Genomic DNA, 72,089 nt, shown 5'->3' with positions numbered 1-72,089 from the left:
ATCCGGAGTAAAAGAACACACCATGCACATGCAAGTGTAACCTGGGGAAGAAGAAGAAACCGTATGCAAATCTGCTTCACAGTGAATAAAAGGCACAGGCGCCAGCCCTGTGAAGTTATTCTAGCGAGAAACCGCGCGCGCGTTCTAACGGTTGTAATCAGTAATATTGAGTCCGCGCCTTTTATTCACCGTGACGTAGATTTGCATACGGTTTCTTCTTCAGGTTACATTTGCATGCATGGTGTTCTTTTTCTGATGATAAATTTCAACAGGAATGCCGTTTTAACATTTGCGGAGCGGCCGTTTCGAAATGCGCTAGCGCGTTTGCGTTTCATAGACCATGCATTCTCTGATGACAGTTGTTTGTATTGGTGTGTACTATCACCTCTCTTAAAGTTTTTCCCATCTTTTCTGAATCACCCTGTATAACACGTATGATCATAGGTGTACACAGAATTTTCTCGGGAGGGGGGTTCCAGATTTTTTTCCTTCTGGGAGGGGGTTTACGTTTTTTCCTACAAAATAACACTATAATCTTGGCTCAAGGGGGGTTAGAACCCTCCTTTGCGTACGCCAATGAACATGATCTTGTATACCTTGTGACAAGGCAAAAAAAAGGATTAAAATCAGTGCCTTAGTCTTTTTCCCCCATAAAAGGGCTAAGGGAACAATAGCATTATTATTCTTTGAAAAATGGAATAGAACTACCCAACACTGTGTAGGTCTAGGTTTAATCAGCGTTATCAGTGGATGAGCTATAAAGCAAGGGTGTTCAACCTTTAGGAGAGTACAGACCACTTAAGTGATCTGGAGAAGCGCTGCAGGTCACTTAAAAGATCTGTAAGTGTGCCGCGGATCAGTTTGGTGATCTGGAAATAGGCTGCGGGCCACTTAAGAGATTTGGAACTGTGCCGCGGATCACTCAAGTGATCTACGAATATTCTGCGGCTCTCTCAAGTGATCTGATAATGTGTTATGCGGGTCATTAAAAAGATATGACATTGCACCGCGGGTCACTCAAATGATTCTCGAATATGCGGTGGGTCCCTTCAATGATCGATCTGGAAATGTGTCACTTGGTTCATTTTTACAAAATTAGGTTTGAGGTCAGGGGGCCACATCAGAAGACTCCGGGGGTCACATTTGTGCCTCGGGCCATATGTCGATGAGCTAAAGAAAAAAATTGGATGAGCTTATCCATGTTTTTGAATGTAGAAAATATAATGATAAATTAAAAAGAAATTTCAAGCATTTTCTTCGTTATAGTATTCATAAAAAGAAAATTATGTGACGGCAATTTATATATATTATTTAACCGGATTTGTGAAAAAATATTTTGCTCGATACATTTTAGGGAGGGCGGGAGGGAAGAACCAGTCAATTAACGAATAACATTACATTGAAAGGACGTGTCTAATTCCCCGTGCACAAGTTTCTCCCCAAGTGGCTTCGATTTAATTCAGCATGGACGAATTTCGTTGCCAGTAACGAACTTCGGTCGAATCGACAAGTGGACAAGTTCCGCTGCAAATGTCTCGTATCCGATTCCACGGAGGCAAGTTTCGGTGCAAATGATTTCAATCCAGTTGTATGCAGACAAGTTTCGCTGCCCATTATATCGGTCCAATTCCACGTGGAAAAGGTTTCACTGTAAAGAATTTCATGACTAACAAGAGTTTTGCTGAAAACAACGTCGATTCAATTCCACGTGTACAAGTTTTACTGTGAATGATTTCGGTGCAATTCCACGAGGGTTAGTGTCGTTGCAGATGAATTTGATCTAATTGTATGTGGACAAGTTTCGCTGCCCATTAACAGCCCAATTACACGTTTAAAATATTCGTTATGTGCATTATTTCAATCAAATTTCACGAGAACAAGAGTTTCTCTACAAATGTCTTCGATCCGATTTCTCGTGCACAATGCTTCGCAGTAAATAACTTACATTATGTCCCAGTGGACAAGTTCAGTCGGCCCCCTTTAATCGGGTAGCGGATAATCTGATACCCCGCTCATATCGATAAAAACTTTTCCCCGCTTAATCGAATATTGGAATTTACACAATTGTAAATACATATCAACCAGTATGTACATGATATTTTTATTGAATGAAGCGTTCAGAAATTAAATAAAATGTGTGAACGGTTAAAATTTATGAGAAAATCCGGAATTGGTACTCTCTGTAATATCAAAGTTATCTTCGGTACATTTAATTATTTTATTTTTGTTCTTTGTTTAGCCCATAGAGGGCGTAAACTTTTTTCAAATGTCTTAAAATAGCAAAACATTAAGCGAAAAGAATTTCTGTTTGTGGAACAGATTGAATGCAATAATAATAATAAACTCAAACTGAAATTGCCAAAAGAGCACGGAATTTCTCTAGCTCGGGTATCAAGCATTAAAAAAAATGTGGCTGAAACTGAGAAAGACTTATGAAAGAACGGAAGCTCTCTTGATCACAAAACGGAAGAGAAAATCTAATTTCGACGGCATCGACCAATTTTTGTTTCAATGGTTTTATGCTGAAAAAAGTCAAAAATGCATCAATCAACCTCTCCTCGATTAGGCAAAAAACAGAGGAAATGGAAAATAATTTTGAAAACTCCGAAAATATAAGGAGACGTATATGATAATTATAATTTTAATTTCTGTTGATTTTCTCTCTCAGTATTGGGCTGATTTGCTTTTTGAATTAATTCTCTCCTATATACAGATGTCCTGTAGTTGCTAATGCGGTCTTCATCTCATCAACCGTCCGTCGCAGAGGTACAGTTTCAATTTAAAAAATGCTCAAAAAGCGTTCAAAAATTACCCTGTACCAGTTTTGAGAGTGAAAATGCAGTGTGTCAAAATAAAAAAAAATCTAAATTTTTATACGGTCTCCTTGTCGTCTAACATTCAGTTAGAAAGTTGTAGCATTCGCTGAAGTATTCGAATACAAAAATCGGAGAAAAGTTGGGAAAGGACAGCATAAATTAGGAAAAAGGAGCGTTGCCCGTTAGTTTTTGCTGTTTTTTCATAACTTTTCTCCGCTTTTTGAATTAAAAAATATCACAGCGGATATTGCACTTATAATCATGGATTTTTTTCTGTTGGATAAGTTTTACCTGCTAATTACTTCGATCCAATTGAACGAGGACAAGAGTCCCTCTGCAAATGCCTTCAATCTGAATCTCAGTGGACAAGTTTTCCGCACTTGTCTTCGGTCGGATTCCACGGGAACAAGTTTCTCTGCAAATAATTTCTGTACAATTCTCAGCGGGGAAAAAAAGAGACTTCAATCCAATTTCATGTGAATAAGTTTCGCTGCAAATGACTTCGGTTCAGTTTCAAACGGACGCATTTCGCATCCTAAAACATCAAGGATTACGTGTAATTGGGCCGACACTACCGCATTTTTTTTATTGTAACAATTCAACGATTTAAAGTAATTGCAAATAAAAAATAAGCAAAGCAATTAGACTATCAAATTGTCTAATTGCTTTGCTACAAGTATAATTGTCAACAACACTTCTCTAACAATGTTCCAAAGAAATATCTGACGAATTGTTTCAAGCATTCTCGTAATAGATGTTAATCCGATTCCGACAATCATAACGTGGTACGTACCGTAGTGATATAATGTTACAAACGTACTCCAGAAAACCACTGTTTGTGTTTTCTCGCTGGAAAAAAAAAGGTCCTTTAGAAATCATTAAAGCATCTCATCCTTCCTTCCTTCCAAGTCAATGAGGTCACTGCTTTTTATTTTCTTCTCCGACTCCCGGGGTCCAAGGCCGCCCTAAACGATACGAAAAGGCTAAAAAGCGGGAAGAGAGAAGGACAACAAGAAGCTAAACTCATTACTAGGCAATTAATTAAAGATTTTAATCTCGCAGAAAAGGGGGAAAATTAACGTCTTTTGCGACGACCGTGTAAAGTCTTTAAAAGAAAGCGAGGGGAAAAAAAAGGAGCACGAAAAACTATCAATTCACGGTAGAGGTAGAACCGCTAAAAGACGGCTTCAGATGTTTATGATGAAAAATTGACTTTCGATTATTAGAGAGAGAGAGAGAGACGCGGGGCTGTATTGTGCAAAGTGTTTATATTTTTACTTGCTTTGGTTGGGTTTCCTCAATTGAATGAGCACTGCCACTGGATTCTTTCAGAATCCAATTTTTCGATGAAAATATGTACTGTACAGTAGACAGTCGCATTGTTACAAGGCTCTAAGATGAAATAAAATGTCTAATGCTGCTCACTTCAAATAACAACTTCGTTTCTTCGGATTAGCTCGAGAGGTCAATCTTATTCCGAAAACGCTCGAGACATTCATGGTAATTCCAATAATACTCAGACGTGAAGAAATTCCATCACTTCTGGAAGCATAAGCGGATACAGGTTTCTTGAGGGACCAGGCTGGGAGGGACGTTGGATGCCCCCCTCCCCTCCTATGCCAACAATACAATTTTTCATTGAACTGGGAGGTGATGGCCCCCTTCACCCCCCCCCCTCCCTTCCTGTATCTAACTGAGACTGGAAGACATTAATGAAATTCCAACATTGCTCAAAAAAAGTTATCACATTTGAACAACGCTCGAAACATTGATGACACACCCCCAGTGCTCACAGACATTGACGGCACACCAACAGTGCCCACAGACATTGACCGCACACCAAGAGTGTTCACGAACATTGATGGCACACCAAGAGTGCTCACAGACATTGATGGCACTCTAACAATGCTGAAGACATTAATGACATTCAATGAATGATCAATATAAGATCTAACAATGCTCAAAGACTTGAATAACATTCTAACAATGATCACAGACCTGAATGATAGTCTAACAATGCTTGAAGACATTAATGACATTTTTTCAGTTTCAGCAATGCTCGAAGACATTAATGACATTTTTTCAGTTTCAGCAATGCTCGAAGACATTAATGACATTTTTTCAGTTTCAGCAATGCTCGAAGAAATTAATTAAATTCCAACAATGCTCCAGAAACTGAAGCATTGAAGCACCTCAAGAAACTGAGGACATTTAGACAACGTTCGGGACATTGATGACACATCAACAATACTCACAGACATCAATGTTCCACCGACATCAATGATATTTCAACAATGTTCACAGACTTGATCAGCATTTCAACTATGTTCAAGAAACTGATGACATTTAATCCTTAGGCTGCGGCAATAGTCGGAGAAATGTTTCTCTCACTGCGGCAACGTAAAATTTTTTCCTTTTTTTTCAGTTTTCTCTGTTCAAAGATAGATAACACTCTAACTCAGACTTTGCAAATTGAATACAATCGAGAAAAAAAAAAGTGATTAAGAACACAGAATTTGGGTCCGAACCCAATCAGCAACAAAATAGTGATTGGGAGGCAGAATTTCACCGATACTCAACAGTTTATATCCCTGCCATGCACTAATACAAATACAAGGCACAACATGCAAAATGCCCAACGAGGTGGCTGAGAAAAAAATGCCAATAACAAATATGGATGTCATATGTTTCTAAAATACAGCAAACCAATTAAAAATGCAATCACAAAAATTCTAAACAATATATATATACATGATAGAATATTATACAATGCCCATAAAATATATTTATGTTGCCTTATTCTAAGCATGGATAGCTTCTCGATTTACCCCAACATGTTACCGTAATTCCTTTTAAACGTCTCAATTATGTTAACATTTACTATACCCCCGGGATAAGTTATTCCATTTATTAACAACCCTATTAGAAAACAATACTACAAGCAAACCTGTCAGAAAATAGAGAAATAATAATAAAACTAATCCATATAGCCTTCGCAATCTATGCATCATTTAAAGAATTTCATCTTAAAGTAAACATTTGTGATTCATCACAGAATGATGACAGCAGGATACTACGCTCGTCATCTGTGGATGATGGGAGTACTCTGAGGGATAAACAACATTTGAGACATTGAAGGCTTTTAACAATGCCCGAGACATTGATCACACTATAGCAATGCTCACGGATATCAATGATATTCTACGAGGAACTGACATTTAAACCATTGTCAAGACATTGGAGACTTTTAACAATGCTCGAATAAATATAGCTTCTTCCAAATTTTGCTTCCAGACTAGTCTTAACTGAAGTTATCAACGAATATCTTTGATAAATTTTTATTTATGAGTTTGACAAGAGGCAGCCGCCAACCTTTGCTTCTGAAATGGTTTTAACACATGTTTATGAAGCTTTGTTCTTCCTCTATTTCTCGACACTCATCTTTAGGATTGCAGCTAGTACTGACTCCCATATCCTACTTTTCTCTAAGAAATATCATAATTACGATGTACTAACTAAAGGCCATATTCGCGGATGGCATCCACTTTTTGTTTTAGAAGTTGGATAGATAATTGAATGCCTATGATGACTCTTTCTAAGTACATTACAAGTGCATTCTGCCATCCTTATGGACTGCTTTGTCTGATTGCGCCACATCACATGCGATACGTTTTTGTTCGTCTTGATGGATTCACCAGAACGGATTGATCGACTCTAACGAATTAGCAAAACTGACTACACTTGAATCAGATTCGATGCGTATATTTATTTATATGAGGACTGTCTTGGCATTAGATCTCGCTGATGTGTTGTGCTAAAGCGGAAAAGAGTGTAAAACGATAATTAGCATTAGACGAAACGAAAATTAAGATTTTATTAGAATTTATTTTTGGCTTTGAAATAGCACTGTTGCCTAAACTTTGTTGGAATATCATTGTTGCCTTAACATTGTTGGAATAGCTTTGTTGCCTAAACATTGTTGGAATAGCATTAATGTCTGGAGCACCGTCGGAATAGCATTGATATCTGGAACACTGTTGGAGTAAGCATTGATGTCTGTCGTATTGTTAGAACATCTCAATCTCTCGAGCATCATTGCAATACCATTAATGTGTTTGAACATCGTTAGAATATATAATTTTGAGCATTGTTGGAGTATCCTCATTGTCGTGAACATTATTGGAGTATCATCGTTGTCTCGGATGTTATTGGAGTATCATCATTGTCTTGGATGTTATTGGAGTATCATCATTGTCTCGGATGTTATTGGAGTATCACCATTGTCTCGAAAAAAATATCAAAATTATGACGTACTAACCGAAGTCCATGTTCACGGACGGCATCCACTTTCTTCTCAAGAAGTTGGATAGGTAGCTGAATGCCCATGGCAACTCTTTCTAAGTGAATACAAGGGCATTTTGCCTTCCTTATGGACGGCTTTGTCCAAATGTGCTACACCATATGAGATATACGTTTTTGCCTGTCGTGATGGGTTCACCCGAAAGGATTTTCATTTGAGATCGACCCTAATAAACTAGCAAAACCGACTACAATTGGATCAGATTTAATATGTATACGTTCATTTATATGAGGCGTGTCTTGGCGTTAGATCTCGCTGATATGTAATAAAGGGAAAAAAGTGCAAAATCTGTCAAAATAGAAAGTGAAGATCGAAGGACGTCGTTTTTTCAACGTAAATGAATACTATCGTCTTGTGCTCGAGGTCAAAGTCGTCTGCGTCTCGACGAACAGTCCTCATCAAGGAAATGATGCCAACAGATTATATATGCTTACTGCTGATGGTGGTTCGAGTTAAGATTGATTACGGTGATGATGAGTTCACCGTAAATATTGGAAGGTGACAAAAATAGCTGCACAGAGAAAGTGGAGGGGGGGGGAACGATAATTAGCATTAGACGGAAAGAAAACGAAGGAAATTGGGATTTTTTTTTTCTTTTCATATCCACAGAATCAGGTGCTATGTGACTAATGACATCGAAATGATGTTCTCCCGTCCTCACACCCTCCAAACTCTTCGATACCCTCTGTTAATTGCTAACGAGAATGAAAACCTTGACTGTGTGTGTGTCTTTGTTTTTTTGCAACATTATTTGAATATCATTATCTGTTTGAAGCATTGTTGGAAATCTTCAATGTGTTTGAGCATTGCTAGAGCTCGATAACTATTAGAACATCATTATGTCTGATCAGTGATCACTGTCAGAATATCATCACTGCCTCGATGTGCCGGGGGCCACTTTAGTTATCTTGAAATGTACTGCGAGTCACTCAGGTGATCTGAGAATGTGTCGCGGACCACTTGAGTGGTTCGGAAATGTGCCGGTCGGCTACTGATGTAATAATCTGCAAATTTAATACGTGCCGCATTTTGCTCAAGTGATTTGGTAATGTGCTTGGGGTCGCTTAAATGATCTGGATATGTGCCGTTAGCTGCTAAAATGATCTGAAAATGTGCCGCGAGTCAAATCAAATTTATTGTTATCATATAACAGTACAAAAAAGGAGAAAAATTTACCCCAAGGAGTCAATCAAAAAATGACTCATTCTGGTAAATGCTAGTAAAAATTAGTATGGAAAACAGAATAGTCAACAAAAAATAAATCAAAATTATTCAAATTAAAATAAAAATTCATGGCAACAGAGGAGTACAATTTAAAAACAGTAAAAATATAAATTTTTTGGATGTTGAAATAAAAGCAAAAATGACTAGATGCAGCATGTAATTAAATTAAACTGTTACGTTATTTAAGAATTACATGAGCAACAGAAAAACATTAAAACAAATTTCTATAATATCAAGTGAGGACATGTATTGCTTGACACATTTTTTAAAGGATGATAAATTAGTATTGTGAGTGATTTCTGGTGGTAAGAAGTAGGTATTGTAGAATTTTGTGATAAGATAAGTAAAATGTTTCTTCAACAGTGTTTTATGAGGTAACGGAAGTGAATACATATTATTTAGTCTATTTGAAGATCGAGATGTATTTAAAGGCAAGGAGAATTGACGTTTGAAAAGGAACAGGATGGATTTATAGAAATATAATTGACGTAATGTAAGTATTCCAAGATGTTGATGAAGTTGTATTGATGGTGTAGTAAAATTATTTGTGATGATTCTAACTATTCTCTTATGGAGGCTGGTTATAGGGTAAAGGGTTGAAAGGTAGTCAGAACCCCAGACAGTTACACCATATTGTAGGAGTGAGTGAAACAAGGAGTAATAAAGAGTTAGTAAAAACGACTGATTCAAGTAAGGTTTGAGATAGTAACATTTATAAATTTCTAGCCGTAGTCTTTTTTGCAAGTACTTGACATGACTCTTCCATTTAAGATTGTGATCAATGTATATGCCAAGGTAGTAAAATGTTGTAGTAAAATATTCGAGACATGAACAATTACAATCAGAATTAATAGTACAATTGCTATTATGGAAAATTAAATTAGGGTGAAAGTGAATGTTAGATTTTTTTTTTTTTTTTTTTTTTTTATTTGGGTCCTTCAGAAACAACTCCCCGTGTTCCACAGAGTATGCCACGAGGCTTACAAACGTAAGTAACAACAACAAACATATACGGTTCAAGAAACTCAAAATTTGCAATACAGCGTAATACAAAAGAAAGGAAAAATCAGATCAGTATGTACAATAACAATATACGAATGCACTTCAAAGCGCAATATTGCACCAGTGAATGCCATATGGTATCAATGCAATGAAAAAAAAAAAAAAAAAAAAAAAAAAAAAAAAAAAAATTCAATACACACACATGAATAGAAAAATATACGACCACACATAAGTATATATATATATCCACACATACACATATATATACACACACCAATACATACATACAAAGATAGTGAGAAAAAAAAAAAATAAATAAATAATAATAATAATAACAATAATAATAATAATAATTAGTACTTAAATGGGAATTTTGATTAATTATTCAAGAATCGAAAACAGCACTTGCAAGGAAAATGAGAATGTACACATTGTATATACAAAAAATAAAATAGAAACCAATTATTTTTTCGCAAAGATATTTTGTACATATATTTTTAGAATGCGAAGGACTTCCTTTGATTTGACCAAATCGGACAATGCAGGCGGCCAAGAAATAGACAGTTTCTTAAGTTCTTTTCTGAAATGAACCCTCTCCTTCGTTAGATTTTTGCACGACAGAAGAAGATGCATAGGATCTTCTTCATTGGTTCCACATATACACAGCGAACTACTGGCAAGTTTCATTCTCGCGAGATAACTTTGAAAATTCCCATGCCCAGTAATAAATTGGGTCAGATGGAAATTTGTGGAGAAATGGTAACACTTCCTTCTCGCCGGAATCGAAGGGAAGAATTTCTTTACCGGCCTGGCATTTTTGGAACTGACATACTCTGTGTTCCACTGATGGATTGATTTGTGTCGATACACATATTTATAGTGAGATTTTGGGACTTTCACATTTTCTATGACATTAAGAAGTGTAGCAGACCGTGCGAGATCATCTGCCCTCTCATTCCCAGTGATGCCACAGTGACTTCGAACATGTGTGAAATCGATTATATATTTTTTCTTTTTAAGATCATTTATAAGACATTGTGTCTCCACCACAAGTTTTTCTGTAGAATTTATATCTTGTAGACTTTGCAAAGAAGAGAGAGAATCTGAACATATCAGCGCGCTATTATTATCGTTTCCAACACAAAATGAAATCCACTTGGTGGCAAGATTCAAGCAGAGGAGCTCGGCTTGAAAAACAGAACAGTTATTTTCTAATCTGAATTGGCGAAACAGGAGCTCATTCTCTTGCTTATAAGCAACGTAAGCGAGACCCACTTTGCCATCAATTTTACTGCCATCAGTGTAACAGATGAGATCGTACTTAGGAAAAGACTCTTCATTGTAATTTACAAGTGCGATAGCAGCTCGTGTCGCTGGGTGCGGAAGAGATGAAAAAGGTACTATACCCGAAAGGGAATTGTCATCACAATTTCTTGAAAATATGTTCTTGGCCTCGTTATTGTAGAGGATAAGGATGTCAATGGGTGTTTGCCCAGAAATAGCAAATAGTGCCTCGTAGCTAACTGAACGATATCCTCTAACAATTCTCAAAAGAAATCTCCGCTGAACTTTCAGAATATTCTTACGATTTATTTTCTTTTTCAGGGAATCACCCCAAACTCTGGAAGCATATGTAAAAATAGGAACGATGGCCTGATTGTATATTAAACACAAGACATCAGATTTCAATCCAAATGTATTCTGAGATACTCTCAAAAGGCCATTCAAAACCCTTTCACATTTCCTAGAGAGGTATGTGATGTGTTTTTTCCACTGGAATTTTTTGTCGACAATGATTCCTAGATATTTCATTTCTTCAACTTCTTCAACTGCCACGCCATCCAGAGTTACATTGACTCCACCTCCATCCGGACATTTTTTATGCACCATCATAACTTTACTTTTTTCAGGATTGAATTCCATCTTGTAAGATTTGGCCCAAGAAGTAACCAGATCGAGAATTACCTGAGACGTTCCGCAAGCATCAGTAAACTTCTTCCGTTGAACAATCAAAAGCAGATCATCAGCAAAAGCAATCTTTGAGCAGTATTCGTGACTTGAAAGAACACGCAGGAGGTCATTTATTATTAGGTTCCACAGAAGGGGTCCAGATACCGATCCCTGCGGACATCCTTTTTCCGGGTAAAAGACTCGAGAAGCATTGCCTAGAGAAATTTCTGCTGAACGATTTTTCAAGAAACTTTTGACCAGCAAGTAAATGTTCTTTGGAGTTCCACCTTTCCTAAGCAGGTGCAAGATCCCAGGCCACCAAGCGTTATCAAAAGCTCCCTTGAAGTCTAAGAAACATAAAATTGTATACATCTTTTTCATCTTTCCCTTCTTTACGACATCACACAAACGCGCAGCGGCGTCCTCCGTTGAGCGCTGAGGAGTGAATCCAAACTGGTCATCACTCAGTTGACCCGTCTTCGAGAAATGCCATCTCAGACGCACAGTGAATAATTTCTCCAGGCATTTGCCCAGGCAAGACAAAAGACTGATGCATCTGATATTATTGATTTCAGTTTTAGATGTTCTGTTTTTCGGTATAGGTACTACCCTTGCTCTTTTCCACGACAGAGGAAATACGCCGAGTTGTAAGCATTTGTTGAATAAGAGATGCAATAGCGTCGGGAAAGATTGGTGGAAATGCTTAATAATGTCATTGTCAATTCCATCAGGACCCGGAGACTTCCCCAGTTTCAATTTCTTAACAACACCGTTCACCTCATCAAGCGTAAAAGGCACATCATCAGCTGTTTCGAATGGAAGTGCAGCATCGGACCGGATGGCTCTGTGAGTATCATCATCGTCATTTCTCTCGTCTGGAGGAAAAGACTTATCAATGATTGCGCTGATGGACTGTCCATACGTTGCCGTGAAGACTCCCGGAGAAATTTCAATACCAGATATTTCAACGGTCCTCGAAAAGTTGTTTTTGACTGATTTGTAAATTTTACTCCAAACATTATGAGTGTCAATATCAGAAAGAAATCTCTTCCAGGAGGTTAGTTTTGCTTCCTTTAATTTGAGGTTATAAATATATCTGGTTTCAAGGTATTTTCTCTTGTAGATATCTTTAATAAGCAGAGATTTCTCTCTTTGGAATCTTCGTCTAATGGCATTAAGCTGCTTTCTCAGGCAAGAAATTTCAGCTGTCCACCAAGGAACAATGTGTTCTCTTATTCTCTTAAACGGGATAGAATCATTTGCTGCACTGATGATTAAGTCTTGTAGTCTCTCGACTAGAACCTCCAACAGTTCAGGATCAGAACATTCTTGTAGACTTCGAACGAAATCCTTTTCAAAATGTGAACAAAAGGTTTTGAAACGGCTCCACTTTGCTCTCCTGGTGTCAAAGAGTTTCGTCATCAAAGGAGGTAGCGGATTTCTTCTATTTGAGAGAAGTATTTTAAAAGCAATCATTCTGTGATCAGACATTGAATCAATATCTGGAATGTTCCAATTTATGATTTGTCTAAGAATTTCTTGACCGACAACAGTGACATCGATGTAACTGCTTCCTTGATTACCAACAAAAGTTGGGCCAAAGTCCTCATTTACAACAACAAGATGCCATGTGCAAAAGAAGTTTGTGAGTTTGAGTCCTCGAGAATCAGTATTAGAGCTATGCCACAGATCTGATTTACTGTTGGCATCCATCCCCCAAATAAGTCGAGAAACATTTATGTTCGAGAGAGTTGAAGAGAGTTTACCGAGATCCGAATCAATGTTTTTAGCTGGTTCAAAATAATAAGAAAGAAGAGAGAAATCTATGCCTTCAACTGAAATATGTACAGTAACCATGTTGAAGTCAGTGTTACGAACATCCAGAAAAGAAAATATTTTCTTAGATCGGATGACGATGGCTGCCTTCACCACATCCGCTGACCGATGAAAATGAACTGTGTAAGAGGGAAGAAACCCCGGAAGACTGCCTGCGAAAAAATGCGGCTCTTGAATAAGAGCTATATCAATGTCATCAGATTCCATGTTTAAAATAAGTTGCTGCGTAGCTCTCTTACATTTATGCAAATTAATTTGTACAACTCGCAGACAAGATCCTGAATTCAAATTATTATTCATAATGGATTCGAGAAAGGGTAAGATTTCTCATAAAATTGTCAGTCGGACAGCAGCTGTCATATGGTTTATGATTTACATCCACACACTTGGATGGATTTTTGGTTTTTGCGTTAAAACGAATGCAGTTGGCACAAACATTTTTATTTTTCTTATCACAATCAACACTTTTGTGTTGACCAGCACAGCTAAAACATGTAAGAACACCTCTACATTCACTAGATTTATGATTGTAACCCAAACACTTGAAGCATCTATTCATCACAACAAAGTCCTCAACAGTGCACATCGACCAATCAAATCTAAGACATTTTTGTAGTATGCATCGCTTTCGGACTGCCGCAGGAACATTGACAACAACATGTCTCGAGTCATTGAACTTTTTCCCCAACACAAATCTGAACCTCGATTCTTTGCTGTCACTGTCAGAGGAACATATTTCCGGATTTTGGTCAAACATTACTTGGACTAGCTCTTCATCACTGACAGAATTCGGCACATACTTGACCAAGATCGATGGTTGTCTGCCCCTCGGTATTTCTGAGACCAAGTTGGAACATCTTTTCGTCAAGGCCTCGCGGAGCTTATTTCTGTCATTTTCGGAAACACATTTAATCACAACTTTATCATTTTGAATTTTTCTCAGTCCTTGGATTCCAATCCCCATCTCTCTCGGATTTATTTGGTCTTTGATAAGTTTTTTGACCTCGTCCGAAGAGCATTTCTGGCCCTCAATTGAACTGACAAATAAATCGCATGTTTGTGACGATCGTTGGTCTTGTTTTTCTAAAGGCGCGATAGATGGCGGCACAGTGCACACCTGAGCGTAGGTACGACTCTCAACGGCCTTGAGAAGGGACTCTTCACAAGCCTTGCGAAAATTAGCAGACTTTAATCGCTCAAAATTAATGGTAATCAAGCTTTTCAACTCACTTAAAGCATTCCTTCCATCTTCCCTTGTTTGATTATTCATATTACACTTCGATAACAATGCGTTTTCAATCGTCTGAAACAACTGTTTACAAGAGGCATGAAAACTGGCGTCTTCATCGTTAGCCGCCATGTTGCCACCCGAATGTTAGATTGGGAAGAGAAATTTATAAACTTAGTTTTTGATGTATTTATCTGAAGTTCGTTAGCAACAAACCACTTTCGGATTGTAATTAAATCAGTATTGATTAGGTTAGTTAGAGTTTGGAATTCGTCAGATGAGCAAAGTAATACAGTGTCATCGGCGAAAGTTATGATATTACCATTTATGTTTAAGTTGCATAAATCATTTATGAATATTAAAAATAATAATGGTCCCAAGACAGATCCCTGAGAAACGCCTTTCACTATTTCCAATAAGGTGCTAAGGCTACAAAGACAAAAATTCAGTCAAAATTACTACTCAGAATTATCTACTCAGTCAAAATTCATAATATGAATTTTGACTGATTGTGTTCTATGGGTTAAATAAGAAGCAATTAGATTGAAAGCATTACCTCTGATTGTGATATATGACAACTTATTTAGTAATATATGATGATTCACGCTATCAAATGCTTTTCTTATATCAAGAAATATTGCAATGGTTTTTTTTAGATTTATCAATATTTTCAGCAATAAATTAAGCAAATGTTAGTAGAGCAGTTTCTGTGTTTTTATTAGGAAGGAATCCAAACTGATTGTTGGAGAAGAAACTAAAATGTGACAAGAAAGAAAAAATTATATTTTTGATAATTGTTTCAAATATTTTTGAGATAGAGGGTAAAACTGAGATTGGTCTGAAGTTGTTAAAATCATTGGGATCTCCAAATTTATAAATGAGCGGTTACAATAGCTGATTTTAAAGACCTCGGAAATTTACCCCTAGTCATACATATATTTATTAAATCTGAGAGAGTATTCAAAATATTATATGGAAGAATTTTCAAGACCTTTGTATTGATTGTTTTCGCAAAGGATCCAGAAGTGGGTAATTTTTTAATAATTGTCAAGATTTCATCAGCAGTTGTTGGAAAAAGGTATATTGAGTGACAATTCGATTTCATGTGTTGCTTAAAATCATCATTCTCCAGCGTTTTGTGGGAGTGTTACATTTTGAAAATTGGTAGGAAAAATATTCAAGTTTAGCAGATTTTATTTTGGATTTGACCAGTTTTACAACATTTTTATAGGCTATATTAAATAGGATATCGAATGGAAATTTTCGTGTTTTACAATACAGTTTTTGCTTAATTTAAATGGTTGTCACTTAATGGTCACTTAAATGATTTGATAATCTTTCGTGGGCCACTTGATTGGTTTGGTAACTTGTCACGTGCCACATCGGATGATTTAGAAGGCCACATTTGGCCCACGGTGATCGATTATTAATCAATTTTCATTAACGATGGTATTTTGTGAATGCTCAAAAACAGTTATTATGTTCCAACAATATGATTAGACACATATTAATTGTAATCCATCAAATGCCGAGACTTTTATACTCTCTAATGATACTCCAGATTTTAATCTTTATCCAAAAATGCTCGATAAATACATGATATTGATATAATACAATGGTGATAATAATCCGCAATGCTGAAAATAATGGCGATACTCCGCAATGCTGAAAATAATGGCGATACTCCGCAATGCTGAAAATAATGGCGATACTCCGCAATGCTGAAAATAATGGCGATACTCCGCAATGCTGAAAATAATGGCGATACTCCGCAATGCTGAAAATAATGGCGATACTCCGCAATGCTGAAAATAATGGCGATACTCCGCAATGCTGAAGACAATGGTGATACTTCAATAATGTCCGAGACATTATTGGAAGATGATGATACTCCAACAATGTTCCAGACAGTGGTGATACTCCAACGATGCTCGAAATGATGAAGATATTTTAATGATGCTCAAACACTTTGATGGTGATCAAATGATACTTGAGAGATTGTTATATTCTAACAATGCTCCAGTGCTATTTCAACAACGTTCAGACATTAATGCTAGTCCAACAATACTCTAGACATCAATGCTTTTCTAACAGTGCCCGAGACATCAATTCTATTCCAATAGTGTTCCAGATATCAATGCTATTTTGACGATGCCATCGCTCGAGACATCAATGCTATTCCAGCAGTGTTCCAGACATGGGTAAGCATGTATTAATACGCCCTACAATGAAGGGCCTACATCCTCCTAATAGGGCAGATCCAGAAAGACACAAGATGAAACTGTCCCATTCCCCGGAAATTCCATCGTAATTTGGCAACGATCCCTTCCTTCCACGCACGTAAAAGATCGCGGTTTTTGAGAAATAAGATATAATAAAAATGGCGTAATGGCGAGATTAATTCATTCTAATTACGCTTTTGAATACGCACTTTCGTGTCAACATGTCGCCAGACCGATTTCAGTTCGGCGGAAGGCCATCCCCTCGTCTTATTCGTTTTACCATTTTCTTTGCTTTGCATTTTTTGTCGTGCTATAGGTCTCTCCATGGTAGCTGACCCTCAAACTTCCCCTTGACCTTTTCGGTCGAAACAGCTGGTAGGATATCACGAACAACGAGGTCCATCTCTTCTTCTTCTTCTTTCTTATGGTGGACCTCCTACCACGACGGAAGCAACCAAAAAAAAACAAGCGAATGAAATAACACCGTCCGTCGAAGGAAACTGAACGATGCATATTGATTATTATTATTATCAAAGGCTGCCATCTTTGTTTTGACAAGATGGGAAGCATCGATGGTACATTATAAACGCTATGGGTGGTTCGAAAATCTCAGATGTTCATGCTTATACAAAGGTGGGAAAAAACAAGTTGTAAAGACATAATTGGGGGCAAGTAAAAAGACCTTCTGGTCAAGCTCAATTTGTCTTTTTTTTGTTTCACGAACCATCGACCGATCACTGGTGGTCTTTTACTTTAATCATCATCGTGTATAGCCGGCTCCGCTTAAACGGATATCAACGATTCCGGCACATAATATCTGATTAAGCGGGGAATCCGATTATGTGAATAACAATTAGATCGTGGTTTCATACCGTAGCGTAGACTTTATATTGAAAAAAATATAGTGTATATAAAATTATCATATTATCCGAGCAGAAGAAACTGAATATCAGATTTTAAGTTTAATATTCATAATAACATACCAATATCAGCGTTAAAAAAAGCAGCTAGAATCAGGGCCGTCTTAATAGCATCATGGGCCAAGTGGTTTTTCTGAGGCCCTACCTGGTAAATTCTAAAAAATTTCAACCAAATCTCATTTTTGTGAGGCCCCCGGATCGTGCCCGGGTGGGCCCATGCGTTAAGACGTCACTGGCTAGAATATATAGTGCGATATATATAGAACGAAATGAGAATTCAAAAACCAAATTAACCCGATGCCGAGAGAGAAAATGAAATTTCAAATTGAAATTATGATATTATATGTTTTTATACACTCATGTCCATAAATTAAGGATAATGCAAACCCCGGCAAATAAAGGTTCAGAAACAAAACAAACGTTACTTATTCATAAAGCCCATTTATTAAGCAAAAGATAAAGAACAAAAACGATGGTGTCTGTATGATAACATTCATAAAAACTACGATCTTTGCTCCCTGGAGCAATTGTAAAAAATATCTCCTTTACGAAAACTTACTATTACATGGTTGGTATGATGGTTAATACATTGTATGTCTCCCATGCGATGAAATTCAGTCCGTACAACGCCTAGGCATGCTGAGTATCAAATTATCGATCTGATCTTGGGGAAGATCACTCCACTCAGCAAGCAATGCTCTCCGAAGTTCCGGTACACATGTAGGAGGTGGTTGACGGGCTGCAACTCGTCGGCCAAGCATGTCCCACACATGCTCTATCGGATTCAAGTCAGGTGAGAATGCTGGCCATTCCATTCAAGGCATTTGTTTACGATGTTTGCTCGGTGAGGACGGGCGTTGTCATCCATAAACACAAATTCTGCGCCCATGGCACCCCTAAACAAACATACATGTTGTTCCATAATGATGTCCCGATAAATTTGGGCTTTCATGGTTCCGATTTGAACATGCAGATCTGTTCTGGAACCCAGTATAATTCCACCCCAAACGAGCAATGCTGCACCACCGTAACGGTGTCGTTCAGTGATGTTGTCTTGGTAGTAACGGGTACCTGGCGTTCTCCATATGAAAGTCCGACGTGAATCAGACTGCAAGCTAAACCTGGACTCCTCGGAAAACATCACACAAGCCCACTGTGACGATGTCCACATTGCATGTTCTCTACTCCAGGCTAATCGCTGCCGACAGTGAGTTGCCGTGAGCGGAACACATCTGACAGGCCTGCGAGCACATAGACCAATATCTCCCAAACTGTGGTACCCGTGGCTGCAGATAGCTGACGAGACAGGTCGGATGCTGTGCTCCGTCTGCTTCTTTTGGCAGTTACTGCCAAATACCGGTCTTCATTCGGCGTTGTTACTCGGGGGCGACCTGTACTGTAACGTCTACTGACATTTCCGTTATCTTGGAATCGTTGCCAAAGCCTAGAGATGACACTTTGGGCAATTCCAAGTTCCTCGGATACTTCCATCTGAGTACGCCCACATTCCAGGCGGCCGATAATTCTACCACGTAAAAAATCATCCACATGCGTCCTCTGTGTCATAACTATTCGCTTATGGCACTGAGCGCCTTACAGAACTCTTGTGAACAATTTTACTTCTTTGCCACCATTCATTATACAGTATACCCCCCTCTTACACTCTCGTCATTGTGACGTACTGTCAGCATCATCTGGTGGCTTCCTGAAATTTGCATATCATTCTTGCAGATGTGTGTGGTAACTCTACAGGTGAAATTTTTACTTTAGATTTCTATTTCCGTGTGATTCTGAATTATCCTTAATTTATGGACATGAGTGTATTTTTGGAGTTTTAAAAATCTTTGGCGATTTCCTCCATTTTTCTTCTTTTTTAGCCTAATCACGGCGAGGTTGATTGATGCATTTTTGGCTTTTCAGTAAAACCATTGCGATAGAAATTAGTTGACACCGTCGAAATTATATGTTCTCTTCCATTTTTTGATCAATATTCTGTTCTTCCGTACAAGTCTTCAAGTTCATTCACAATCTCTGTAATGCTTCATACCCGAGCTTGAGAAATTCCATGCTCTTTGGCAAATACTGGTTGATATGTATTTACAGTTGCCGTGAAAATTGCAACATCCGATTAAGCTGGGAAAAATTTTAGAAATTCCATCAAACGAGGACATTAGCATTGTCTCTGCGGGAGAAACTTTGGTTTCAGAGGATTTCTCCATCGAAATGATGTTCGGTAATCAATGAAAAAAACAGGGTTCGATTGAAAATATGGCGCAAATACCCAAAGGAATTGATGCCCCCCCCCCCCAATTTTCGAGTGATATTTCGCCTCAGTGGTTGTGTGGTTTTACTAGTAACTGGAAATAATCCAGCAGGCAGCATTACAGTTAGTTTTTTTTGCGGTTTTTCATTTTCGAGGCCTCGAATGCCAGCTGGTCCCCCGTTTGAAAAAAGTCTTGAAAAAAGTCGCGGAGAAGAGGCAGACGTTCAACACGAAACGTTACACAACATGAAAATTCAGGCATTTTCCATATTCACTTCAAAATATGGAACACAGATGACAGCACCAGCATAAAGCATAACGCGAAACAAACACAACTCTAACAACATAAACACTTTTCCTGCATGTAACCATTCCATTAAAAATTCCCCAGAGTTTATAAGGTGAAGCTGAATTCATGTAGTTGTAGGATACATCAAATCGGTAATTCTTCCTCCTGTGCAAGGGCTGGGCGTTCTCTAAAAACGATGTGGAATTCAGGCATAATCTGCAATAGCTGGAGCCGGTTCAACAAGTAAGTACGCTTCGTCATTCATTTTAGAGATGCTTCAATGCTGGTTTCTATTCCGATTACGCCGTTATCGGTTGCTTCGACATCAATCAAAGTTGTGATGATATCGGTCACTAAACGTTTTGGAATGTTTTAATGACGGTTATTTCGTCATCGATCACGTGAGTTTCATTGCCTGCCACTTCACCTTTGATTGTAATGCGGTTTCTTCTTTCTTTGAATAAATATAGTTAAATACCGGTTATACACTATATCTTAAATCAGGAATATCTTCCACCGGAATTACACTCTACAAAAGTTTGATAAAAGTTCTTTTACAATACTTGAAAGAACCAATGGGCCTATTGGTTAAATTCGCTCGAATGTAACCGATAGGCTAATTGGTTGCATTCGGAGGCGGATTTAACGGAGGGCCCCAATAACCTAAACTTTATATTATCTTCTAGTTTGAGGAGCCCAATATCTTCTTTTGCGCCCGAGGCCTCGTCCAACTTTAATCCGTCACTGGTTGCATTTTTCAAGTTTTATAAAAGTATTTATACCTTATATATTAACACTTTTATTCTGTTATCCCGGCCTTAATCCCATTATACCTTGATCAGGGATCCCATTAGATCATCGACGAAAGATGTTTTTAATGCATCTTTTGTCGGTTACTAGTATTTTTAAGTAGTCTACAGGCAGGCTATTTGAATTTGATCGCTTATATGCTTTCAGTGGGCTCATCCAGCACCTCCTCCATAGAAGGCCTCAGTTGGCAGCGCGTCAGTAATGAATCTTATGCACTGAGTCCCGACACGATATATACTGTATTCGGCTCATATGAATATAAAAGTATCACCTTTCTATTTGCAACTGCGGATACCGCTTCATCAATAACCATGAGACTAGGCGTCTTCAACCTTCTGTTTGCGATCACCGCCCAGGTGGTCGAAGAAGACCTGGGCCTATGCAGGAAGCTGTGAGGGTATGGGTTGAGAACCTTCCGTGAAGTTTGATTCTGTGTAATGCTTATCACGTGTAGTGCTGCTATCTGCCATCAATTGTTCTAACTATGATTGAAAGTGTAATGATCGAAATAATTGTACTTACCACCACCGCGGCCCATGCACAACCACCCGGTTCTTACCATAGGGCCACACAGCTTTCGCTACACGAAATGAAAGATACGCAACGCAAGTTCCTTTGATGTGCCGACAGTCGGCGGATCGTCCCAAGTTTGACGTTCGTCTAGTGCACGTGGCTTGGCTCACCATGAAATATTCCATGACGGCCGTACGCATGAATGGGAAATCACGGATAACCACTCAAAGACAACGTGAAGCGATCACGTAGCCAAGAGGCCTTTGCAGACCCGTGCCTATCCCCCCCCCGGAAATGACGTAGGCTAATTAAACACGTCTACTAGCATGATAGGTTGATAGATGAGCACCTCGCTCTAAACATCAGCAAGCATGAACACGCTGAGCAATAGTAGAATATCGCACTTCACTCATAGTTAGAAAAATTGATGGCAGACCGCAGCACTACACACGCATAGGCGGTCACAGAATTTTCTCAAGTGGGGGGGGGGGGGGGGTTCAATTTTTTTTTCTTCTCAAGAGTTGGGGTTTAAGTTTTTCCCTGCAAAATAACACTATAATCTCGGCTGGGCGGTGCCCCCCCCCCCCCTTGTGAACGCCAATGAGAACGCATAATAAGCATTACACAGAAACAAAAGTCACGTAAGGTTCACATCACTTACATGCACAGTACCGCATGCACCAATTCGTTAAAAATTCAGTAGAGGAATGTGTAAGAGGTGCATATCCGCGTAAGCAGTAGTAGCAGGATATACGGCTGTATAGGAAACTATATATATTCTATGCTACTCACACCACACGTTTCCCAAAGTGGGCTCCAATTACCAATATCTCTTCCTGGTAATGTCATTTCAATGGAAAACATTTCGTGTTCGTCATTCAAATTATAGCACAAGGTGAAAATCTGGGAAGGAAAGTACGAACATGCAGTAATTATCGGTGCATTTCTAACAGATCTTTATTGTAAACTTTTTGGATAAATAGAGTGATGAGTCAAAGAAGATATAAAAGAAGAACAAACAGTTTTTCAAAAGGAAAATGAAAGGATGCAGAAAGATCAAGATCTACGATAAAGTATGAAGAAATAAGAAAATCCCGAAGAAAAACCAGAAAGAAACAAAGAAAGAAGAGCGGTGGAAACTGTTGGCGCCGGGCCGTCAGCCTCCGAAGTAGCAAGTAGCCTACTACTGTATATTGACTAGTAGACATACGAACCACTGACAAATTGGCTCAATGAAAGAAAAATGGGGAACTCGACTCGTAAACAAACGGATGATTTTCACTCTTAAATGACGCGCCAGAGAGAAGTCAGTTTCTTCAACAAAAAATAATAATAATTCCACAGCGAGAAAAAGGAAAAATTACAATGTCGTTCTTTGTAGGAGCACCTGAATTGGCATGTTTTAATGTGTCTCGGGAAAACACGACTCATAAATGGCTTCTGACAGACACGAAAACGTCCCGCTCATTTATCGTTTCTTGTCGAAGTTTTCTACCCGTTGTCTCTTCTACCTGGCAACAGAATGGTTCCCGTATAAGAGCAGGGTATTAGGGGCTGCTCAGAATTTTCTCAAAAGGGAATACCAAATTTTTTTTTTGAATTTTCAGAAAGAGAGGGGTGTCTTTATACCATTTTCTATTCAGGTGTAAATGCAAAGGAATTCATCCCTTCATGCCTGTGATAAAGGATTACATTATGCACGCTCAACCCACGGCCATTGCTCCCCCTCATCCTGAATCTGGGCCTCTGAGCTGGGACCTTTGCCGGGCCCCTCCATAGTCAATTTATAGCGTGAAAAAGCAAAACATAATGAGAATCGTCCCGGGCGCCAGGGCAACCCATGTGGGACACGAGCTCAAGCCTAATTTTGTAAAAAAATTAACTAAATCATTTACACATATAAAACAACATGTCCTGACTGACTGAATGATTCATCGTCGCCGAGCAGAAACCCATGGCCCCTACATCCTGAAGCAAGGCCCCTAGGCTGGGATCTTTTCCGGGCCCCCCGGATCAGACTTTCACGGGGCCCCCTTTATGATGAATTTATAGCGTGAAAAAACAAAAAAAATGATTAAAATCCTCCCGGGCCCCAGGGCTGGAGCCTTGTCAGCCCACCCCTTGTGGGGACTATGCCGAAACTGCTGAAGATATAAATATGAAAGTTGGTCAACGTTTTGATTTTGTAATGTAAAGACGGATTTCTCAAAATCCGAGGGGGCGGAAGAGTTCAAATGTTACATGGGAGAATCATCGCCGAGCAAATTTCGTATTATCAAATCCACTCGAGCAAAGCCGACTGGTAACAGCTAGTTTTTCCATACAAGTGATTGCTTGGATAAACACAGTACACATTGAGGACTTTCACTGTTAATGTCAGTTCCAGATGATTTAATTAGCCCTCAGCCCATTTAAAGATCACTCAAGCGGATCGTGTGTGGCACAGTTTCAGATCACTTCAGTGACCAGCGGTGCCTTTACGTATCACTCAAGTGTTGCATGGCACATTTACAAATCCCCTGCGGCGCATTTCGAGATCACCCAATCCATCTGTGGCACATTTACAGATCACTGGTGTCCCACGGTACATTTACAGATCCCTTAAGTGACCCGCGATACATTTACAGATTACATAAGTGATCCGCTAGCATTCACAGATCACTAAATTGATCCACGGTACATTTACAGATTGCTTAAATGATTCGCAGCGCATTTCCAGATCACCCAAGCAGTCCGTGGCACATTCAAAGATCACTAAAGTGATCTGTGGCAAATTTACAAATTACTGTTGGTGACCTGTGGCACAGTTCCAGAACACTCATACAACCCGTGGTACATTTACAAGCGGCTCGCGGCACTCTTTCCAAACCAATGAAGTGGCCCGCACTCTCTCCAAAATGTTGAGCACCTTCAGATTACATGGAATCTTGGCCCAGATTTTGGAATGGCTGCCTTCATCTCGCCGCTCGGCACCATTTACAGTTACGTATATAAAACTGAAGGTCGTATCCGCGCGCGCGCAAGTGCAAGGCTGCAACTACAGTGGCGGCTTAACGGGTGGCAAAGAGGGAAACAGGGTATGACTTTCATTGAAACTCCATCAAACAGTCTAAACTACAAAATGTTTTGATTAAAACTCATGTGGGGTCATTCAAATATTTCGTCAGCATCGAGGAAGGGGGGGGGGTTCGGATTTGCTGACTTATGATGACAAGAGGGAGGAGGGTTTAAAGGTTGCTTACGTCATCAACCACCCCTTTTTGAAGATATGAAATATTCTAAGCTGCTGACGAAATTTTGCTGACAGGGGGGAGGGGGTCAAAAATGGCCGAAAATCTGCTTACGTAATACTTGAATGCCCCCTATACAAGAAGTTTATGAAAAAATTGTGCTCTGAGGCCCTCGAAGTCCTAAAGACGGCACACACACACACACAGGTAGTAGCTAGATTTCTTTTCCCGCAGGGGCCGACCAAACTGATAGTTTGTGAGGACTAAGAAAACGTTCATTTCTTCACACTTCTGGATTAAAGGGTTCCCTAAGACAAGACCGGAACTAGACGACGACGAAGGAGGAGGCAACTGCCCTGGGCCGAAAATTCAGGGAAGAACAAAAAATATTATCATAAAATTATCGAATTTTACAGTGGAAGGTGGGGGAGGGGGAACAAAATCAAGCTAGCCTCCAACTCAGAAAAATCCTGGTTACGTCCCTGCCTAAGAACCCTCCACCTGGCTACGGCGTAGTGTAAGCAAACAACTTCCACGAGTGTTCGTGGCTCATCCAGAGCCACAACCAGAAACTTTAGTCAGCAGGGAGCAAGGGTGTATATTGATGTACCCTTTATGTTGAACAAGTTGTCAAAGAAGGTAATTCGGCCTCCCCTCGTCCCAACCATGAGCGGACCCCCCCCCCCCTTCCCCAGCGTCAAAGGTCTAGTCGACTGATCTAATGTATATATGTATATATGAAATTACATCATCATCATCGTGTCCCCCCAGCAATAATGACCTTGCCCCCCCCCCAACAGGGACAGGCTTAACTATTTTGCGGTCCGGTGCAAAAAAAAAAAAAATTGCGGCTATTTGAACAGAGGTTTTTTAATACCCTAAGTTTTGGAAGTTGTTTTTTAAGTTGTCCATGGGTACCCTGATGCCCACCAGGTTCACACTGGTGTCCGAGAACGACTGTAAAACTACTACGTGGTCGTAAAAAAATGTCATTTGGCAGTAAATACGGACAAATGTGTCCGCTTCCTAGTGAAAAATTGCGAGTGCGCCCCAGGCACTTGAAGGTTTAGGGCTCTCAGGGCTAGAAAAACGATTACAGTGGATCCCGCTTATAACGTTTTTCAAACAATCGTCATGAAAAAGCGTTGTAAGCGAGAAAACGCTTCAAACAGGAAATCTTAATGAGAATTTGTAAGACCACGAAAATAAGTCCTACTAAGTGAGAAAACGTTATAAGTGGGACCGACTGTATCTACCCCGGCCCTCAACCTTAGAGGTTCTCTATCTGGGACTGAATGTTAAGCTATTGCTTTGTTAAGAAGTTAAAGTCAAAATGTAATCAAAACATTTATATACACTTTTGCGGCCCTCAAAAATTTAGCTGCCAGGTGCGGCCGCACTCTTCGCACCTGCCTAAGTCCGGCCCTGCCCCCCAGACTTCCAAGTCAATCTCCGCCTATGGTGCCAACGGTCCGACGCCCGGGACCACGACCTCCAAAATCACACTGGTTATCTAGGTGTCCGTGTCGGGACCCGCCTTTCCCACTAATGGCCCTGGACTCATCTAGCGATAAACTATCTTGCGAACTCTCTTGTCAGAGGTGTTGACATGAACTCGGTTTACAAATTACATGCTCCGAATTATCACCACCCACCCCTTATTACATTAGGAATTGGCTTCCAAAAGGTGGTCCGCGGACTTCTGAGGTTCACGCAGTGTGTTCTTAGGACAAAGCAGAAATTAGAATGAAAATATAGCTTATGTACATTAATCCCTTTCAGACCCTGGTGCCACAAATGCGTAGGTGGCTTTTTCTCATTATATAATTTTTTTATTTTGACCTCAGAGAATTAAACCGTGACTTAAAGGATTGTGTAAGTTTTGAGATAGAACATGGCGATTATGAACTTTGGAGACTTTCATCAGAGGGCAGCACTTAAAGTTGAACTTTCAAGGGGTTTTTTAGATGGTTTCCAGGAGAAAGTGCCTATTGCTAACAGACTTTCCATTACCGAAATCTTTTGCCAAAAAAAATTAAAAGATTGGCTGAGGAACAGATGGCAAAGTGGGAATGGAATGATTCGGACACTCGAGCAGAGGTTCGAAAGGTAGTTCCACAAGTTCAGATTATGAATAAAGTCTGGTCACGTCAGAAGACAATTTTTCTTTCAGAACACGGCCCATTGCCAACTTATTTAAAACGCTTCGGACTCTCCAGCAACAAATTCTTTAACTGTGGCGGTAAAGGATGCCTTCTGCACTATTTCATACAGTGCCCGTACACCAGCGATGCTCATTTCCCACAAGTATATCCATCTTACATAAACATATGAAAGAAACAAATCATTAGGTCGCAAGTCCTCACTAAAAAGATGGAAAACCTTATAAATTCCATGAAGACCCATATGCATATATGGCACACCAAGACTAGACCTTCTGCTAGCCTACCTCTAGGCTCAGATACATCCCACGCGATTTCAATCGTATCAGATTACTCGCCACCCATTACTCGAAGCAAATCCCTGCTACGGAATAGACTAACAATGTGATCAGAATTCAATAATCTCTGTATTATCGTATACGCTCTGTAGCGTATTGCATCTCTGACGACTAGCCATATGTGATTGGGTTATCTGATGTGCACATTTTTGTTTGTATTTCTGTCTCTGAAATGTTTGGAATTGTGGAATGTGTATGGCATGCACATATGTACTATTTTACTCTGCTTGTTATTTTACTGTGCTTGTATGTATGACCATGGCCCCCATAAGGATGGGGGCTGACAGGGCTCTAGCCCTGGGGCTCGGGACGATTATCACCTTTTTTTGCTTTTTCACGCTATAAATTAACTACAGAAGGGGCCCGTTAAAAGTCTGACCGAGGGGCCCCGCTACAGGATGTGGGGGGGGGGGCATGTGTATGACTGTTTCTGAAATGTTTAGAAGTTGTGGAATGAGTATGGGATGAACATATCTATTATTTCATTTTGCATTTTAAACATATTGAAAATATGTTTCCCGGTGATGGCTTTTCGGTTACAAGTCCCGTAGGGTATGGACCGAGCCATCACACGGTTAGTTAGGAGAAAGTGCCTCTGGGATGAGTGATTTATTACATAAAATTTAGCAATAAAATTCTGAAAGAAAAATTGTACTTGGTTGAAAAAGAGAGAAATAAAGATTTGCTGACGTTTCTAATGTTTTTAATTTACACTCATTGCCATAAAAATTTGCGCACCCAGAAGAAGTCGTCAAAATGAAACGAAATTTTAGACATGTAAGTACTACGTTGATATAAGTAAGTGATTAGAAAATCCAAGAAAAAGGATCATTTATTGCAGAAAAAAGTACAGATGAACAGAAGTTTTAGTACTCTGTTGGACCCCCTCTAGCGCGAATGCACGATGCGATACGAGCGGGCATTGAGGCATACAAGTTCCGTATGATGTCCTGAGACATCTCGTTCCACAGTTGCTGTAAATGCGCCTCTAGTTCGACCAACCTCGTAGGGTGTCCAACTTGCCGTCCCAAATGATCCCAGATATGCTCGATTGGTGACAAATCTGGGGATAGAGCAGGCCAGGGAAGGGTGGTAATGTGGCGGAGGCAGTCTTGTGACATCCTTGTTGTGTGTGGCCTAGCATTGTCTTGTTGAAAAATGGCTCCTGGGAGCCCTGCCATGAGTGGCAACACATGTGGCTGAAGGATGTTATGGACGTACCGCTGGGCTGTCATTGTGCCATGGATCAATATTAGGGGTGACCGTGTATCGTAAGCAATGGCACCCCATACCATGACACCAGCTGTGGGAGTGGTGTGTCGCTGTAAAGCGAAGGCAGGATTTAAGCTTTCACCACGGGGCCTCCACACACGAACACGATTGTCATCACTGCTCAAGTTGAATCTAGATTCGTCGCTGAAGATGACCTGGTTCCATTCCGTTGCAGTCCAATCCCGTCGTGCTCGACACCACTGCAAATGGAGGCGTTGGTGGGTGGGTGTCATTGGCAGCACACGTAATGGGCGCCGCGATACCAGATGTCCTTCAGCCAGGCGCCTTGCGATGGTTCGGGAAGACACAGAGACCCGTAGTGAAGCTGCTGCCTGTGTCTGGATAGCGGCCAATGAGGCAGTTGGCTCTACGCGTGCGTTTCGGATGATGTGACGGTCTTCTCGACGACTGGTCTGTCGAGGGCGTCCTGAACCTAGTCGCCGTGTAAATGACGTATCTTCTGTCCACTGGTCCCAACACCTCCTCACAGTAAAATCAGAACGGCCTAGTTGACGAGCTACTCGCCGAGCTGACCACCCAGCTTCCATCATCCCGAGGATTCTTCCCCTATCGAACTCTGACAACTGCTCATATGGTCTTCGACGGCGGCGTAACGGCATGTCTACCGCAGCATTTCCTTTGCAAACGATTAAATACACTCCAGCAAGCTCTGCTTACCTGTTTTATACTCCAAGGAGAACGAAGTTCAACGCCCTCTAGTGGCATTACGCAATGCGCAATCACGCTGCATTTCTAATCATTTGCATATCTGCCCGACATGTACCTTCAGGCCAACTTTCGTTTCGATCCCACAATTATTTCTTGGTGCGCAAATTTTTATGGCAATGAGTGTATTTTTTGATCTCAAAAATGCAAAAACAACTTGAAAAATTCCAAAAAATGGATATTCAGGTCTGAAAGAGATATAAAGTACTCATGGTATTTCATGCTCCTGCATCGTATTTCATAATTCTGCTACTAGAAAAATACTAGATTAAGGCCAGTGTGTTGTCTGGTTATAGAATGTATGAGGTTTTGAGTAATTGCATATTCAATACGCAAAGATGTGTCGATACGAGCTAAGTTTTAGCCACGAGCATTCCACGTGAATTCCGGACATCATGGCGGCGCCAAGTAATTTTTTTACCGGGAAAAACCGCTCACAAAAAAATGAGAAGGAAGATTTTCGTATAATGGGGGCTGATACGAGAGATTAGAAATATCGACTTTGATTAGTAAGGAAGAAAAACCGATATAATTTCGTTGTGAGATGTCGGAGGGGGTCAGGAGTTCATCGACTCCATCTCTCCGGTTGATGGTGATAAGTTCCACCTGCTTATGATCGAAAACAAGAAATAAACTATGAGCCAAAATGAATGTGAACTTGCAACAGTCACGTCCAATGCAATCGATATCGTAAGTAGATGCTCCTCTATGCGTTTGACCATGGTGGTACAGTCGAACCTCGTTAAGACGAAGTGTCCAAAAACAAAAAACACAGAAAATATAATTCCAATCAATTAACCGACGACACGCCGGTTTTATTTGATTACGTCCATCGGGAATAATATTTCTTTCGTATTAAGCAGAAAGTTCTTCTTTTAGTTTTTAAATTTTAGCGGGAAACAAACATTATATTCGTGTAAACTTATGTTTACGTTGGATGAAAGCGGGTGTCGCGGTGATATGATCGAAGTTTTCAAAATTATCAACGGGATGGATAAGATGGACCATGAGCTTTTAGTACACCGCCAATCGACTGCTTTTACAAGGGGACACCAGTTTCGATTGGTGAGGGACAAGTCTAGGTTATTGTGTCGCAGGAAATTTTTCTCTGATGTGGTTGTTAATAAGCGGACATTCAAGTATTACGTAAGCAGATTTTCAGCCATTTTTGACCCCCTGCCCCCTTGTCAGCAAAATTTCGTCAGCAGCTTAGAATATTTTATATCTTCAAAAATGGCTGGTTGATGACGTAAGCAACCTTCAAACCCCCTCCCCCCTTGTCATCAAAAGTCGATAAATCCGGAACCCCCCTCCCCGATGCTGACGTAATACTTGAATGACCCCTAAATGGAACAGCTTACCCCGGGGGAAGTAAATTCTAACACAATTGACACGTTTAAAAAGAAATACGATAACCATGTTGGTGTATATATATATAAATCAAGAAGCTATTCATACGCAAAATAGGACAACCATAAATCATAAATAAATTTTATGGGCGTTGTTATTATGGGCATTATATATATACTAGGGGGGCTCTGCCCCCCTGCCGCCTTTGGCGGCCAACCCCCCAACCCCCACTTCTCTCCCGGACATATCTTGTTTATTTCGTCCCACTTCATCAGCGTGCTATGGAAAAGGGGAAAGGGACGTGCGAAAGCACCAGCCTACTGAAGAAGCGAATTTTAATGAAAATAATAATAAAGCAACAAAAAACAAATGAGATTCATCAAGTATCCCCAGAAAACTTCCCCATGGGGGTCCCCAGATTCAATTCGCTGAATTTCAGTGGGGCCCCACACTGGATATATCTTGGGCTACCGATGTGTTGCAAATTTTACAATGTTTATTTTATTTTTATTTTATGTATAAAACAAAGCTACAGGTTTAAACCCAATTACAGCTTGCAGTAAAAATAAAAATTTGCACAGAATAGAAAAAGCGACATGATAAAGTACACAAAAGACAAATCGGTAACAGACGAATGAAAAATATCCAGATGTTGAGGAAGCGCATTATAAAATTCGGAAAATCTGTTTATAGCACAGAAATTACCAATATTAGTATTATATGATTTGATGGCAAATAAACAATTAGATCTTGTATTGTGACACTTAATATTGAAACAGATTTCATTAAGAATTGGTATACAATCAATTTGGTTAGTCAACAGTTTCTTGAAAAAAATAACGAGCAAGTACTCTCTGCGTTTTTGTAAGCTATTGACATTGAAACTGTTTCGTAGATGAGTGGCAGATAGAATATTGTTATAAGGACCATATTTTTTGAAATATAAATACCTTAGAAAATTGAACCACAAAAATCAATGAGATACATTCAGGGGCACCGAATTACAACCTGTTAACATTTCCATGAAGCCCTGACCTGCAAGCTTGTCGGACACCCCCCCCCCCCTGTGAGAATTTTTCATTTTTATCAATTTTACAACGAATAAAATCCAGGGCCCCACATCCAGTAGCGGGGACACAATACGCAGATTTTTAATGGGGCCCCAGACTGGCTATATCTCGGGTTTCGGCTGTGGCAAATTCTACAACACAAAAAAATGAGATTCATCCAGGGCCCCCAAAATCAAACCTGTAAACATGGGGGCCCCCCGACTTGGAAGCTTGTCTGTCATCCCCCGGTGCGAGTGCCATGAAAAATTTTCATTTGTATTCGTTTTACCAACGAATAAAATCCAGGGCCCCCAAAATGAAACCTGTAAACATAGGGCCCCCGACTTGGAAGCTTGTCGGTCATCCCCCGGAGCGAGTGCCATGAAAAATTTCCATTTGTATTTGTTTTACCAACGAATAAAATCCAGGGCCCCCAACCAATTACCCGGGACACCAATTCGCATACTTTTGGTGGGGCCCCAGACTGGATATATCTTTTGCTTCCGCTATCGAAATTTTTCAACGTTAAAACAGCAAGAAAACAATGAGATCCATCAAGGGCCCCTGGAAATGAAAACTTTTTACTTATACGTGAAATCTTCCCCGGGTACCCCGACCCTGTGTTGGGAGCACTGCTGTTGTGTGTGTATATTATACATATATATATACCTCTCGGCATGGACCTCCCCCCCCCCCCCCCCACAAAGGAAGGGCTGACAGGGGCCACAACGATTCTTATCACTTTTTGATTTTTCACACTATAAATTAATCACAGAGGGGCCCCTGAAAAGCTGGTTTGGGGGCTCGAAATCTAAATTCCAGCCTAAGGGCTCTGCTGTAGGATGTAGGAGCCTCTTGGTACATGCACATAACATGGTCCCGATGGGTCAAATGGGTCCCGATATGTGAATATCGACCCAATATGGATATATGATATATGATATCATATCGATATATGAATATATGAATATGAATGTACGATATATGAATGTGAATATCGATATATGAATCGAACCCACTTCCGTAACAGATTTCCGTCACTCAAAAATTTCACCCACTTCCGTAACGGATTTCCGTCACTCAAAAATTTCACCCACTTCCGTCACTCGGTTGCTTAGCAACAGGCCCTTTTCGAGTTTGTTTGTGATTTTATATTATAGAATAGATATATATATTGTTTGTAATTACATTTTTGATTGGGTTGCTGTATTTTTGAAATATATGACATCCATATTTGTTATGGGCATCTTTTTCCAAGCCATCTCGTTGGGTATTTTGTCTGTCGTGGCATTGTATTTGTTTTATATTTCGTCGGCGTTTAGGCAGAAGTCACCAAGTCCAAAACTGTAGTTTTGAGATATTTAAACTTTTCAGTCATATGGGGCAATTCAAGTATTACTTCAGTACCGATGGGGGGGGGGGGGGTTCTGATTTGCTGACTTTTGATGACAAGGAGGGAGGGGGTTCGTGACATGCCCGTCATGTATAACACCGAACTGCCAAAGTGATTACGCGTAAACATAACGTAAATTTCTCGCGCAAGTACGATCTGTGCCACTAATACCTTCTATTGGCAGTATAGTTCATTAACTGAATACAGCCAAATCTGCTTGAATTAAAAGTTAATAATATAAATCACAAAGTCCTTTCAATGACCCCTGCACATCGGCAGTAAATAGTCGGCATTTAAACAAAAGTATTTTTGTATGAATAAACAAATTTCATACAATGAAATAATTAATTGGAAATTCTAATCAATTGCAGCAGTCTATAGGTTTTTGGTGGACTTAGTGACTTTTGCTTGAACGATGACGAAATCTGCACTTAGTGATTTCTGCCTGACGATAAAATGCTTAGGGAAATATGGACACATCTGTTGCTTAGGGGCCGTTCAAGTATTACATCATCATGGATGGTGGGGGGGGGGGGGGGAGGGTTTCCGTTTTGCTGACTTTTGATGACAAAGGGGGGGGGGTTTGGATAACGCTTACGTCAGCAACCACCCTTTATGAAAATATGAGTTAGGATTCAGAGGGGCAGAGCTGATGACGAAATTTTGCTGACAATGTGGGGGGGGGGGGTCAACGTTTTGCTGACGGAGGGGTAGGGGGGTCAAAAATGGCTAAAAATTTGCTTACGTAATACTTGAACGGCCCCTTAGGAGTCATTCAAGTATTACGTTAGCATCGAGGGGGGGGGGGCGGGGTTTCGGATTTGCTGACTTTTGATGACAAGGGGGGAGGGGGGTCTGAAGGTTGCTTACGTCATCAACCACCCCTTTTTGAAGATATGAAGTATTCTAAGCTCCTGACGAAATTTTGCTGACAGGGTGGAGGGGGGGTCAATGTTTTGCGGACTTTTGTTGACGGGGGGGGGGGTCAAAAATGATTAAAAATTTGTTTACGTAATACTTGAACGGCCCCTTAAAGGGAAATATGGACGCATCTGTTGCTCAACAACGGGAATTCAATTTCGCTAGTGAGCTTTACCAGAATGCCGAGCATTAATTAAAGATGACGCAAGGGTAATTATCTGGAAATCACAATTTTTGGATTAAGTGACATTTGCTTGAACACCGACGATTTCGTGGAGCATCAACAAAAAGGAAATATTAAAGGTAAAAAAAATTATATACGTTTCCCCCAAAATGGTTCTTTCTCTGGATAAAACAGTCGCGGAACAAAGATGTGAAGTAGATGACGTCATAACCATCTTAAAAGCAACAGTTGTTTGCTTCGTAAAAAAAAAAAAAATAATAGAGAAGGAGAACTATCTTAAATTATCAATATCGAGCTCACGCTGGAAATCAATCAGCATTAGTGGCTACTGGAATGCATAAACACACACACCCGATAACTTACACTCAATGATTTTACCCACAAAAAAATTGCTTCCAGAGATGATAACACGAGATGAACTCCATGTTCGGGGTGTTATAAGAACCATTCAGTGATGAGAGGTACATGAACCACAAAGAACACGGCTTTTTCACGATCTTTTTTCTGAATGCTGATGTCAGGGGCTCTCAATTATCTCGATTTGTATCTGACCTTTGGTCATGTCGAGAGGAATTACGGCATGCTCTCTCTCTCTCTCTCGTGCAATAAACTAAATGACAGTTCAGGTTGTGTGCGTGTGTGTATATCCCATCTACAAGAAAGATCCAGTTACAGATTGTTGTAACCTCCACCTCACTTAAGAAATAAAGAGGAATATTTCAGGGTTTTCTTTCGGGGAAGTCTGAATAGGATACATTCATGAGATTGTGATATAAAGGGCTCCCATTCATAAGACTTAGTTTACATAAAGGTGTCGCCTTTTGGCGACTTTATAGACGAGTGCCGATGCATTCCAGGAATGAATTTTATTTTAACAGACACCTATCTGATGTGTTTTGTCGCCATGAAAGTACATGATTGAATGAGATGTTTGTCGAGGACCAAAAAAGGCTGGTGTTGACGGCTCCAATATTAAACCGGTGGAATTCCTGCAGATAGACCAGAGTTTCTCAACTGAGACTTTCGCGATCTCTCGTTAAGATATAGCTAAAAGAAATAGTGATAAATAGCACTAGCAAACAGTTAAAGTATTTTTCAAGGTTCTACGAGTTCCTTGGAAATATCAATTCACAGTATTGTTCTGAATGTTCCACAAGAGCAAAAATGTTGAGAAATGCTGGAAAAGAAGACTATTGTTTCCCAAACTGGGTGATGTCACACTCTTAGGGTGTGCTAGGGAAACTTTTTTTTCTTTCTGAAAAGGGGGGGGGGATTATAGGTCAATAACGGTAATTGGCAAGATCACAATTGACAATTACGTTAATTAGGCCAAGACTTACACCAATAAGGTTGATTGTATGGGGGTTGATCAAACACTTTTACGAACACGGTGATTCCGGAGGACCAAAAGCGATTTTCCAGCTCTAAAAGGGCTTCGAAAACTCGATCCGTTTCTTCATTAGGATGTTTCTAAAATTTCATAACTTTCTGATGGGCAGTTATGGCAGTAGAAAGCTTTACACGCCAACTTGAATTATAGATTTATTTAACTGACTTACATTTAAGCAACAACAAGAAACCTGAGTCCAAAGAGTCAGTCACGCAAATGTATTTTTTTGTAAAAAGTGCTTCGAAACAAAATTTTTTTATTACAAGTGGCACTCTTTTTTTTGAACTCCTTCCACAGAAAATGAACGTTATATTGGGAGGTCGTTATATATCGACAGCTTGAAAAAGAAAATTAGCTTCTTAAAAGAATTCCATATTGGAACATAACAAAAAATTATTATTTTTTGTTGTAATGTGAGCAGTTGCAATGAAAATGTATCAGGTTGGAAAATAATAAAATTGGTATAATTATCAATTCACGCACATGCGTACCAAAATCTTCAATATCAAAGGTCAAAAATACTAAAGCAATGTTCTTCAACCAATGGTCCGCAACACATTTTAATTGATTCATATAGCCACTACGTAAGTTTGGATCTATTTGAATATAATACCTTCTCTCAGGAACGCCCCTACCAGACGCTATTGTTTTCACGAGGCCCTGTGCGAAAATAATAGCGGGGTCAGTTGCGTCTGAAAAATTTCGGAGCACCAAAAATGTTTAGGATTCCCCCTTTGCCCCGGGAGGGAAGGGGGGGGATCAGCACCTATTATTTCGGAATATACAGGAATGCTGAGAAATATCCATAAAAAAATTTTCAAACACACAATTACGCTTAAATTAACACAAAAATTGATGAAAATTCAGAACTGAAGGTAATTTTAAACTAACGAGAGGAAACGATTTCCGAAACTAATAGGAATTTTGGAATTGTTGAATTAAGAATAATTGAAAGAAATAATTCTCTCTAGCACCAATGAAAATTCAGAACTGATGAAAGAAATAATTCCGGAGTTAATGGAAATTCAGAATTAACGGAAAAAAGAACCAAAGAAACTGATGGAAATTAAAAATTAATGAAAGAAATGATTCTGAAATTGATGAAAATAAAGAATTAATGAAATCAATACTACCGCAATTGAAGAAAATTCAGAATCGATGCAAGAAATAATTTAGGAATTGCTGAAAGCGTCCAGTAATTTACTGTGAGTGCCGGGCCTCAGAAAGAGTGGGACTAGGTGCGACCGCACACCCCTAAGGGCTTCTCTATATTCTTCTCCGGTTTTCATTTCTGTCTCAGTTCGTCCGCAAGTCTGCATATTATTTCTATTTATTCATTTTTATCGGGGCCGTAAATTATTTCTCCCATTTCCGTACCTGTACGGCGGCGACCTATCATATCGTCCAAGTTCCACAGAATATGGACTGAGTCGCCGTACCAGGTCATTTGTAAAAAAATTGAAGAACATTATTGTACTATAGGACGGATTTTGTTAATTTTTACGCAAAAAAAGGACAAGGCAGAGCCGAGTTCGGCCGTTTTCTTGGATAAAAAACACGATGTGAATAGGAGAAAATATAGAACTTATCATACCGGTCGTTATAACGAGTCTCGATTCTTTTTTTACAGGGTTGTGTGTAGGACAATGAGCAATAAGGGGGGGAGGGGGGGAAATGAGCTTTCCTTATAGCTCAGGGTTACCAGATTCGAAAACTGAGAAAACAAGCTTTGCGCGCGCAATTCATCAGGTCAGCTTTCCTGATTTCCACAACAGATAGCGCCACTATACTCGCAGAGAGAAAAACCCTCCCCATAATTTTTCCGAACTTCTAAAAAAAAAGAAAAAGAACAAATTACGATCCGTTCTCCCCCTTCGCTTTTAATGTATCATTCACGTAAGTCTGGTCAGTTTTAGTACGTTGTCTGGCGCAAGGCGAGTTTTCTTTCTGTACTCTCAGAATTTTCCTTAGGAGCGTTTTCTTTTGCTCGGATGGGTTTTCGGAGCCGTGGGTGAATAGTATCTGCCTGGTATCTGGGCGAGATCATCCCGCAGTCTGCGCCGTCTTAACGCATGGGCCCACCCGGTCACGGCCCGGCGGCTTCAAGAGAAGAGGGACCTCAGAAAAATGAGTAGTTGAATTTTTCGAGAATTTGCCTGTTAGGGCCTCAGAAAAATCACTTGGCCCGATGCTCTTAAGACGGCCCTGCTCACAGTCCATCCCTCATATCTATTGTGAAGGACGGGGAAAACTTCCCCTCCACCATTTCTCTGTGGGCCTCTATGAAAGTTACCATTTTCTCACAATGAGCAGCAGTGTTTTGTTCCATTTCTCTTCCTTTTATTCTATATTTCTCTATCAATGTGATTGAGAAATATTCCTATAACTGTTGCACCACAAATCAAGTAACAGAATGCAAACAGTACAAATCCCCACGCAGATGCAGATAGTGAATGGATGTTGCCACCGTTACTGAGGCAAATACAAACTTTAAATGCATAGCAGTTATTAATTTTGCAGAGCTGTCTTTTCCTCGTCACGTGACCTTAAGAATAACTTTTAAGAATCACATCGTGGTAGCACTTGGAGCTCGATTCTTATGAACTGATTTTTACATCTGGATGATTGGTTATTAAGAATCAGAAGGTGGTATACCCCCTCATTGGGGAGACTTGGGTTATTTTATATTCTGGGAATTTAAATATTGATTGGTCAAAGCGTGTAAAAATGATTGGGAGAAAAAAATATACTACAGTATTTTTTAGTTTATAATAAAATTTTTTGCCATTTTTGGCATGTTTTTCCAAAGCATTCCTTTCGCGCAAAACTCTCAAAATACTCTATTTCTCGAAATCTTTTCCGATCCAGTCAGTTTCGAGATTCAGAAGTGTGACTGTACTATACTGGTATTGTTATGACAGACGCAGTGGTTTTCTTCTTCCAGAGCTGTTTTTGTTCATAATACTGTCTTCTCCATAGTAAGTGTAATGAAGTCCGCGAGATTGTGGCTAGAATAACATCTGCTACACTTGGATGCACCTTTGGTTCTCATTTTCTGTGAATTTTGATGGTGATTGGTTAAAGTGTAGAGTGGGGGCATAAAAACACACTTTGATGAAGAGATATATGTTGAATTGTACGATGTTTTTTATTCATGGAAAGAAAGGGGAAAAATAATTGAGGAAACTAGAAAAGGGGTACAAAAGGGGTACATTTCAAACCTTATGAGGATGCTTAAATTGACATGAAAAATGAGGATGCCTTGTAACTCTATCATACACCCTTCCAGAATCAGGATTTCACCCGAGCGAGACCTGGGCAAAGAAGGCATTAAGGAATGCTAATAACTTGGGTTCAGGGTTGGAACTAGAAGGGGGGAGATAAGCAGGGCAATCGCCCCGAGCGTAAATCTTGAGGAGACAGCAAATTTATGGGGGGGGGGGGGGGAATCTTACTTCAAAACATAAGACAAAAAAAAAGACTGTTATACAGTTATGGCTTTAAGCATTAGGTAAGAGGGCAGCAGCAAAATCAGACTTGCCGTATGTGGGTGACAGTCAACCTCTTTGCTAGTAAGTGTGGATGCCTTGGTGTTTTCATGGGCATTAATACATGGACGTATGTGCAAATGTCAGATGAAAATTACAATAAAGAAAGTCAGCGTTGTTGTTGTGGTAGAATAACATGAATGCTATATCTGTCATCTCGTTAGCAAAATTTCGTCAGCTCTGCCTTTGTAACGCATATTGGTGAGATCAGAGACATACACAGGAAGGGGAGGGCATGGGGGCACTTGTAACCCCCCCCCCCCCAACGATCAGACATTTATTTTTTAATGCAAAAGGCACATTTCCAGATCACTTTTACCCGCGAAACATTTAGAGATCATTAAAGTGGCTCTGTAGGGGACTGATCAATAGGAAGAATGTTAGTTCAGGTGCCTACAAACTAGCGAAAGGCTTTCCTCATTTTTGGCGCACAGAGTATGATGCCATTAAGAATATTTCATATTTTTATAAATGGCGGTTGATAAAATGTAAGCATCATTTCCCCCCCCCCCCCCCCTCTTGTCATCAAAAGTCAGAAATTCCCTCCCCCCAATTGAGGCTGACACAATACTTGAATGACCCCTTAGCTATGAAACACAAAGCAAATATAATACTTATAATGTAAACTATATAATATTTTATTGCAACTGATTGCTATAAAATGCGTCCAATCAACAACACATTACTCCAGTACGAAATCATGAACATGTTGATATGAAAAAAATATATATAGGGTTCGAAAAATATTGCATTCTATTTTAGGAACAATCTGTTAAAAACAATGTCATTCGCTTTTCTTCATCAAACCTCTATCCCCTTTGTACAGCAAAAAGTTGAAATGAACAGCGAAGCCGATGAAATGAAAGCAGCTGTAGATGCAATTTAGCATGATGAAGAGATGAGGGTAACGCACTGGCGGCTGGACGTAGTACCTAAGGCATTCTATGATGAGGCTAACCAGTAACGATGCCAAGAACTGAAACATAGTCAAAAGGGTTTTGAGCACATTACATATTAATATTAATCATGGACTATTTCAAGTACACTTTTAAATCTATGAGGTTTGTTCAAAAAATATCGGACCATATTTTTTTATGCTAAAACAAACGAGGCTAAGCAGGTGTGGTTTAGTGCATGTGGGAAGGAAATCCTAATGAACATGCATGGATTTTTCTCACCGGTAGAAGTTGTCACCTGCCGATGAGTGAGGAAGTGTACGAGTGTCAGATCTTTGTTTTTGACAAAATGGCAGAAAAACTTGAACGAGACTACTGTATTAAATTTTGTATGAAGCTTGGGCGATTCCCAGGTGGAAACGATCAGCGAGATTGAACAGATTTTCAGGTGCGAAGAAATGCGCACAACACAGATAAAGGAGTGGCACAACCGCATCAAAGATGATCGCACATCAGCAGAGAGTGAAGCATGTTCTGGTAGGTCCTCGAAATCCAGAAATGAGATTGTCATTGACCAAGTGAAGACACTAGCGATGCAAGATTGTCGAATAACGATCACAGAACTTGCAGACGAGGGGAGCATCTCAACACTAGATCCGTTCATTCCATTTTGACTGAGGATTAGGGCTTCAGGAGAATCTTAATGAAGTTTGTGTGAAAGCTGCTCACCATCGAGCAGAAGCAACTTTGACTGGAGATTGTACAGGACATGCCGGAGACTGTGAACAAAGATCCCACCTTCTTGAAGACACTGATCACTGGGGATGAGTCAGGGTTTATAGGTATGAACAAGAAACAAAGTTGCAGGAATCATGATGGAAGGATTCAACATCTCAGAGCATAAAAAAAAAAGCACGGCAGGTTTGCAGCAAAAGGAAAAGTTTTTTATGCATCTATGGTTGACAAATACAAGTATTTTCTCCAGATTGGGTGAAAAATTTTGTTGTTTAAAAGGCATTGGTTAAAAATCTGTGCTGTGTGGACACTCCAATAAAACAAAATTAATCAGTTAATTCAATGACTAAATTAAAAACAAGGTGTCTATAAGGAGCACCAAAATAGCACTATTCTCTTAAAAAGTGCTCCTCAAGTCAAGAAATTTGGGAATCAGCTAGTTTGACGTGTGAAAGCTTCAGTGAATTAAAATACAGTCGATGCTGCTTAAAATCAGGGATAATGTTATCATTCAGGTATTGTTATCACTTTTCCAAAGAATAGAACAGACCAATATCATAACATGTTGTATAAAAAACTTGTTTATAGTTATCGGGACTTCAGATGTTGTCTTTTCTCTTGCGCATTTTGAAGCTAAGATTTAACCAAACTTATTTTTTCCCTGCAAGTTATCATTATTAGGCTGCAAGACTATGTAGGAAGCTAAAAAATGTTCCCCCCCCCCTTTTGTTGGCAAACATTCCCATACTTAGTGTCATAAATTGGTCTGTAGTATTTGCTGTGATCTGTGTACGTATTTACCTACTTTTGGGGCCCTCCTATAAGGAAGGCAAATGAAATATATGGTGGGAAAAAAGCTCTTTCTCTTTCAGTACTTGAACAGTTTCTCTCAGTTGAAAGATTAATTTTTTTTTTTACAGAGAGACTTTTTCTCAAAGGACCTATGAAATTTAATGTACAGTCGGCCCCCCATATTCGAAAGGGGGGGGGGGGTGTTACATTTTAAGGGTAACCGCGAGTAACTGAAACCAGTTTTTTCTTGTCTATCTTGTTTATTGAACCGCATGGTAATGCAGGGGTATAAGGGAATGTATAAGGGTGCAGCAATTGTTAGTGATGTTTTCTGAAAGAATATTGTGATTTCTGTTTGCCATTTCTTCTTCATATAATCAACATACTTGATGATATGAAGAAGAAATGGCAAGACTTCCTCTACCAATTTTTCTACATGTGAAGAGCGTACCATAGAGAGATCTATGTCATGAAAACAATCTATTGCTGATTTGAATGTATGAAGCCCTTCCGCTATGTTACTCATGGTGAACTTGTCTTCTACTTCTTTATCTTGATCTTATTCATCTGGTACCGCTTCAGTTTCAGGAGCAGTCAGCTGCACTAATTCCTCTTCAGTTAATGCATCTGAATTGTTATTAATTTTAGCTGTTCAACTTTTTCTATATCCGTATCATTGAACCCTTCTCAACCCACCTGTTTCGCTAATGTGACAATGTCTTTTATAGTCTCTTCAGTTGGCTCTGTAGAAATGGTTGTGTCCTTTAATGCACATTGTGACCAAAGGTTAATCCAACCCGAGTTGACTATTTCTCTTTTGGGAGCTGCCATGGCTCTAGTGATGACAGTAATGTCATTAGCAAGTCACCTTAAACATGTACAACTCAAATTTTGTAAACAAAGAACATAAATAACGATTGTTGAGGGTTGCAAAAAAAAAAAAAAAATCCAATAAATGGGGGGAAAAAAAACTGTGAATATGGGGGCCGACTGTACATTAAAAAAGTAACTTAATTTGTGATGTGCATCATACAGTTTCATTCTAATGCATCACAATGGCTGAATAAAAAAATACAGGATTTTGGCTTTTAACTCTTTAACGCCCAGATAGAAAACCTGGGAGGGTCGTGAAAATACCAAGTTTTTTGTGTTCGAAGTGGACTCGTCCAAATTTCGGCCACTCTCCCTCTCCCCACCCTTTCTCCATGAGTTTCTATTCATGCCACCCTTTGCATTGACGTTCACCCTTTCATTTCAATGGATTTTCGGGAGATAATTTGTCTATATATATATACTGAAAAACACCCCTTTCCTCACAGCATTATCTCTTTGTAAAATGCATTGAGTACCCTTGGTCCATTCTCAAGGAACATTCTAGTACATCAGCTTTTAAAATCCCATTGATAGGGCGTTGCAGTTGTATTTCCGGTCCCACCTCTGACAAGAGCTTTCATCTTCTTCCCCGTTGGTGACAAAAGCCCACCAAAACATGCCCATACCCCCTAGCTGGGCCGACTTGAGGCGGTTATGGGCATTAACCTACTCGGCCGACTTCGGGCGATCTGGGCATTATAGAGTTAAAGGGAGAAAAAAAGTTTTTAGAATTAAAAAAAATGTAATGATTGAACATTTTACACCATAGATTTTCTTTGCGATTTGTGCAGCCTTGCTAGCACCCATATTGGGGTGTTAGTTAACCCTCAGAAGAGTGTTAAGGAGACCTCCTGAGAAGTGTTCAAATACAAAGGCCACAACAGACAAAATGCCTTGACATGGTCTCTGTCATTTTTTTAAGTTAATGAGGTTTGACTGTAATAGTAATGTACAGTAATATTTGTTTAAATGCGCAGTCTGATACTTACTCCAAAGGTTCTTATAGTTGTCTTTCGGTTTTTGAAGTTTAATCCCAAGCAGTCCTCATAAGCTACGAAGCACCCGCTCAAAAACATCACGCTCAGTGAGAGGAATGGAAGATAGAGGTCATCCTTGACTAGTAGAGGGATCAGGCTGCCGTTAAAGTTGTAAAATAAAAGAGAAATAACAAACTAATTCAAATGGGATACATTCACTAAGAAAATAAACAAAATATATGTATAATCAAATATTTATTATTTTTATGTGACTGAAATTTTCTGGTATTAATGCTGATCATCGAGTGCTCATTGCACACAGAGTTGCGGCTGCAGTGGATTGTCAGTGTGGAACAGAGTTTCTCCCATGATCTCATACAGGCTGTTTATACAGAGGGTTTGTAAATTTTTCAGAAAAAATTGGAAGGGTGATAGTACCCATCAAGAACAACTATATTTACAATAAAATCTCAGTTGTAATCCACTCAGAGTATCAGAAAAGTAAAACTTAGAAACTCATCCAAACAGCTCAAGTCTTCATTTCTGACATAATTTCTGCTCTGTCGCAGTAGAGCATTTCCCCATAGCATGCATGTTAGCAGCATTTCTCCAGAGCATAATCATCAATCATTTCCTATATGCAAGTTTCTAGTGAAAAAAGAAGCATCAGCGGACAAGATCAATACAACACCAGGAGTCTACAAGTGGCAGTTTGACAAAGTGAACTGAGTAAGGACATCCTTGGATGGCACTTTGAGTATCTCCTTCGAGTTTTCCGCTAATCTGCGCAGGATTTCGTTCAGGAACATATGCAGGATCGACCATTAGAGGGGGGAAACAAAAATTTTCTTCAAGAGAAATTTTGGGTTACCACCCTTCAAAAACATTTAAATTAACAGAAATTAGTTAATATAGCATATAAAGAGCATTTTTTTGTAACATACTTCAATATTTTTTTCACAGAAATATCAATTTTTTTTCTAATGTTTGGATGGTTTGGGGAAGGGGGGACGCACCCGGTCACCCTGCGTACACCTCTGATTTTGTTATGTCTTTTTTTTAACTGTTGAAACTTCAATCTGGACAATTTACTAAACGCTTTTCTGATACTCTGAATGGACTGCAACCATAAGTTTCATTGTAACTATTTTTTGTCTTGATATAGGTGGTATATCTCTTTCAAATTTTTCAAGAAAGTTTATAAACACCCTGCATAATAATAAATTCAGGGATACCTAAGCAACTTCTAGTGTTTTTATGGGATAGGTATTTCAATCTGAAATGTATTACTTGTGCATATCTGAGTTCATGGAAGATTGCATTCAAGAGGTTTCACTCTAAAGAGATAAATGTATTAACACTTTAATTTTCTAACTTAGATTGGAATTCAGGATTAAAGAAATGCAACTTTTACAAGCACAAGGATATGAAAATGTTGATTTTAAATCGTAAAAAAAAAAGCTTTACAAAAGGAAGTAAAATATAAAAATGAAATAGAGACAGTGTTGGTTTTTACTTATGAAAAAAAAAAAAAAACTATTGCAAAAAATACTACCTTTTCCCATATTAGACTCTGCCACAAAACTGGGCTGGAAGAGATCTCGGCAAGAGGGATAAGTCCAATGACAGAAATCTGGCATTTATGCCATTTCTCAGTCAAACTATGGCCTACACATTTTTAAAACTTAATTCTTAGCTCTTTCAGCAAATTCACAGCAGACATGCCGATTCCAAAACTTTTTCCCCTCTGACTTCCAGCGATTCGAATGAATTTTTTATGAACATTTTATTTTACGTATATGGTTTTAAAATTAAAAGTTAAAAATTAAAATTTCCCTCAAAGATAACGTTCAATGCATAACCAGTAATATTATAAAAACTCTCACAGAAAACTAGAAAGGTAACTAAAATGTACAATATCCAATTTTATTTGGATAGTTATCAAGTTTTTTTTTTGTTCTGGGATGAAAATTATGAACACAAAGCTGTGGTGCTTCGTCAAAACATGTTTTTTTCCATCTCTTATCATTCGTTTAAGTAGGGGAGATCAGGACTGGTTGCAGGGTTATAATTTTTGCCAGTCGAAACCAATTTAAATTAGCACACTGATCAAAGGAGTTTCTGATCAGCACTAAAAACGATATCCCCCCCCCCCCAAATTTGAACTAAAAAATATATATACACAGTAGAACCTCGATTATCCGAACACAGCACGACGAAAGGTGTTCGGAAAAGTTAAAGAGTTCAGAAAATCGATTATGAAACTAATTCAATAGCGCAAAGGAATAAACTGAAATTAAGCAACAAATGATTACCTCCCCAAGGCAATAAGAACCATGATAAGAACTGTCTTGTCAAAAAGACGCACTCCTCCTTCTCATATGGCACACCCACAAGGATCAAGATGAATTCGTCAGGCGAAAAAGAAAAAAGATGGCAGCTAAATCTGCTCTATTCACACGTTTGTTTGCTTGTCAATCGTTTATAACTACATAAACTGCACCCGGACCCACCCTTACTTACATCTATAGCTCACAGGTATGAGATGTAGAATTGTCTGGAAGTGGATTATTGTACAATAGAACAAATTTATCGAGTTGGGAGATAGGAGGATTTTCAAATTCCAGGAAAATACCAACTGTTGAGTATCTATAGAAAACTGAAGATGAATTAGATTGAAAAGGTGTTCGGTTGATTGAGTTGTTCGAAAATTGATGTTCAGATAAACAAGGTTCTACTGTATATATTTATATATTTTCACACATACACAACTACAATTTCAAACATCAATACCCACCTATATACTGATACGTAGCAAAAGCTGATACATGCAAGAGGGTAACTCTCGATCAAGAGCAGCACAGGCCTAAAAGAATCCAACATAGAATTTTTGAATGGAATAAACTAAAATTTTCTCTGCACAGTAAAAAAAATTGAGGTTTTCAATTATGTAGATACAATAATTACGCTTACTTAAAAGTATATCAATCAATATTTCTCATTATATAGTTGAATCAGGATGTCTTGGATCCCACGAGAATAGAAAAACAAATTGAGAAAAAAAGGTTTCTACGATACAGAGGTGTCAAAATTTGATTTCAAATATTGGAAACTAAATCAGAGCAATATAAAATGATAGGATGCATACATAAGTTTTTTTAAGGAAAATTTTTCATATTTTGTTATTGAGAGATTTTCATCCAGAATGTTCAAGGCTTTTACTCAAGGATTTTTCAATCACAAATATAATCAGTCTATACTGACTCTTCTATCACTATTTTGTTAATGCTAGACCTAAGAATTTTTAGTGTACAGGTAATACCCGAACTTGTGACACCCAATATTTAGCTCATCTTGTCCCGAAAATGTTTACTATTCAATTATATGTGCATTGAACAAAACTTTTCACACCACATTCTTGGAGAGAAATAGTTCCCAGAGATTTGCACCGAAAAAAAAAAAGACAGACAAGAAAGAACAAAAATCTGCAAATTTACCTCTTTTCTCCTCCCGAGAAGGAGGGTGGGGCATTACTATTGGAAAAGTTTACCTTAACTTATGTCATCAGTTTTGGAACAAATTATTGACACAAGTCGGAATATCACTGTACCTGCAACTTTGCAAACTGGAAAGCTTTTTATGAAAAAGAACGCTGTTCTGATCAATGGACAAACTACAACCTTCAAAAACAGTTTTTTAACCTTGAAGTTGACCCTTGAGTTGTTTCACTGTAGGTGGACAGTTAATTACATAGCGACTTAAACTATAAAAGCTTACATATCAAGAACAATGTTTAATAATTTGGAAAAAAAATTCAACAGAAAATAATGCATGTTTAGCAAGTCGACAAAATTTGCCAAATTATTTACAAAAATATTCTATCAAATGATTATTTATGCAAGTGAAATAAAGTCAAAAAAGCCAAAAACAATGCTGAAAACCTTACAGAGCAGCAAACAATATAGATTTCTCATGAACTTGATATGAAAACAGGAAAAACCCCAGAGACGAGTTCACCTGTTGAATTCAGAATACCATCTTTAATGAACATACTCAAATTTTTTAAAAACAGCATTACAAACACAATTTCGAATAAAGTATAGCATCCAATAACTAACTCACAAGAGCAAGCAGCATTGCATGGTAGTTTGGCCTCTTGAGCAAAGAAACACAGGATGGCATCACAGCAAGCAATGTACTAGCCGTACTAAAAAAAAAAATCATAACAGATGAGAAAATGAGGGAACATTTTTACACAAAAACAAATTAAGTAGGGTTTATATACAATCGATTCCCCATATATAGCAGAGTCGCTTATATTTTCATCACAAAATTAGTCATGGGTAAATAATTTTCAATGTTAGAGGAAATTATGTGTTTAAAATTGTCAAAAATTATGTGTTTAAAAATTTTATCTATTATACACAGTGTATATGATATGATTTCTTTAGTAAATAAGTGTCCAGAAGTCAATTCGTGTTCAGCATATGTGTACTGGTATTCCAAGGAAACCATTCTGCAGAACAGGAAAAATGAACAGAAGAATACAAGCAGAGGCAAATAAAGAATAAAAAATGGGATTTTAGTTGTCATTTCCCATCTAATGTGGGTAAAATTGGTCAATATGGTTTGTACTTATGTTCCTATGGTACCTTAATAAGCAATAGTGAAATTTTCTCATACAGCATTTTACCCTTAAATGGAATGCCATGTGCCAGAATATTTTGTGAGCACAAACTATATGATGAATGAATGTCTGGAGGAGAAAAAAAAAACTCCAATGTTTTTGGGTTCTTGTTGCTGCTGTAAGCAGGAAGCAATTAGATAAGTTGAATCATTTTTGTCACACCAGTCATTTTCTGTACACGAGGGCTAATTAGACTAGACCCAGCCAGATAAGGAAAAAGTATTTAATCAGCTAGGGCAAGCATGCATTTTGGTGCCTTAAACAGGTAATGATGAGAAAGGCGTCAAAAGGAGGGAAAGGATGAATTCAGCGCCCCCATGGCACAATAACTACTGCTTCAGGTGCATATTACATTAAAAATGGATGAATCATTATATAACGGTTTTTTCCTATTTTCTATTTAAACTTCAAACATTCCTGAAAAATATCTTTTAGAAGATTGCAGAAGTCTCATAGCTTGTCATAATACAAGTACATGTTTACCATAATAGGGCAAGGTACTCATTGGTCATCAAATTTCCTAGCTTGATCAACACAGAAACAGCACACCAAAAATTTGCAACTTTGTCCTGAATTAAAAAAAAAGAAAAACAATATATTATTACAATATTAAACTTCCCTGATAATAATAAAAAAATTAATGATAATAACAAAAAATTCATATTGGTTATAAATGACTAACACACAAATTATTTATCATTGCATGACGTGTCTTCTGGGTTGTTAAGCCGAGGCCCATAAGTTAGAAAATGACCAGAATGTAACCGTCACATATAAAATATATGACATTTAATTCATGATCAGTATATATCAGCTGATAATGGCTACCAGTCATTGAAAAAAAAAGTTCTGTAGCATCTTTAATCTGGACCATGGTATCATAACCAAGAAAAACCATTGTTCATGTGTAGTGAAAACAGGCACCAGAAACCAACTTATTTTTTAACAAACTAATGATGCTGTCCAAAAAATTTTTTAAACCATTTGCATCATCCGACGAACAGTGGAAAGAGCACCAGAACTTTTGTGTGTAGAGCAAGCAATTCAAGCTCGTAAATGAAGCAATTGCCCACAAGTTGAAGCATTTTCAGTGGGTTTTCTCTTTTTGCTTTTAACTTGGTAAACTTGCAAGTATAGACACCAGTGACTCTAGGTATCACTGTACATCACTACGTCTCTTGTTCATAATGTTAGCGAATGCAAATCATATTTCATGCTAAGTTGATAGGGTATTTAATATAGGGCATAGTTTCCCAACCTTTTTTCTCTCATCACCCCCTTCTTCAGAAATTTTTTTTCTCCCATCGCCGCCCCCAACACAATCTAACCCATAAGATCCTATGTTATACTCGTAGCTTCTACCGCCCCCTGGAACTTTCCATCACCCCGAAGGGGATGTTAACCCCCCCCCCCCCCCATTGGGAATCACTGATATAGGGTATTAAATACGATTTGAATTGTTTAATATGTTATAGAGTGTTCACAACTTGCATTTTGTAATTGCCGCATTTCATCATAGATGAAGTTTAATTTTCATTCAATGATTTATTCTCGAGAATTTTATTTTTCAAGCCTACTTGAAGACCTGATTCTTTTGCCTCAAACATTATACCTAGTATGTAAACGAGCACCAAAACTTAACAATATCGTATAACAAACGTAATACAATAAGCAAAACAAAATTGAGCAACAAAAAAAAAAACCACATATTTTTTAACCTCATACAAGCCTCTCGCCACTGGAAATATCCTTGACATCACACTTCTGAATGTCTCCAAATCCTGTACAAATGGAAGCCAACAGCAGACGCTTGTCAATATCACCACCATCCCCAATTTACAGAACTTTAAACACCTAGTGTCAAAATGAAATAGGTAATGAATACAAATGCATAAGTATGAGCAGAACAAAAAAGTTTATTATGATACTGGCAAGGTCACTTTGAATTCATATACACCAAGTATTCATTACTACAAAGCAAGCTATAAAATGACAGGAAATTTCCCAAAATGTATTTGTTGAATATAATGATCATAATATGATTGCGTCAGGCAATTAAGCAATTTGGGCTAGAGCATCTTAAGAAAACAAGCATCACACTCTCTCAAATTTTTTTTTCCATATGCAAAGACCTGGTACTCTTCTGTGATGTACAAAGCTGCTACAATATACACCAACAGTGTGCGTGAAAACATTTTTGCCATGGACAGATACGCACAGTTGTTGCTTAGAGTAAGAACACTGACCAGTAGATTTATTATCTTTGAATTCATAATTTAATAACCTGTCTCTGGAAAGGTAGAACCTTGCAGTAGTGTGGAAAGATATATTATTTTTGTGAAAATTGTAAAATAGTCATCTACTGAGACTCTGACACATAATAACCACCTCTTTTACATGTCTTAATAAATTAAGTTTTCATATTAATACAGCCAATTTAAATCATCAAATCTGAAACCTTAAAACAAAATACGTACATAAGTTTCCAAGGAAGCCTGACACAGCGGCCCAGCAGGAAAAAGAAAAATGGAAGGGCGTAATACAGCGCTATCTGCTTATACTGTAATGACAGGGTATAAAGAGCAGCACTTGAGTATTCATAATCGAACATCAGGAATAGCAATGCAGACAGCACTAGCCCAAGGCACACAGTGTTATACTTGAAAAATAACTGTCAAGGAATGTTTAACCACATGAAACTTTCAAAACACAGTGAAACTTTTTTTCCTCCTCCCAGAACAAATATATTTACATATTGCTATATAAAGTTGTCATCATAACATAGTTTTTACCTGCATGCACTGTATGTGTTTCAAAATATGGGAGTTTAAAATGCGACAAATTTTCACTACTTTATAGAGGTAAGACAGTGCAGAACAGACTATGAAGTACCCAAAGTCATCACGATCAATGTAACCCCTATTTGGTGGTTACTGCTGCAGAAGGTATAATTGGATGTCAAAATGCAAATCAAAGCAGTTTCTATCAATACACTTTTGTTACCATGGTTGCAGTGACCATCTATCTGCTATAGAAATAAAGATGCATACACACAACAGGGTTTTCTGTAATATTGTTTTAGACACAAGTCTAACATCTCTATGGGTTCATTTGGAAAGCCAGTTGCTGAAATGTAGTGTATGGTTGACTTTCAGGCTTAATCATAGCAGATGTTCACCTCTCATGTTAAAGTCTGAATTAGTCTAGCATGTATTTCTAGTCTATGTACTTTGAGCATTGGTCATGACATATAAAGCTAGCTTTGCATTTAAAAAACTCCATTTTGTTAGGTCATGTTTTTGAATATAAAACCTAACTAACCTAACAGTGTGGAACCCAGGAGATCAGGCTAAGTAAAAGGTATTAAGCATTTCCAGTCACTTCATGAGAAAAATTCTGTGGAAAAAAAAACATGAACATTTCACATGCTATAGATTTATTTTTAAATCATCAATTAAAACGTTGATACTGCAGAACTAAAAAAAAAAACTGTAATGGAGCAACATTTTGAAATTTATGGGGTTACTTGACTGTGAAAAAAATATGGTGCTATTTTTACATGGTGAAAATCCACGCACTAGTGCAGTTTATAGTATTTACAAGTTGTAGTTTGCAGAAAAGTGAACTTTCAAGGTGTTCCTCATGTGGACCATAGTTGGTGTATATATCACAAAAAAGTATCAATACAATGAATTTAATAAGGGCATTCCTGCATATTGAAAACATCATTTCTTGATACATACTGCTTAAAAACTGGAAAAGTAATAATACTCATGTTTTTCAAAAACATTTATCAAAAGGATATTGGAAATGTCCATGGTCAATAAGAATGAAACCAGGATAGAAAAGCATCACAGAAGCAGCAATAGCCTAAGAAAATAATAATGTAAAATATTTTAGTATCAGTGATATCATACAGTACAATTATGTTTAATTTCTGAATATCTTTGTCTACATCAACATTAATAATGTCCTACGTATATACAATTGTGGCTTTTAGCTATATATAAACTGCATACTACAACATCTACACATGTGCATGTGTTTGTTAATGAGACGCAAGACTTTTTTTTATTTCATAATCTATTAATTGATGGATTTAATTAAGCTAGCTTTGTTAATTGGTCCAAGTCAAAATGGCACATGCATTCAATATATTTTAAAATTTATGTTCTCCATTTGAATCCCCTTCAATATTTTGTGGCTCCGGGCACTTGCTTAACTACTCTAGCCCTGACCGTAAATAGTCATTATATTGAAAGAAAAACACACACATACAGGATACTCGCTATATGAAAATGTTTGGAACTTATTCTACCAATCACTGTAATGGAATGGTTGCTATGGTGTGGGGTTTTTATAACAAGAGTCAACTGTATTTATTTTAGGCAATAATTCCAACATACAGCCTGAATTAGAAGAATAGCTAGTAAGCGGAATAGCCATTGATTACAATGGGACACAACTGAAAAAAAGAAAGTTGAATTCTTGGCAAACATGATAATCTGTAATTATACGCAATCCCAATTGTCTCAATAAGTTTGATAAATTTTACTATATTTATCCCTTTTCTGGCAAATTATGCATAATCACCAAATGTTGTTGGTAAGTTTGATAAATATGAAAGAAATCATATAAAAATATTATTTTGACCACTTGTCAATTTGCAGCATGTGGTGTGTGCATCATATATATTTTGCCAGAAAAATGAAATTCAATTAAAATAAGTATGAAGGAGACAGAAACATAACTAAAGATTTGATTCTTCATCCTAGACCCGGGCTGAGGAAAAAGTCTACAAGGTGCCAAAAAATTTACTCGAAGATCAAGGTACAAAATAATGCTTTTTTTTACTTTTTTAGGGAATAGTGACCCTCTTTCGTGTTGGAAGATATGCTGCTATAAATTCCAAACATTTTGTGCTGCTCTTAGCCTGCAATTTAGTACACAAAGAAAATTTTAAGTGCCAATACGAGTTTTTTTAGTCGCTATGACCACCTGGTGCCTAGGATTCATGCCACCCTGTCCTAAACTGTAGTTTATGCATAATGTGTGGTAAGTTTATTAATTCATAGTTATTTAGCATATGTAACAATATGAGATGGGGATTACACAGAATCACCGGGTTTATCATTTTTACCAAAACATTTACATAGAAGATTAACTGAGTGGCTTCACATCAAATGTAGACATTTGCAACCTTCAGTATAAGTTCATGAAAAAAAGACTTTTCATAGTGCAACTTCCATTGAATTACTTCCTGATGATTTTTTTAAGACAGAAATAACGTGATCAGGCATTGCATTCAATAAATCTGTTGAAAATTATCTGTATCAATGTTTTTCATTAAATAACAAATTCAAGAAAACTTTGACCAAAAAAAAGGAAAAACCAGGGTATTTTTTTCAAAAAAAATTGTAACTGTTTAGGAAAATACGGGACAAAACGAGACGGATGGGTCACCCTATTCATAGTATAAAAAATCACCCCTCCCAACAGCGAGCTCTAGATCCGAACCTGAACATGCTTGTGTCCATTATTGATAGAATTTTGCCATCCAAAAGAGTGAGGAAAATCCTATAGGAAACCAATGCTAACTCAATTGATATTCTCCACTAAATCATAGTCTATTTCCATTCATATAAATTTGAATACGAGGGGAATTTTTTCTTTTTGTACTATTTTGTGAAAATACTTACTTTATTTCGCGGACTACGAGGACGGTGTATAAGCAACCAATAGATCACATTCGGCAAAATAAACATGAGAGTGTCCAACAAGAAAACTATGGGAACATAAAATAAATCTTAATCATTATAAGGAGATAAACATTCTCAACAAAAGTCAGTTGCAGAGTTATCATGACTAGGGATGGGATGAATAACGATTTGGCAGAATAACCAAATATTAGACTAATGTTATACTGTAAAGAAATTAGCGAAGTTAAATAATAGTATCGTTCGAGGGATAATGGTATGAAAGGATGGACTTTGAAATTATGTATTTCAAAGCCATACCAGCCAGGTGTTAGAAGTTAGAGTCCCAAAGAATATGGATCATGAAAGAAACCTATAAATTTGGCAAGTAGCACGTAAGGAATACAGAATCAAAGAAGTAGTATAAAAAGTAGCGATAAACAGATCTATAAATATGGGGACTGAAATGAATCGTATAAAGGGTGCAAGACATTATGAAAGAAATCTGTATAAGTTGTATAAGAAGAATATAATAATAAAATTCAGCGGCCGCGCTCATATTTCAATGATATTTGCAGCTGGTCAGAATTTTGTATACATGTAAAAGCGTGAGAAAGTCCGGGGTTAGAGCAGATGGCATTAGGTGAAAGGAGATTTGCGAATTCCGGGAATAGTTCCCACAGGAACGTCAACCGAACCAAAGGGGTAGCAGTAGCCAATGAAACGCATGTCCATAGGAAAATTTTAGCCAATAATGAAAAGTGAAGAGAAGTTTGGTAAAGAAATCTTAGGAAAGAAAAATCGGAATTAGCGAATGAGATGAAGTTTATGGAATATAGGTAGGAGTAGGCGGATAGCCAAAGAAAAATATATATATGAAGTTTGAGAAGAGTCGACACACAGGGAGAGAGTGAGAAAGTGTGTAGAGTGATTCAGGATAGTTTCTCGAAGTCCACAAGATAGGTGTGAGATGGGCACTTACGAAAGAGAGAAGTTGATCTTCACCGGAATTGGGGTAAGTCACACATCAGAAATGTGAACCAAATATTAAACTTTCACTCTCCATGTTTCTCGAATAATGTAATGCAGTATCCTAACTTTTAATGTACATTCATATATATGTAGTCATAATTTTAGAGTAGCCTGATTATTAAAGATTAATTAACTATTTTATCCTTGTTTCCTTGCACTTATCATTCACATGGGCCTGTGGTTATTGACTTTAGTTCACAGCGCAATTGTATTTATGGAGCATAAAATTCGTAAGTTTATGAATTAATTTGATCACAGCATTTGGTAAGATTTCATCAGAGGGATGATTAGATTTAATATTGCAGTTAATAAACCAAGACATTTGTATGTTGGTGAAATGAAAAAATGAAGCAATATAGGGCCACCCGTTAACAATGGCACCTCATACCAGTACCGTGTCAATGTAAGTCCAAGGTTGCATTAATATAACGTAAATTTATATTAATATTGAAGAACTTTTCGTAAGCGGTATATTACAATGCCTAATCACGGTGATAGTAGTGTGGTGCATTCATCGGGTGAAGCACCACAAGTAAAAGTTAACACAATCACTGGCTATTTAGGGATCATCGCAAATTTTTCTGGTTCAGAACTGTTGTTTTTGGCCGAATATTTCATTGAATCCCTAGAGGATACCGCAAAATTAGCAGACTGGCAGGATAATGAAAAATTAATTGTCCTCAAATCAAAATTGAAAGGGCGCACAACCGAATTTGTTGCCACCAGTCCGGAGGGAATTGAGATTCGAAACAAATTATAATCGTTTCAAAACTGAATTTTGAAGTTTTTCAAAAACGAATTTCCTTTAACTTATCATTTGTAAAAATTCACGGGTTGCAAACAGAAGGCAATTGAGAATGTCAAAGAATTCGCTTCATGAATCAAGAATGCGGCTTTCGGTTTCCTTGGGGGGCAAATTTTTCTAGCCCGGAAGTGGGGCGTCTCGCCGACCACACAAAATTATCCAAATTTTTAGCGGGACTTAATCCCAGAATTAAAAAAAGTGTGTTAAACCAGGATCCCCAAGATTTCGCAACGGCGATTAAAATCACTCACGATGCGAATATTTTATGTTAGTGCATCACGAAAAAATCTTCATTAGCCAGAAAATTCTTAAACCAAGGCATTTGTTAGCTGAGGTATCACTGTGCTTATACAGAATCATTTTTTTCCAACACTTGTTACAATTTTACATCTAATTAAGAAAATGCCACTCATTATTTACCCTCAAGTATTAATGCATCATAAAATTTATGACTTATTTTTCCTCTCTACTTTTTTGCCCCTCTCAGTAGCTCAATACGATACGTTTCTTGTCTAGGTACATTTTTCAGTTAGCGAACTTGCATAATTCATGCTCACTTCTACCCTATTGCAGTAGGATTCTATTTTCAGTTTCATGTCTTCCTTATCATAGAAATTCTCTTTCACCCAGACATAACCTCTTTCATGCACAGCACAATAAAATATAATCAGTAAATTTTTAGTTTATGGGAAAACTTCCAATTAATATAATTTTTAAAATTAGTTTGATGCACATAGATTTGCCCAGATATTTGGGCGAATACCTAAGCATTATTCGGCCAAACCGAATATTTGGCAAAAGGGCCAAATGCTAAATAGCAGCAGAATATTCGCCCCTATCTCTAATCATTCAAGTATTGAAATAATCTGAAGAAACTTTAATATTACTGTGTCTAAACGGTTACTTTACATTAATGGCAGCTTGTCACCAAAAATTCTAATTGGCGCCAAAATGATTTGGCATTTAATTCTGATACCAGCGATCACAACTATAAAGTATGGAGAATGCACTGCTATTTCCCAAACGGCTTGAAAAGCAAGTGAACATGCGTCCCCATATTTTGAAGCTACCCTCGTTTCGCATGAAAATCAGTGAACAAAATATATATACAGTCAAGTGCCCATACCTGGGCAATGACCTAACTTAGGATGTGATTTGGTTTTTTAAATTATGTTGGCAACCCTGGCGGTTGTTGCAAATTGCGTTTAAAGCAAGCCATCATGGTTATTGTGTTAACGTTTCATGATAGTTTCAGCAGTGTAGCATGTGTTTTGGTTCAGAAAAAATTTATCATGTGTTTTATTGAAAATCAGTAAGTTTTTTTAATGAACTACTAAGTTCATTTCGCTGACTTATGGCAATGCTAGGTAAAGTCTGCCCTATAAAATGAAAGTCCAATCTTTTTTTCACCACCATTATTGTTAGTTACAGTGCAGCTTGAGCATAAAAAGTCAAGTTTGTCGAACTTGGACACTGTTCCATTACATGAAATTACAAATCAATTACATACAAATGGTTGTAGATGCTAGTTCAGATGGGCAGCTGCACAATCAGTTTTGTGAGAACTTACATGGGTAAAACAGATATGTTCTCATTTCCTGATGTTTATTACATTGATAAAGTTTCAATAAATGAGATGAAAAAAGAATTGTGAGAAAACCTCTTTGTGTCTGTAGAGATCGATACACCTTTGTCCTCTAGCTTTTCAATGTTTTGTTCTTTATTCGTTCATGTCAGCCAAAGTTGCTATACATATTTTAACGCTTTTCCAATTTGTTCAAGTTCTTCTACTTGAAGTTTTTCCAGTTTTTTTTCAAGTTTTCTGCTTCCTAAGTTCATTTGTTCCTTTTTTTTTTTAATGTGCGCTGTGATGTGTGACATTTTTTTACCAGGAAACTTAACTCTGCGATTCTGTCATGAAGGTTGTGACATTATTTTTGATGAATAAAATGATTTCTGAACTGCTTTTAGTCTGGTATTGTCTTAGGACTTCTTTCTAAAAAGATTTAACCAGTTCCAAGTAAAAACTAAGGCACTTAAACGTGCAGCAACACACAAAAACTATACTGTCCCAAGTTAGGGCACCCACACCTAACTTGAGACAAACACCATTTTATTATTTTTAGGCACTAAATGTACACCCTAAAATTTCAAATCAGTGCAAAGAACCTAAACACCCTTCAGAATGTTTTTTTTAAAACATTTTTCCATTTAATTGGGGGGTTGATTTTTTAGTGAAGTTCAAAATTGTCTTGAGTATAGCACTTAACTGTACGTATCCTATATTCCACTGTCATTCAATTTCAATAGTTCGTTCCTGATAAACATTTATTTTATCGTTTAAATAATTACAAAAAAAAAAAAATTCTAGCTTGAATAAGTTTAATTTCACAAATTTAGAAAATTTCATAAACAGTTAATTTAGGAATTTACTTTAGACAATAATGAGAATGGACAATCGGTGTAATATGAAGAACAGTGAAATAGAAGTCCTACAAATGAATTTTAAAAAAAGAACCAAATTATATACCTGTTGACCGCATAAAAATCTTGAGATCATAACTTTCATAGCCTCTAGATGAATTCAAAGCCACCCAATCTGGACTGATCCACTTTGCACTGTGAAGACAAATGAGTTTTTATTTAAAATAAGATAATTAACAGCATGTTTCTTACATCATGTCACATCAGTGTGGAACTACAAGTGCAGTGAATTTCTGAGCAAACACTTTTATGAACGATTGCACAATGCCTAAAGTTGAAAGACTAATTTCAACAAATCATAGAAATTTTTCCTTTTTAGAAAACTGCAATACTGAGTTAGCCATCGCAAATTTATGCAAAGTTGATAATTATTGTGCAAACAGTGGGTTACATTGCATTCATGTGGGCATCAGGCTGGACTCTCATCATGAGAATCCAGGTTTGAACCCAGTTAGAGTTGGGCACCCGAGTGGCACAGTGGTAAGATGCTCATCTTTCACTATGAAGGTTACTGTTAAGGTCCACAGGTTTGAATACAGGGAAGAACATCAGGAACAAGTTAACTACAGATAAATGGTGCCTTCATGCCCCACCCAACTCCACTGGTTGGAAATTGTTGTATGGTGATATATGATGGAAGTTGGTGTGCGGTAAAGTAGTTAGCTGAAGTTGGTTTGCTGCAGTTTTTGTTTCAACTTCGAGCAGGTCAACTATTTAAGAAAGTCTTTCTGCAGAGACCAGGCAGACCTTCAACATGAAGACATATTTATATGACATGAAAATTCAGGCGTATGCCATTTTCACTTCAAAATATGGAAGTTGGAGGAAGGCAGCAACATTAGAATAAGAAACACACATAACACTGTCAACACAAATGTGTTAGGGCCACACATCTACTTAAAACACGCATGTACTAATTAGAAATACTGCAGAGGAATGTGTATCAGGTGCCATGTAGAGTTGAGTCAGGTGTTCTTAATCTTTTTTCAGCCGTGACCCAAAATCAACAAGATACCCATGGGTCTATTTATTTTTCAAAATTAGTGAAACCAGTGATGCAATAAGTGCATTTATAACAGGACTTGTAATGGATTTATACGACTCATCTGAGAAGCCCCTGTGAATCAAGTGAGTGACCCATAACTCAAGAATCCCTGAATTTGTACAATTCATCTAAAAAACTAGGAAGCCCCTGTGAAGCAGTGATGCAATAAGTGCATTTATAACAGGACTTGTAATGGATTTATACGACTCATCTGAGAAGCCCCTGTGAATCAAGTGAGTGACCCATAACTCAAGAATCCCTGAATTTGTACAATTCATCTAAAAAACTAGGAAGCCCCTGTGAAGCAACTTCGGGTTGTGATGCATAGCTCAAGGATCTGTGGCTGTAAGTGGTTTTGTACGACCCATCTTGGGAGTCAAAGCAAATCAAGTTTGGTTTGTGACCACCAGCTAAAGAGAGCCCCGTTTTCGTTAATGGATTTGAACAACCCAGCTCAGAAGCTAGTGCCAAAGTTTGGGGTAGCGACCAATAGGTTAAAAACCCTGGGATAGTAGTTGGGTAAAAAAACTTATCACTCAAATCAAAATTAAGCCAACAAACGCCATTGCCCAAAAAAAGACAGGCTTAGTCAAAACAGGACACATGATCAAAGTGATACTCTCTACTTACCGTTGGTCATTAGGTTAATTTTGTCACTCGTGATTTAACTGTGACAATCTACGCATGTCCTATCATTTAAAGGTGGGTGGGTGGAAAAGAGACAACAGATTTTGTCAGGTAAATTTTTCTAGAACAATTTTTTATTATTTAAAAAAGTAGAGACTTTTTTTGAATTCCCGGAAAAATTCGGGAGATATCAGAGCTTTTCCGTGAGCCTTCCAGAAAAATCCAGGATACTTGGCAGTTATGTTAGAGAAAATAGAAAAAATAATGAAAGCAATCCACTCACATGTATCCGAAGATCATACTTTGGTAAGCCGAAAGAGGAGGATAATCTAGCCCCCAGTACTGCAAATTGTTTGAGGAACTGTTCTTGTACCTGCACACAAATACGGAAAAGAGGAAAAGTTTAGTCTTTTATGGAAACAAATAATACTATGTAACAAAAAATTTTTTAACGATTTAAAATCTATTTGAGAACAAAGAAAAGAAGAAAAATTCAACTATTTAAGAACTGACGTTCTAAATGAATGGAACATCATCTGGAACAAAGACAATGTTATTTTCTTTGTTCCAGGGTAGAAGGCGTGATTTCTGTGTTCGGTAAACCCAAATAATCAAACTTTGCTTTTATGGTGAGGAGATCAGTGTACTTCTGAATCTGTCATTTACCATTGGCTGACTCGAATTGTATAATTTGACAAAAAGAAAAACTTTTTTGCACTAATAATAATTTTAAAAAACTGTAAATATCTTTTAGAATATAAGTCCAGTATCTAGACGTTTAACAGAAAATAAAATTTTAAATTTAAAAAATAATGGAACTTTTGCCCCATTTTTATTCTCATATACACTTCATCTTCGTGTTTTAGCTTCCAAAAGAAACTGTCGAGATATTTCTGATGTACTCTCCCTTGCATAGATGCTTGAAGTCAAGAATTTTTTTGGTGAAGGTGCTCATTTGGATAATCACCCATGCCTTCTTTGAATTTTTTGAGATGAGCATGGAGAATGTGATGTGCTATTTGGTGAAACGCTGGATTATTCAATTTTTGCACAGATTTTTATGTTTTCCCCACAAACTCAAGGTGGTTTTTGGTCCAGCGGTTTGCCTAAGAACCTATTTAGAATGCGAACAGATATATTCCGAGCTTCTTTATCTGCCTTTGACATTTTTGGGAAGTTCTTTATATTCCATATTCTTTACCGCAATCACAGCACATATGGCACATCACATCCTCCAGACTCATCTTGAAAAATTCAAAGAAAGCATGGGCGCTTACCCAAAAGAGCACTTTGACTAAAGACTTCTTGACGTGGTGCATCTATACAGGCAGTTGCCTTGAAGTGGCGACAAACTCAAAGGGGTGATGTTAGGCATAAAGAGGAACAAAAATTGTCATAGACCATGGTGCCGCAAATCACATTTAGTTGGTGAAAATTGCAAAAATAGAAGTTGAGAGTCTAAGCTGTGTTGTAATCATTCTGTCAAATAAATGTGTTTCATACTTATTATTGGCCTTTTTGTCCCACTCTGCGTCAAACCCTTCGTAAGAATTTTTGCAATTTTCACAGACTGAATGTGGTTTGCGATACTATGTTCTATGGCAGTTGTAATTCCTAGACGCCTAATATTACCCCTCTGAGTTTGTCGCCATTTCAAGACAACACTCTATACAAGAGAGAAGCCATCGAAAATATCATAGCAATTACTTTTGGGAGCAAAATATGAAGTGTTGCACTTATGGTAACGAAAATGGAAAAAGTCCCATTATTTCTCAAATTTAAGATTTTATTTTAACTCAAATTTTGTTTTCCCGTTAAATGTCTAGATATGTGACTTATATTCCAAAAGTTATTTACAGTTTTTAAAATTATTATAAGTGTGGGAAAGTTCTTTATCAGTGACTTTCAATATTCCATTCGGCCAATGATAACTGATCAATTTACAGATATTGATTATCTCATCACAAAAAAAAAGTTTAAAGCAAAAAATTGCTGTATTCAGTCTTTTTTAGTCATAGACCAATGGGAAATGTGGTCTGCTAATGAAGAACAAAAATTGTGTTACATAAGTTAATAATTGAAGTCAGGTATTGACAAATCCTGGTCGACGAAAATATTGATGCCTAAAAACTTCTTTGTGTGAATCGAATAAATAAGAGTCTGAAGACGACACAAAATTCTTTTAATTTATAAACCAGCTTGTCCATCAATCCATTCTGGTAAAACCAGAAAAGTGTTTTGTTTAAACGTTTTTCTTGTAAAAAAAATATGCTCCATGCCTAAATTATGCTTCGACTTGTCAAGCCCTGATTTATGTGCATGCAAAGCAATGAATACTAAAAAAAAAGCATAATATTGAATGCATACAAAACTGAACAGATTACCAACCATTCTCGAACTGGAAGATTGACAGTGATCTCCATCCAATGCCTGTGAGCCTCGAAATCACCATACATTGGATGCCTCCCTTCACCTTAAAGAAGGAGAAAAAACACGAATGTGAGCAAGATCACTGATCAAGGAAGGAAAAAAAAATTAATTTAAAAAAGCAATAAAAGTAAAAGTGAATAAAAGTTTTTATGACGAAAGAATGCTCATAAGTAGAGCTGGGTTCGAACAACACTGACTGACTATCAGGACAACCATTGGCACGAAAACCAATTTGCACCAAGACAGCATACAAGCAACCCGGGAGAATTTTATTCCTTTTTCACCCAGATAAAAATCTCTCCAGAGTTGCATTCCGAAAACACTTCTTGAGGTTGTATCACTATATTATTGTATGGGTGTTTCGCACATAGGTATAAAAGTTACTACTTCACCAAACACCAACTCTGGCCATATTGCTATAATGCAATTTACTGCCATTAATGAGGTAGGTTAGAAATGAAGGCACTGTCTATTGGTGGTTGCTTCAAGTTCCTTAGGGAAAATATAGCTTATATATATTCTCCTCTGGGGTTGAACCTGGGACCGCGACAGCAACCTTCAAAGTGGTAAACGACCATCTTACCACCATTCCACTTGGGCAATGTGTAAAGTTACTGAAAATATTAGGACGACGGGGCACAAGATCAATATTCCTTTCTGTATTATTTGAGATGGCTTGCAAAGCAAAGCTGGGCCCGGCTATCACTTACTGATTCACAAATATTCTAATACTTTTGCATTGCAGTAGGACGCTGCACATTTCTTGTTAGTTTTTTTAATATTTATATTCGACAATGAGGGGGTCGTGAGCCATCACGACAAAATAAAAGCGAAATCACTTCTATGGTTAGAACTTTAACAATTTTGCTACATTCCCTCTCATGTCACATTTGCATATTCACATGCAGGTATATTAGCCATTGGATGAATAGTATTTTGCATTGTCGAACCTTGCATCATTTCATTTGCATCATGTGGTGGTGGTGCTGTATATTCTGATGTCAGTTGCATTTCAGCACTGATTTCTCTCCCCTCCCCATTGTTCACGTTGTTAAACTGCTTCCGTGGGACAGAGAGTTTGCACCGACTTCAAAAACAGCAAAATTTGATTTTGCACGCTCATGATTTATTTTACTTTGAACTGGGTAGCACCAGTATACCGTTCATTCAACTGCGTGGATTTAAAGCAAGTGTGGATGCCCTTTGGATTATTACTGAGCCGTGGAGAAAGAAGGATGACAAAAAAGAAAAAAAAACCAAATGAGCTGTAAAAAAGGCTTTTTTATTTCCCCGGAATTATGCATTGGGTCCCACAGGGGTTACAACCTGAGGTCTTGGCACCAAATAACAGTAACTAAACTTAGTTGTCACCCTCAAAACCAATATTTCTTTAGATATTGTTAGAGATGGTGGCAAATATTTCTTTTTTTTGGGGGGGGGGCGAGTGGGATACAGGCACAGTGACCAGATACAAGTTCATGTCGATGAGTTTCACTGTATTACAAATTCGAATGTATGCTGTTGCTATTACATTGTCATAGTGCATTTGTTAAATTTTTTAAAATCAAATTAGAGCTGTTGGCGAGAATGATTTTCAGAAGAGTGGTTGGTATTCAAATCTATCATAACGTTTAGATCAGCAAGAAAGAATGATACTAGCAAAAGCGTATTTACTGGGGGGGGGGGGTGTCGTTCCAGAGTGCCAAGTTTGAAGGAGCAGAAATTTGAGGAATGAGTGGTCAAGAAAAATGAGAGTGTAGGGGGGGGGGGGGCACAGCATTACAGTTACAGGCGGGAAACTCATAAATCTGCTTCTGCCAAGAAAGGGAGTGACCAAGAGAATGTGCAAGTATGTTAGCAACAAGGAGAGTGACCTAAAGTGTGTTCAAGGATGCGAGGGATGAGCAGAGTGACTAAGTATGAAAGCATGCTAGTGACCCAAAGATTGACCCAGAGAGCAAGGAACCAGGCCGATGAGCAGCAGAGTGATTTGGAACATGTGAGCGTGCAATTGTATAAATGAACAAAAGAGTGATCTGTAGAATGAGGGACTAGATCTGTTAAAAACCAAAAGCTTGATTTAAAGACTATACATAAGAGTGACTAAGCAAGTGTGTATACACAGAAGTGACAAAAAAAAAAATTGTAAGCATGACTGACCTAAGAAACAAGTCGGTGAACGACGAAAAGAATGACCTAGAGCGTGTGCGGGAGTGGCGAAAACAACGAGCAAACATGTGAGTGACCAAAACAGTGTGCGAGAATGTGAATAATCAAAAGCGTGACTTAGAGTATGACCACATCAGCGAGCAACCAAAATTGTGATCAATAGAGTGTGTGTGAACAAGGGAAGGGAGAGATCAGAAGAGTGACCAAAATATGACCAAGCATGGGAGTAACTAAAAGAGTCACCTGGAGACAGAGAAGGGATTTCCAGAGGCGGGGGGGGGGGGGGGTGAGAGAACCTAAGGTGGAAAATTTGAGGAATGAGCGGTCAAGACAATTAGACTGGAGTGGGGGAGAGGGAGACAAAATCATAAATCCGTCTCTGGATGTTAGCCAAGGAAAATCAAATTATCGCCAAATCATAAGAGAAACTGTTATCTTGCGACCGTTTCTTATTGTATACATACATGCATACTTATGTGTACTTTGAGTTTATTTGGATCCCATTAATAAGAATGATTTAACAGATATTCATGTGTGAAAGAATCGAGTATTACCGGAATGGGGCCACCTCGAAACGCCGAACCTCATCAAAAGAGACCATAACACGCCAAACACGAGGAACGAATCCGTCCTCGCTTCGGCCATTGCCCGTATTTCGTGGAGCTTCCTCTGAATTCGATTCAAATTCGGATTGGATTTAAAAAACTGCAACATCATCGGATTCGAAAAAGACACTTCTTCTTCTTCTTCTTCTTCTTCTTCTTCAATTATACAGGGCCCTATGCCTTCGGGCCATCCCCTGTTAGAGAAAGAAACTTCCACAAGAGCATAGAATATGTTATAAAAATATACTAACGAAAGAGCTTTCAACAATCACAGAACACATAGAAATTTCAGCAATTTCCATTCTTCCTTCTTCTTCAGAAGGGTATGAAGAAAAAGAAAAAAAAAAAAAACACAAACCAGACGAAACAAACGCAGATGGAGATGTTATATGAGATGGAGAAGAAGTCTTCAGGCTTAGGGGACGATGCTAAGCCGCTTTAAAATGATATGATGACATGGAGTCCCTGGATGAGTGTGTGGTAACAAAAAATGAAACCAAACAACCAAGGTAGAAAAGGACAAAAAACCAAACGAGAGAAAGAAAGAGGGGGAGAGAGAAAAAAAAAAAAGAAATAAAAACTCAAGAAAAACGTTGACTAAGGGTAACAAACCTCTCAAAGCTACAGATAATGTTCTCAGGTCTGCCTGAACAGAACTCGGACCAACACCTAACTGGTGGAGAAAGAGAATTAAAAGTTGAGAACCGAACCTGGGAGAACCTAATACAAGAAAACAAAAAGTGAGAGGAAGTTTCAGGAATCTTGCATTGTAGACAGAGAGGGTTAGCCATTTTCTTAATACGATGTAGGTATTCGTTCAAGGGAGCTCTATTGCAAATAAGTTTGTAAAATAAACATTCCAACCTTCTATTCGAAAACAAAGGGGAGAAGTTCTGGCAGCAGTTATAGAAGGAGCTAAACTCAGGAATAGATAAGAAAAGAGCATTGCGAATATTTTCCTTGAAGTGGCGATAGTAAAGAGAACGAATGTCCTCTACATAAAGGTTAGAAGGTAGAAGATCAACAGTAGTAGAAGCTACAGTACGAACATGATTGTCAATAGTTTCATTAATGGCAATGCCCGAATGACTTGGGACCCAGATTAGTGATATGCTGTTAACCAAAGAACTAGTATGAACCAGTTGAGCATACAGTAGGTGAGTCACCGTAGATGAATGAATAGAGAAATTGTCGAGAGCCATGATGACTGATTTGGAATCCGTAAATATGAATATTGAAGAATTAGACGATTGAATGAAGGATCTAAGACCTAAAGTAATAGCAAGGGCCTCCGCAGTGAAAACTGAGGAGTCTTTATTAATGAACCAAGACTTGATAACTTTTGTAACCAAACAGAAAGCTCCACAAACCACTTGAGATGATTTAGACGCATCCGTAGCAATTACATGAGCATTCAGCGGCAGAGACTCAATGTACTCTTGGAATATTGTTTGATAAGGGATGGTAGACTTAGTTTTTTGAAAGTTAAGACCCTCCGATATGAAATAGATATTTGAGGGTATCCACGGCCAAAAAGAATAAATTGGACGCAGCATGGACCTGTGGGAAAAACCAATGGTATTATTGAACTGTGATATTTTCCTAGCCAAAGATGGCGAGAGGCGACAAAAACCCGAATCTATATGGTTAGAGTGACCCTGCGTGGGAGAGGCTGTGGCAGAAATACAAGATAACCCAATCCTGAAGAGAATGGAATCCTGAAAGGAGGGTAGGGCGAGAATGGTTCTGAGTTTATCTATGCGAGTTGACGTAGGGAGGCCTAAGATAGATCTCATCGAGGAGTTATAGATTGTGTTTATCTTGGTGAGAGAAGATTTGGCTGCATTAAACCAGGCCACAGCTCCGTAACCAATGGTACCTCCAATGATGCTCATTAGCACAGGTTTGAGGAACTTGCAAGGAACATTTCTTGATGAGTGAGAGATGGAGCGACAAATGTTTAAATATAGAGTGCCCTTAGAACGCAGAGATGATAATTGTTTTTTCCAGGAGAGAGTACAATCCAGATGAACACCCAGAACTTTCAAGTACGGATCAAACGGAATGGATTCGCCATTAATGTTGAAAGAAGGAAAGTATGGAGGTCGTCTCCGTGAAAAAATAGAAAAACGAGATTTGGATAGAGAGATGCACAAGCCACTATTTTCAGCCCATCTGAGAATGTTAGGCAAGGTGTTCATCAATCTGAACTCAGCATACTTCCCATCTAACGCATTCATCTGAAGAAAAATATCATCAGCATACATAAAAAACTTAATGTCAGAATTAATATATGAGGTTATATCTAATGTGAACAGAGTGAAAAGTACTGGGGAGAGGGTAGAACCCTGTAAAAGACCGCAGTTGGGAGCAAAGGCACCAGATATGGAACCCCTCCAATGAATGACATGTTTACGGTTCGAGAGATAATTAAAGAGCCAAGTTAAAAATTTACCATGAAAGCCCAAGCGGGCTAATTTGGCAATGAGCAAATCATGCCTCACAGAATCATAAGCAGCTCTCAAATCTAGAGCAATAATGTAGCTAGTATAGCCCCTTTGGAGGGCATATGAAATAGAGGACACCATATCTTTCATGCAAATCTCAGCACCAGTTTTTGGTCGAAAACCATAAAAGTTTTTTGGAAAGAGCTCAAATCGTAATGCAATCCAGGTGATCCTAAAAAGAATGATTCTCTCAAAGATTTTGCTAATAGTGTTTATAAGGGTCAGAGGACGAAAGTTCTTCGGATCAGTAGTTGGTTTTCCTGACTTTGGAATAAAAATAATACGTCCTTCTTTAAAAGACGGCGGCACCAACGATGAAGACCAAAGGGTATTAAAAGCATTCAGAAATTCAATCCCCTTATTTGGAAGGAGTTTGTACACCTTCAATGGAACACCATCTGGACCAGGGGTAGTTGAACGACCAGAACAAATGGCTCTACGAATTTCCGTGGGAGTGAACGGTGCATCCATCTGAGCCTGGAACTCACGAGGAGGACCATAAAAAGTAACGGTTTGAGATCGGCCAGGTGAAGAGAAGTGGTAAAATTTTAAAAGTTGGATCTGTACGAGAGGCTCGACATAACTATTATTAGCAATCTTGAAAATATGCCGGGAATCATCCCAAGTTTTCGCCACGATATAACGGTGTCTACGCAAGACAGAAAAGAGAACTGAGGGCTGAGTAAAAGGATGAAGTTCTTGAGCCAGAGTCTTCAATCGTAGAATGCGAAGGTGGCGACGAAAAACCGAAGCTAATTTTTTATATTTAATCCAGTTGGCCTGAGAGGGCACACGGCGAAATAAGCGGAAAGCCCGTTTTTTTTCGATAAGAGCAATACGCCCTTCTTTATCCAACTTAAGCCAAGGTTGTTTCTTCCGGTACACAGAGTACCTAGCTGAGTTAACAATGGAAACAACATGATTGTAAATACTGTCGAAATCGTTAGTAGCGGGGATGACAGAGAGACCTGTCATTACTGCTGACCATTTAATGTAACGGAATTCCTGAGATATGAATTGTTTATTCAAAGAGACGGAAATTTTAATTGGCAAATGATCACTATTGAATAAGGATTCACAGGGAGTCCAGATAATATATCTATAAAGACCTGGACTACAGAAACATAAGTCGATATAAGATTGTGAGTCCTTGCTATAAAAGGTGGGGCAAAATGGAGGAACTAGACAAAGGTTATGATTAAGATACCAATTAAATAACATAGTACCTGCAGGAGATACAATATGTCCTCCCCAGTTTGGATGATGACTGTTGGAATCTCCGATTATGATGAAATTCCCAGAGATGTATGAGAAAATATTGTCAATAGCAGCGATATTGAAAACACCTGGAGGACGATAAAAATTTACAACATACATAGAAAAATTATTTAGAAAAACTTGAACAATCATAATTTCAAAAAAGGGGTCCGAAATTTTCCATATCAAAGATGAGGAAAGAGATGAATTTACCGCGGTCACTAAACCACCACCTGGGAGAAGTCGATCATTTCTAAAAATCTGAAAACCAGCAAGAAAAAAATGGTCCTTCGGTTCCAGAAAAGTCTCCTGTAAACATAACATATCATAGTTTAAACAAAAATTTCTGATAAAGGTTGACTTGGACTTGATGCCTCGGACATTCCATTGAAGAATTCTAAAATTCATATTATTCATAGTATTTTTTTTTTTTTGGAAAGGATTAACTAGAAAAATATATTGAACTGAAGAGAGGGAAAAAGCATCAAATTCACAGAAAAAAACAAACAAAAAAAAACCAACACTTATTTTTGGGAGAGAAAAAGGAAATATCAAGCGAGAAAAACACAAAAGGAAAGGGAGGGGAAAAAAAATCAAACGAAGCTCGATTTGATCACAAAAATAAGAATACTGAACTCTTGTCAGCTCTAAATGAGGTAAAGAAAAACCATTATCAAACTCGATAACAGAGAGAAAGGAAAAAAGATCAAACGAGGAACAAACTTTAAACGAGAGGGGAAAAAAAAAGGGGGGGGGGAGACAAAAACGAAATTAAGTGAAAAACTAGGTTCCAACATTTGAGGCCGAGTCATTTTTCAGTCTCTTAGTTAATCGTCTTTGTTTAACCCTTTCCGCAGGAGAAGTATAGAATTTATTCGATTCAGGATCTTGAGAAAAGTCACTATCATCATTATGCTCAGGGGGCAAAGGTTGATTGAAGATAGCAGTCGAAGGACCAGAAGTGTCCATATTTACATTCGAATTAAGTGGCGGTATTATATTCACCTTATGTACAGCTAGGTTAACCGAATTGACTATTTCGGGAATAAGCGCTCTAATAGAGTCATTCAGCGATTCCTGAAGACTTATTTTCAGATCTTTAAGTACAATTTCTTTGATGGCAGATACTTCCGCTTGGACCAGGGAACTGATCTCAGCCTTGAGAGCACTGAAGTCAGATGACATGGAAATGCTGGTCCGAGCAGCATATGAAGAGGAATTCATTTTACATCTTTCTCGAGCGATGTTTATTGGAACATGATGTTCGGCTTTATAGTGATATGCTTTTGACTCCAAGACATAAGCAGGGCACTGACGATCAGAGGCAAGATGAGTGGAAGCCTTACAGTTAATGCAGGAGATAGGGTTTTGGCAGGTTTCATGGTTATGATTTTGGCCGCATCGTTTGCAGATCTGAGATGATACTCTACAAAACTTTGAGCGGTGAAAGTAGCTCCAGCAACGAAGGCATTGATTAGGACGCTCAATAAATTTACGTGGTCGAAATATCAAGAACCATAACTTTATTTCCAGCGGAATGTTCCTACCAAGAATCGTTACCAGAACAGTTTGTAAAGGAATTCTTTCTTTTATAAATCTTCGAATACCGATGACCTGTAACCCCTCCGATTGCAGTTCTTCCGCAATTTCCACTACTGCAATATCACACGGAATATTTAGCAAAAATTTGGAGGTAATCGAATCCTTCAAAAGGACCGATTTAACGGGAATGTTCAAGATCATATCTATTTTTTTTATCTCTTTCGCAGTGTGAATATTTTCCGTAGAGATTAACAGCTCACTTGAGCGTGTGAATCGAATCTCCGAGATGTGTTTAGGAACAGAGATTTTTGAGCAGATATCCTTTTTCAGGCACAAAGGCCTGGATCTGGGAATAATTTCTGCACCCGAAAACTTGAAAGTTAGCAAAATGCGAGGGGACTCACCAAAACCGTCCAAGATGTCTTCATCAGATAATAGAGTATTCCAATTATGACTTGTAGACGAGACTTTGTCTGCACTGCCCGCTGGCTGTGTATCTATTTGAACAGCCATAGCTGCACATTTGAAGGAGTCAAACTAGACCCCGGAAACGGGCAGAGCCCTAACCAAGAGCCTTGATCCTTCACTTCAGGAAATTAAATAAAATTACTCCTACGAATATAATAAATAAAGAAAACTGCACTTAAAGAGGGAAACACTAATAAAAAATTAAATAAAGGGTAAGGCACAAACGCAGAGCGAGAGGGGCGTAACACCAACCACGCTCAAAAACCGTGGCAAGAGTTCAAAATGCCAAACAACAAAAAAAAAAAGTCACGTGACTCACATGACCCTCATTTTGCATTCCGAAAAAAGACACCGTAAACAAACAACTCCCGCCACTGTGACGTTGACTCGCTCTGTTGCCAAACGATGCATCATAAATTTATAAAAACTTTAACAATGACATCTAGCGACAAATACTTTAAATAGTCGAGTTATGACGTTTTTTGCTCAAACTAGGCCCGGAGTTCACAATCAACAACAACCGTAATATAATAATTGATAGTGACCTAAAAAACAACCAGTGGCGTCGAAGCTGGGGGGTGCTGTGGATGCTCGAGCACCCATGGAAATTTGTAGAACGAATCCGAGCATCCCCAGAATTGATCCAATTGCGGCAGTTGCCCATAGTTACTAGAAGATCACTTCAGCTCCTGTGAAAATGAGATCAAAATCAAAGCCATCAGAAAAATATCCCGAGGCTTTGCTGTTGACTGTTTCAGTGAGGGGGATAGTGAGACCATTCGACAAGCGATACTTAACGTTGAGCACCTGAGAGAAACCCTAGATACAAAGCTTCCAGGCAAAGCAAGACACCATATTATGGTGAGGGAGGTTAGACGTACATCGACCTCAGAGAAGGTGGTAAAGTTACTAGCTAAAGCCTTCTCCACCCCCGAAGACGCGGTTATCTTCAAGACCTCCCTACGCTCTAAGAACCCAGACACCGGACACCTGGTATTTCAGGTACCAATAAGTAAAAAAAGTGTTGAAGCCTTGCGTAGGGGACATCTACTCTTGGGCTTCTTGGACTACAGGATATCGGAATTCAAGGTCACCAATCGCTGTTTTAAGTGCCAAGCATTCGGGCACAAAGCAGCAGACTGCAGATCAGGCGATCCATTCTGCGCTAAATGCGCAGACAGACACAATACCCGGGACTGCCAGATGAACAAACTGCACTGCATAAACTGTCTGTGGTCAAACCAGGCAAAGGGCACCCGATTCAGGTCAGATCATATGGCTTCAAGTCTGAACTGCCCCTGCTTCAAAGCATATAACGGGGCGCAGCGCAGTGCAGCACAGGTCGAGAGACACTCAAACCAATAATCAAACGTCATTAAAGACAGGAAAAGAGAAGGGCATCGGTGACTAACTTGGTATGTCTAAACTATCAACCAATAAACTGCTTCCTTCTCACGTGGGAGTAA

At 38.3% G+C, this 72,089-nt stretch overlaps 1 protein-coding gene across 1 annotated transcript; it reads right to left on the bottom strand.

The window, feature by feature from the left end:
* Positions 1 to 39,618: 39,618 nt before the first annotated feature.
* gny (ALG6 alpha-1,3-glucosyltransferase garnysstan) lies at positions 39,619 to 71,004 on the bottom strand. Its single transcript, XM_089234354.1, has 15 exons — positions 70,976 to 71,004; positions 64,799 to 64,979; positions 62,034 to 62,118; positions 59,929 to 60,018; positions 58,020 to 58,108; positions 53,656 to 53,741; positions 51,763 to 51,826; positions 50,434 to 50,617; positions 49,675 to 49,810; positions 48,440 to 48,525; positions 47,392 to 47,476; positions 47,216 to 47,286; positions 46,067 to 46,135; positions 43,282 to 43,426; positions 39,619 to 39,972 (listed from the first exon to the last, which is right to left on the bottom strand). The coding sequence occupies exons 2-15, from the start codon at positions 64,959 to 64,961 to the stop codon at positions 39,781 to 39,783; spliced, it is 1,545 nt and encodes a 514-aa protein (XP_089090480.1). The 5' UTR covers positions 64,962 to 64,979; positions 70,976 to 71,004; the 3' UTR covers positions 39,619 to 39,780.
* Between the last annotated feature and the right edge of the window lie 1,085 nt (positions 71,005 to 72,089).

Source organism: Pholcus phalangioides, unplaced genomic scaffold, assembly GCF_987345545.1.
Source record: "Pholcus phalangioides strain wild (caught in Gottingen) unplaced genomic scaffold, Ppha-v1.0 ptg000008l_1, whole genome shotgun sequence".
Lineage (NCBI taxonomy): Eukaryota > Metazoa > Arthropoda > Arachnida > Araneae > Pholcidae > Pholcus > Pholcus phalangioides.
Note: the sequence above shows the minus strand (reverse complement) of the source record. Positions and strands in the feature narration are given on the sequence as shown.

What these genes read in the sequence shown, in the direction of transcription:
- gny (XM_089234354.1), bottom strand. Translation starts at nt 64,961, where the DNA reads ATGATGTTGCAGTTTTTTAAATCCAATCCGAATTTGAATCGAATTCAG. An exon ending in CTCGTAGTCCGCGAAATAAA is followed by an intron (nt 51,827 to 53,655) that starts GTAAGTATTTTC and finishes TTATTTTCTTAG; the next exon opens with GCTATTGCTGCTTCTGTGAT. An exon ending in TATTGACCATGGACATTTCC is followed by an intron (nt 50,618 to 51,762) that starts AATATCCTTTTG and finishes AGTTATTTTTCA; the next exon opens with AGTATAACACTGTGTGCCTT.